We start from the raw sequence: 72,089 nt of genomic DNA on the forward strand, positions 1-72,089 counted from the left end.
CAGTGCATTGTAGTAAATGGGCTGCCCTGTGACCAGCTGCCTCCACAAAGCTACATGGCTCTTCCTCGCTGTGATGGACTGTCCCCTCAGACTCACTGACAATGCTCCTCTCACCAACACTAGAACAACTGAATGTGAATCTTCTGGAGAAAGATTTGAAGCTTCCAATCTGTCCCTGTAGAAACGTTAAAGGAAACATAAGCCAGCATCCAATGTAAAATGTTAATGATCCCCAAAGGCTCAGACAGCATGTAGGGTGGTCCCTGTAAATTTCATATTGTCATGTACTGTAACCTAGATACAAATCTATTAGTAGGATGTGGCCTGGGAACATCTGCTTCAGCCGAAGACAATTTAGTGGCTGGTACAAGCAAGTTATCTATACTGTGTTCAATTTGAACAGATTTCAATTAATAGTTCTAAATACATCGACACTCTTGGCCCTACGTAAATGCAGTGGAAGGTGTGCAGTGAATAAGGAAAAGGAAAATGTTAAAAGAGAGTAGGGTGACAGTGATCAGAACGTTACCGTAAGTGCGTAAAATTGCCAAAGAAGAAAATTAATAAAAGATATTTTAGAAGCTAACAAAAAGTGTCTCATGATTATAGCCACCCATATTGAGTCAGACTAACCTATGTAATCAAAAGAATTAGGAGAATCAGATTGTGATTTTCAAAACAAAGTAGTTAAATGATAATGAAATGTTTACCTTTCTCAGAAGCTCAACGTTGTGAGACACCATGGGTGCGATTCTACAATCAGCTACAAGATAAACGTCTTGTCTGTCAGGTTCTTTCTAGACTAGGTTGAACTGACCCACTCCAGCACCCCCCACTCACCCCAACTCCCAATCCCTGCTAAATAAATAGAATAAAAAGAAGAAAACAAGATCTGCACTTACTTCTCAGCTTCCTGACTGGAGGTGATGTGGTGTGCTGAGCTGCCTTCTTTCCTACAGCTGTGTCTTTGCCCTAAATAACAGATTCTACTTGCAAGCTGTAGCAAGACAAGCTCTTCTCTTCTTTTTTCTTTTCTTTTCTTTTCTTTTCTTTTATTCTCTTCGTCTTTTCTCTCTCTCTCTCTCTCTCTCTCTCTCTCTCTCTCTCTCTCTCTCTCTCTCTGTCTCTCCCTCTTTCTTTCTTTTTGCCTTTTCTGAAACAGACAGGGTTTCTCAAGATAGCCTGGGCTATCTTGGACTCACTTTGTAGACCAGGCTGGCTTCGAACTCATAGAGAGCTGCCTGCCTCTGCCTCCCTAAGTGCTGGGATTACAGTTGTGTGCTACTGCACCTGGCTAATCCCTTCCCTTCTTTTAAAAAGGTGCCCTTCTTGTTTATTAGCTTAACAAAGAAGGCAAATTATGAGATTTTGTGTTGTCAATATTTTATTATGCACTATATTATTAATTTATTTATTTTATGAATGTAGAATGTTTAAATATCTCCCTACTAACCTATATTGGTTAACTATTTTTCTATTTATAAAACTAAACATAGTACCACCAACACAATTGTTATAAAAGAGAGTCATAATAGCAAGTCGGCATAATTTCAATTTAAATCAAATATGTCAGCATTTTAGTTTACTATGTGGTCTTATGCTCAATTTCTATTAAGTGTATTTAAAATATTTCTAAGAAGTTAGAGACCTTAGTAAATAGTTCCTACACACATAGTCATCCTGAAGGACAAACTGATTCTACTGGGATGGGTATATGAATTAAGTTTAATAATCTTCCTGGTTTTGTAACACACCCTCTACTTGAAAATATATATTTCATTTTGTTTTCTTTTAAATTAGATTTGTATTGTAAGCACCTGTTTGATTTCATTTAACGCGAAATATCTAAGTTTGTAAATCCTTTTCTTTGTTGGTTTTGGTACCCCTGCATTCAAATTAACGTGACATTAATATGAAGGTCTAAGCAGATAGCAAATGTGAGGAAAACAGTAGGAAAGCTTTTGTTTCTTCAGGCCAGGAGTTCATCTATCTAAGCAGACTGGGGCCCTCATGTGGCACAATTACACTTGACTTCATTCTTGCTTCAAAAGAAACACCTCTGTACAAACTGCTCATGTAGCAATTTGGTCATTTACAATGGAAGGGGCTACTTTAAACCATAGTATACACCAAGAGAGTCATGGTTTCTACCTAAAAATCACAATAAGATTTTAACCATTTTAGGTACCAGAGGAAGCAACTTCTTCCCAGAGAAATGCTTTGGAATGAAGTAACATGTTCCAAAGGAACAAAATGTCTCCTTAGAATGAAGAAGAAAATTGGCTTGCTACAAGAACAGCCGGTTTCTTCCAAAAAATATTATGGCAAACTGACCTGATTTTATTTTAAATTCTTAAGTCGTCACCACTTTAAAAGTCGATCACATTTTGTGAACTGTTTCAAAATCTTAAAACATAAAATGCTTATTCATGGACTTAAATAATCCTGTAATTAAATATATTGTTCACTGAAGTAAAACACCCACCTCCAATGAGAAGACAGACACACTTCTAAGATAAGACAATGCTAAGAGGCCATCTCTAGCTTCATAACTGTGTGAGATGCTTGAGTCAAATAAATATGAGGAACTGCACACAATACCACCATCTTGAACTGAGTCTTGACCCATGAAAGGTCACAGTCAAATGTAACAGACTCTTGGGAATGTTCCTGACAACAGAGTAGCAATCATGTTACCAGCATTTTTATATGGAAAGGACCAGACAGAAGAAAAACAAACAACATAATATATATATATATATATATATATATATATATATATATATATATATATATATATATAATGAACTTCAGAACTTACCTAGACTGTGCCAAATAATTGAGTTTTGTTTAGGAATTCATTGACTAGAGGATAGCATATTTCCCTCAGCGATCATAGGAAATTCTCAGCAGCCAACCATTCCAATATCATACCCAACTCTTTGCAGTAGTAAATCTGCAACACAATCGGAAGGTGTACTTATGCTTAGTAGATAAGGGCGCTATAATTGAATATAATAATCCGTACAGTGGATTGCCATTTCTTCTTCTCTGACGTGAAATTTCTGTCAATTAAATGTTTTAGATTAATTAATAGAAGTATTTTTTCTATTTTTAAATAACAAAACAATGGTGTGTCTATTGATTAATAATATTTATAACTTGGCACTTTCTTTTTTCTAAGCCTTTGATTTTAAAGCCTTAAACACTATAAAGAAAATATTCTGCAATCAATAGCACAGTCACAATCAGGATACATGTTTCTTTCTCAGGACGCAAACATTCTTCCTACAATAAGTAGAATCTTATATTGAATGAATAAAATAGATAGAAAAGTAGATAAGTAAAATGACCAAGATGTCCCTCAACTGAAGAATAGATAAAGAAACTGTAGTACACTTACAAAATGGACTATTCAGCTTTTAAAAACAAGGAAATCTCATGGGGTATCAAGTCTCTTCTTGGCTACCTGTTGTCCTTCCTCTGAGTGCCACCAGGTCTCCCCTTCCAGGGGACATGGTCAAATGTGAGGCACCATAGTACATGAGAAAGTCATATCACACTCTCCACTCAACTTGATACCCTATGAGAATATATAGAGGGAGGTAATCCCCCTCAGGAACAGTCATAGGGGAGGGGAATAATGGGAAAATAGGGGGGGGGAGGAATGGGAGGATACAAGGGATGGGATAAACATTGAGATGTAACAAGAAGAAATTAATTAAAAAAAAAAAAGAAAAAAAAAAAAACAAGGAAATCTTGAAATTTTCAGAAAAATGGATGGAACTAGAAAAGATCATCCTGACTGAGGTAATTCATACCCAGAAAGACATACATTGTATATGGTCACTTATAAGTGGATATTAGCTCAACATAGATGTCCTCTGAGAGACTCTAAACAGGAAGGGATAGGGACATATACAGGTACTGGACACTAAGTGGAATACTGAGAGCCATGTGGAAGGGGGCATTGATGGTTCCAGAGGGGTCAGGAGCTCCACGAGGAAATCATCAAGGCTGGTGTATCTGGTCCCAGGAGGCCTGCACAAACTGTTGCACCATCCAAAAACAATGCATACGGAGAACCTAGACCCTCTTACAGATGTAGCCTATGGACAGCACATTCTCCTGGGGTGGAGGACGATGGGAAGGCTGCTGCTGAAACTGACGTGTACTCCCTTGCCCAGGATTTTATAACTGCTCCTTGCCTGAGTGGCCTTGGGGGCCCACAGAGGAAGGGGATGCAAGCTATCCTGATAAGACCTGATGGACTGTGGGCAGAAAGTTGCGGAAGAGGGCCCCCAACCCTGTCTGAGGCCAGGGGGAGAGGAATGGATTGGAAGTGGCAGGGAGGGTGGGAATGGGAAGATAATAGTGAGGGTTTAACAATCAGGATGTAGCTATCTGGTGCTATCTCAGAAAAATGGGAATAGGGCTTCCTCAAGACTCAGCTATTCCACTCCTTGGAATATACCCAGAAGATGCTCCAGCACACAACAAGAAAATTTGCTCAACCATGTTCATAGCAGCCTTATTCACAATAGCCAGAACATGGAAACAGCCTAAGTGTCCATCAGTAGAAGAATGGATAAAGAAACTGTGGTACATATACATTATGGAACACTACTCAGCCACTAAAAACAAGGAATTCCCAAAATTTGTGGATAAATGGATTGAGCTAGAAATGATCATAATGAGTGAGTTAACCCAGAAGCAGAAAGATTCAAATGGTATATACTCACTTATATCTGCATACTAGCCCAAGGGGCATGTCCCACGAAAGCCTTCACTTACCAGGAAACTGGGACAGAGGGGAGGACATCCTATTGGGTCTCTAAATGAGAGAAGCATGGGAGAATAGCAAAGTAGAAGGATCCAGAGGGTCCTAGAAACCTACAAGCAGAACATTATGATAGGCAGATTTGGGCCCAGGGGTCCCACTCAAACTAAGGCACCAGCCAAGGACAATACAGGTGGAAAACTTTAAACCCCTACCCAGATCTAGCCAATGGACAGAACATTCTCCACACTTGAGTGGAGAGTGGGATATGACTTTCTCACGTACTCTGGTGCCTCACATTTGACCATGTCCCTTGGAGGGGGAGACCAGGTGGTACTCAGAGGAAGGACAGCAGGTTACCAAGAAGAGATTTGATACCCTATGAGCATATACAGGGGGAGGTAATCCCCCTCAGGAACAGTCATGGGGAGGGGAATAATGGGAAAATGGGAGGGAGGGAAGAATGGGAGGATACAAGGGATGGGATAACCATTGAGATGTAACAAGAATAAATTAATAAAAAAAACCAATCTGGATGTAATAATAAATTAAAAAATAAATTTCCAAATCAGAGTTTTATTCATAGTTATGTGTTATTAAACTCCTTTTATCAAGAAATGAGTTACCTATTGAGAAAATATATTGGAAGAAAATCTATTACAAACTAATAATTACCTTTTTTAAAAAATTAAGATTATAGTATAATTGCAATTATCTCTTATTTTTCCCCTCTAAGTCACTTTTTATACCCCTATCTATTCTCTTTCAAATTCATGAACTCCTTTTTAATTAATTGTTAATTATTATCTAATAAAACTGTAATGTTCATAATTCTGTGTCTAAATATACATACATAGTTTAGGCTGATTTTTTCTCGTCTCAGTTGAACATATTCCCTCTAAGAGCCAAAGGTTGCCTAACAAAACCTCAACACCGGGAGTGAGGAGCCCTCTTTTGAGTTGTTTGTTGGAGCTATCCTAACCTAGAACATTACATCACACTGATTGAGCTTGTTTGCCCCCCATGCAAGTACTTTTCTGTTATTTACAATGCCCTGTACTTTCCAAATAGGGATCAGACTCCCATGAGTGGAATATGATTTGAAAGCATCCTCCCTGAGATAGATTTCTGTTATGTCTGAAGGCACCATGCAAACTTCCAAAGGATGAAAGAAACTAACATTTTCTATTAGTTAATAAGTCAAATAATTATGATGTCTATGAGCTACACCATTGACCTTCATAGCTCAGTCATTCTAAGGATTCAGAACTAATTCATAAACCTTTGCAGTAACCAACTCTAATTTGACTTAATAATTACCCTTAAAAGCAGCTCAAATACTTTAGATAGCTAATAAAATGTACTCACACTCAGTATTTTGAAACTATCCTTCCAAAGTTTTAAATACTACAAGGTATTGGTATTATTAAACACTTGAACTTTCAATAAATAGAGAAGCAGGCGTCCATGATAGGCTTTATTATAAATTTATTGGTCACTGATTCTACTTTCTTTACACAGAATAAAATTTTCTCATGATATAAAGTATTATTTTTTTTATTTTAGGAACATATATATAAATGATATTCTTTTAGAAATTTTTACATAATGCATAATTGACTTCATTGGAAATGAACATCAAATATTTACATTTAATATTAAAATAAATGTATCATTAAGACAAATTTAACATATATCATTAAGAAAAAATTAAAAGCATAACAGTCAATCCCTCTGTTATCTGTCATAACTCACTAGTTTAAGGATGTATTATAATAATAAATAATTGGTCATAGGAATAAATGAACAACTCTGTGAATGTTTTCTTTTCTTAATATTGAAAAACTTACGAAGACAGTTAATGCCTTTAGGTACAGTGATTTTAATAAACAGAATATAATCCACTTATATGACAGGAAGTACACATTCTGTGAGAAGGGCTAACACAGATAAACCCTACCAAAGAGCATTAGAACAGTCATTAGCTGTAGTAATTGTAAGTTTGTTTACAGTAATATTTGGAGAGACACAGGTACTGAGTATGTTGTGTAAGGAGTTTCCATACAAGTTTCCTTCCAGATTATTTTTTTCGTCTGATGAGAACGATACTGAAAACGTGGTATTATAATTTATACATTTTTACACAGTTGATTATTTTTATTGTGGTTGATTTTGATATTGATCTTAAAACCTTTTATCTTTCCCTAGTTCTTATATAAATTTAAAACTTTAAAAAATATATATATATATATTTAGCACTTAAGACCATACTGTGTACAATTTGGAGTTTTCTATAGTGTACATGCTTGTTTTGCTATCACTGTAAAATAAAAACAATTAATATTGGAAATATACTACAGGGAATAGAACCTAATAATGAGAACAGATACCAAATGTAAACAATAAGTTAAGACACCCAATCCTCTAATGCATATTATCCTTTAGCTTATGTAAGAAAATTATAATCCCACCATTAATAAATGACTGGGTATTTAACTTTAAGCAGCAAAGTCCTGTTGAAGGCAGTAGATGTACAGAGTAGAATTTGGCATATGTCAATATTTCTTGTACAGTTGGTATGAGTTACATGAGTTTGCTTCTTTACAGCCCTTACACCCTCCCCCTGACTCTCCCACATGATTTCCTTTCACATACTATAACTGTCGAGACTGTGGATTCATACTGTGCTGGTGGCGTTTGCCCTGGCGGCAGTGACCTAGTCTGAAACCAGGGGCCTTCTTCCCAGTCTCTGATGTGCTGTCAGGAGATCATCTAAACACTGAGCACCTTGGCATCAGCTTTTGATCTGCTCTAAGAAAAATGAATGGCAAACTCGGAATTAGGAGACAGTATCTATGTATAAACAATCTCATGAAGTAGCTGGAGGCACTGTGGAAGTCAAATGACCAGGAAGAAGACCATAATCTGTCAGGCCTACTGTGGGTCTAGTCATTTGTCATATTCATAATAAGTGTTTGAAACATTTATGATTGGATATTAGACTCATAGATCCTTTTACAGTAGAGTCATTTGTTATATATACTTTGGGAGACCATTGGGTAATGACATATGGAAACAGTTTCTCCCCTGTTTATATGAATATTTAGCAATTATGTGATTTCATAAATTAAGTACTGAGATGCAAGCAAAGAGAAACAAACATCTTCTAGTGCTCAATGTAACTGTATTATTACTGTATGTGTTTCCTGTGTGTGTTTGTCATGTGTGTACAGTTTTGTTTTTGTTTTGTTTTTTTAATGCCATGATATTTTAAAGGAATGAGAAACCTTGGAAATTGTAAGTCAAAACAAATTTATCCAGAACAGCAGCGTAAAACTTGGTTTAGGAAAAATTAAGAGCATATGTTCCAGAAGTCAGCTCTAATTTGCAATGAATTGCTACAGTAAAACCACTTGTATCAGTATTGTTAATCTTAGTGGTTACAAGTGACCCATGGTTTAATAATCTAGGCCATCAGTTGAGGACAGATCTCCTTTTCCAATTAAGAATGTTTGACCACAAGAGGGAGTTCCTTGCCAACTGTTTACTTCTCCTTAACAGATATAACTGGTCTAAATTTACAAAGAAAAATATCTTCAAATATATTCAGTCCTGTAAGAGATTGGATGCTGAGAAAATGATGACAATCTATTTACAGCTAAATCTTCACAAAGTTCTAGAATGAAGGATGATTTGTAATGAAAATCTAACAGACCGAGAGTCATTCAGGAATGTTTCCAGATTTGTGCTTGTGAAATAAACCATAGATCACTATCTTCAGGTGGGCAGAAAATTCACTGATGTCAAAGAATTTGAAATTATACACCAATTTATTGAAGTGTAACAAGTTAAGATACCTTTGTTCCCATAAATTGATGCAGATATTTTGTTGAATTTTTCATCACTAATGAGTAAAGTAGAATGTGACTTTGGGAGTACAAACTAAATAAACAATTTTAAGAAATCAAAGAACTATTATTCCAACTAGTAGACATTTTAGAATAAAAATTAAGTCCATTTTCTCTGTGACTAAGAACATAATATATGTAATAACAAGAATATACTAAGTCTGTAAACATTTCCTATATCATGGCAATTCCACATAAAGTCATGTATAATTTGAATCATTCCAATAAAGTGTGCACTGACCACAACTTAAAAATCATCAGCATAATTAATGTGTTTTTATTATAAAATGTTTCTCAATGGCTGTTTTTGCATTCAAAGAAATTTTCACTTAAAGTGCATAATTATCCAAGTATTATTTTTCCTGTTTCATTCCTTAAATGCCACACCACCAAACCCTGAACCTCTGCTCAGCTGCATTCTTCCTCTTCTTACAACAATCAAGCATTGCCTCCATGGAAATGTGTGGACTTTTAGAAGTAGGCACTCTGGCAGTACATATTGAGAAAATTAATAAGTGTAACTGTAGTAAATGTAGTAATTTTAGCAAAACTTATTTGGAGAAAATGACTGCATCTCACACACGTTCCTGGTGTGCCTTGATGGCACTGACTATAAATATGGGATACAAAAAAAGAAAATACCAGTAATCCTTTTTGCTATTCCCTCCTACCTCCTAGGGTTCTCGGGATTGTATTATTTTACACCATTTTTGACATATTTTGCTGCATGAAGTCATGCATTTTTAAAAGCTTTTCTTTCACAGTAACTGGAAATGACAAGTAAAGAAAGCAGAATTCTTTGGTGAGCCAAGTGGTGCAAAGTTCACTAAAAGGATTTTTCCTGACCCATTTCCAACACACACACACACACACACACACACACACACACACACACACACACGAGGGGTGAGTAATGAAAAGAACGGTGTATGTCCACATGGGTCAAAAAATCAGGACTTTAGTAGGAAGAAATACATAGAGAGATGGCAAGACACTAAAAACATACATACACTGAACAATGAACAAAAATAGAATACTTTGTGTAAAGCTACGTAGTGATAAATCATTCCTATAAATTCAAGACCAAAGTTAGGATGAACATATCCTGGATAAATGGGAAATTTATCTTAATTCCTTCAACAAATGGTTGAGGGATGCAGTTTATTATATTCTGTGGCAATAAAAAGTGGTTCATTTTCTTTCCATAAGTCATTCCCTCCCCTCTCTTCCCTTCTCATCCAGCACATGCAGGCTTAAATCTCTCTCTCTCTCTCTCTCTCTCTCTCTCTCTCTCTCTCTCTCTCTCTCTCCTCCTCTCTCTCTCCCTCTCCTCTCTCTCTCTCTCTCTCCTCCCTCTCTCTCTCTCTCTCTCTCTCTCCCTCTCTCTCTCTCTCTCTCCTCTCTCCCTCTCTCTCTCTCCCTCTTTTTTCCCTTCCTCAGTCTCCATGTCCTCCCTCCTTCCTTCCCCTCTGCCTTTCTTTCTTACACAAGCAAATATATTCACACAAAAACATCCTTTAAAAAAAAAACCCACTATACCCTTTTTTTGTGGGTAATAACACTGAGATTCTCAGGGGTGTCTTGAAAATATGCATAGCAGTAAAACTTAGTGAAAACATCTGAGTGTTTTGGTCCCTGTGATGTAAAAGACCCAGATGTTTTAAACTATGCCTGCTAACTGACGTGTGTATGTGTGAACCTCTGTTCAGAGATGTGTGTGTGTGTGTGTATATAACCTTGTGCAGATGTCTGCTCCATGTAGAAATGTATATAACCATATGATTCGGTGCCTAACGCTATTCAGATAAGACCTTCATCTTTACATATTCCCATTTTGAAACATAACATCTTTTTAAAAGTCAATTTATAAAATTGTAACACACTTACATTTTGAACATTTTATTTTTCAAAGTACCTTATGCTATTGACAGAGTATTCAAAGCAAATTTTAAAAGCTTATCAGTTATTCGAAAGGGGGATTAAGTATAGATGGGTCCTTTTTGCAAATCTGATCAGTATCAGTAATGGAGAGGCAGAGAACTGACTAGGTCACTCCTGAGATCATGTCCGCTGCTCCTTCAAAGCCAGGCCACTCAGTCTCAGTTTTTCTATCCAAGAATGGTATTGAGTAATTATACATGTAAAAGGGTAAAAATGAAAATGAAATTATCCTGACAGATTATAAGAAATCCATGTCTGTATACATATTTTTAAAAAATTGTGTTTTATAATAATATTTAAATAATGACTTAATTTTGCTTTTACTTACAAGTTTTAAATTGCACTAGGCCTACTAATGTCTTTGCCATTATTATAATGACATTAATAATCTCTAACTGTATAAACCAAATTACATACTGGCAGAAAAAAAATGTTTTCTTAATCAATGTGAATTCACAAACAATAAAACATACAACTTCAATAAGTCTTTCATGCCTATTATGATGAATGCTTTTTATATCAAAGGTATCTTAAATAAATTTCAGCCAGCCTTTCCAACAATGTGGTTTAAAATACCCCAAATACCCACATGCTGCTGCTGGGCTGAGGGCTTCAGTTAATACTGCAAAAAGCTATCTTTAATAGCTATTGGTTGCTCAGCAGGACAAGCAAGCCTGGGATTAGAGATAATGATACTTGTTGGAACTGCAGGGAGGCAGAGGAGAACACGGTCGGCCTCCCTTGGCTTTGTAAAAGCATACTGGAAGAAACTTGCATTCAGGAGAACATGATACTAGCTGGCGATACACCTGAACATCTAAATGTTTTCTTTCTTTCTTTCTTTCTTTCTTTCTTTCTTTCTTTCTTTCTTTCTTTCTTTTTCTTTCATCTTGGTCTGAAATCATGTTGACCATGATCTCAAATTAAATGCAATGTGGAAATACTTAAAAGTTACAGATCTGGCTGGAAACCTTTTTTTTTTGCTTCTTTTCTACATCACTGTCTCCATCCTATTTAAATCCTTGTTATGATAGTGACTGCCAGTGCAACTGTTCTGTTTCCAATGTAATTCTTCCACTCCAAGTCCCTATCAAAACCAGTCCAAAATAATTACAGATGTCACCGAACCTCTCTAATCAGCTGCTGTGGTTTTGTTATCGCTTAATTCTGAAACTTGCAGAGCATTCTGTCACATTCAATAAAAACAAGTTGATTGTTTAGTTCCTTCCTGAAGATATCACCTTACTTGATTTTTTTTTACTTAGACTATTCTCAAATGAATCATCCTTTGACAGTCTTTGTGCCTAGTCATTCTTACACCTCAGAGACTATTTACTGAGGTGGGAGACTGTTGGTTCTGTCTATGAAATCTGCTGACCACATAAGGAAAATGCCGCTTATTTCATATTTCAGGTGACTTCTTCCTGTTAGGAGTGAATCTCTTATTGTTCATCTTTTGATTGGAGTTAATTCCAAGTTCTCAGAAGGTCGTTAGGTGAAAATTAAATCTATGTATTCTAGGGTACTATCTGCTCACTACACTTTGTTCATATACTCTGTATAGGTCATCTTGTACCAACTGAACTTAAAGGCTATCTCTCTGATCATAGAAAGCATTAGAGAAGTGATCTGGGAAATGAAAATGTGGCCAAAGTTTAAGGAAAGTAGTAGAGTGCATAAATACGGACATTAGTACAAATAGCTCCATGTTGGATTATGCATCAAACAAATTGAGAAATGCTATGTTTGTTGTGCTCTTTTGCCCACCTAACACTGAGCATGAGAACCCCAGCAACATGGAGCAACCTCAGAGCAAGGGCAAGCATCCACGCACTCACTGCTCTTTCTGAGACATTCTTTGGAAAGGTCATTTCTTTTGGTCAAAGACCCCAGGTCTTTTCAAACGAGCTTCTGCTAAGCATATTCTCAGTGTCTCAATAACCTTCTTCATCTTGCCTTTTGGTCCTTGATAGTGTGTAAGCCTATTTGCTGCTAATATAAAATGCTTATCTATTTCTTACTATAGCCCGCCTCTAACCTAGTAGTCCTCCCTCCTCCTCCGAAGAAACTCTCAAACACCAGCCTGAAATTCTCCAGCACTCCATGTTTGGTGGTGTTTTCTACTCTGGCTGGATCTGATGAAAACACCTGCAAATACATGTGAATTTGGTGATACATACTATATAAATACAGCATATAAAATTTCTAGTACCATCAGAATTACTTAAATGCTTTTGCTCCCCCAGAGGTACTATGGTTTAGATGTGAAATGACCCACAAACACTCATGTAGTGAAGTCTTAAATCTGCAGATGGTAGACACTATTAGGAGGTAGTTGAGTCATAAGGATGTAAATTAATTAGTAGATTAAATCATTGGTGTATTGGTTGCTGAATGCTAGTAGTAGCTCGGTCACTGAGGAATAGCCTTAGCTGGGTATTCCTCACTTGCAGGGTATTCCTCATCCCTGGTCTCTATGTCTGTTTTCTGGTTGCTGCATTGAATATTAATTCTTTTCCATGCCTTTCTCCTATACCATTCTGAATTATCACAGAACTAGAAACAATGAACAATGGAGGGCCATGTGATGATAGAATGAATGCTTTGAAACTGTACACTGAAATAAATGATTCCTCTTTAGGCTGAGTACTTCAAGTATTTTGTTTCAGTGATGAAAAGCTAACACAACACAGAAACTACAAAATATTATTCTAATCATCAAATATTGTATTACCTTAATTTTCATTCTTAGCCATTACTGTATAACCAAGAACACAAAACAAAACAAACCTTGTAATTCACACAATGTCTTTCTTTTTATAATATAAATCTACCGAAAGCTTTCAATATGTGTGTATGGTTAACTTTTATTAACAGCCAATGCTTACTTCACCATTGCTGTTTATAACTTCGTCTTTTATCATAAGTATCCTTAAGCTAATGTCTTTATGTTGGTTGCGAAGCTTTCCTAATGCTGAAGTGATCTGCTATTCATGTACACATAGGAAAGGTTGTTTTTAGTATTTCTCTAATATCAACATATTGCCTTGTCTCTTTAACAATCTAATAAAATTAGATTAACAACCTAATCAAAAGTAAGGCAATTTATGAAATTTATCAAGCCTTCATGTGATAAAACCTCTTAAAAGAGACATTTCAAATAAGTTGAGGAAGTTTTTCAAATACTAAAATCAATAATGGTTTACAGTCTCAGTCTCTTATGTAAACGTTTTAAAATGGTAAAATAAAGCTAATTTTCTACACTAAACAGCATATTCCACTCTGCACACTGAGGCTAAACTATTAGATTTTGTTTGTGTTCCTAAATGTCTTTCCCTAGCTGAAACATAGCCCCAACAATCTGAATCCAATTTTGTAATTAAAAATCACTCTCCTTCTCTGAACTTGTAGTAATGTTTCATCAAAAAGCAGATTATTACAACCAAATTATAAACTCCTAAAAAGAAGGGGGGCATTATAAATGGCAACACCCACCCAACCTTAAGTACAATATAGCAGTGGAAACAGCATCAAGCTAATGACAGTAATCCCACGTGCCTTTGCTGCATTCATGCAAATGACAATTTAGTACAGATGTGGCACACATTTGCATGGTTAATGGCACCATTTTTTTTTTTTTTTTGTCCTTTTCTTCTTCTCTATAGTATGATCAGCTGTTGTGCTTAACATTACAAGTTCTATGTGCCGCTCCTAACATTAGTGGAAACAGAAGGCTGGTAGTTTCCTTGTCAGTGGTTTAACTAAAACATGCATATGCACAAAAAAGGAGGAGGTATGGGAGGAGAGTGGATGTGGGCAGAGAACGGTGAGAGCCTGACTGGATTCTCCTCCCTAGAAGTACCCTTTCACATCCAGTCAACTTTTATTATCTGATAAACCTCAACCTCAATAATTTCCCTGCTTCAACTACCTGTATAGGTAACTGGACTTACAGGTCCCGGAGGTGGTACTCAGTGGAAGAGTGCACACTTCGCCTGGGGAAGCCCCTTGTTTGACTCCCAATGCTGAGCACAAATTTGAACAGGATAGTCTATGTGCAACTTCAGCTCACACAAGGGTTTCAAGCTAGATTCAAGTGTGTGTTTCTTTCCATTGTACTGTGTTTATAGCTTGTTGTACTTACTACATCTGAAGTCATGAGAGTAATAGATCCATATTCCAAAGGCCTTAGATTAATAAATGTGTAAAAAAAGAAGATAAATGGAATAACAAAACCAATCTAACATAACATATTACTCTTATCATTAGATAATAACATTGCTAAAATTTTCAGTTTAAAATAATAATGGCCACATTAAAAAGAAAATGCATTTCTGGCCAAGACAAAGGCTACATAATATAATATTCTGACACTGAAAGAAATGTAATACTTGTCAAGTGACAGAGTGAGCAAGACAGAAGCAGAGAAATAAAGAGTTAGATTTCATTCAATGGTGAACAAATTATAAAAATTGAAACTGCACCTTCTTATCATAAGCATCAGTAACACAACTTAGTGATTTTAAAGAATTTTAGGGGCATTTTCCCCTTTCCTTTATGAAAATTTAAATAGAACCATTCAAATGTTGTATTCTTACTACTATCCTTCCAACTTTCACAGTTTCATCAATTATTAAACCTACATTAGAATCGAAAGAACACTTACTCCAAGGTTTTCATTTCCCTGTTGTTTTTCTTCCTTTGTGTTCCTTCCTCCTATCTATAACTCCTCCACTCCAGTACGTATTCTTTTCCCACTGTCCAAAACCAGTGATTCTTTCCAAGTATGATGCCACACATAACATTATCTCCTATGAATTGCAAAATTTCTAATTCATCCTGTGGTGTCTTGGGCACTTTTGAACAATGTCTCACATTTTAACATAATTTTGATTTCCTGGTGTGTTCACTACAGCAATGAGCCAAACCTTATATTATATATCAGTTAATATTTGATGTCTCAATATTTTATGTATGTATGTATGTATGTATGTATGTATGTATGTATGTATGTATTTAATCTTTATGAATGTGTGTGGTATATGTGTACATGTGTATTGGGACAGTACATATTTCCATTTGTGACTTCCATTTGTGTCCACATAAGGAGACTAGAAGAGGATGCAGCCAGCAAGCCTCAGTACCCCTCCTTTCTCCATGTCCCTTCCTACACACACACACACACACACACACACACACACACACACACTTCCCACAGACTGCCCACCCCACCTGAGTGGCATGCCACTGGTAGGGTTCCAGGGCATGGAAAGATATCATATGCACATGAGAATCCTGACCCCTCTCTCCAGTCTCCTTCCCCCCCTCCATCACACCAAGGACAGTTGTGCATGAAGGCTCCAGACCGCATATTTCCAAAAAACTTGTTTAAATACTTCTTTTCCCTTTAACCCTTGTTCATGCCTTTAACCCAAAATTGGTTAGAATACTTGAGAGCAATTAATAAAACCACGCGAATTTTGGGGTCCCCCAAAGGAAGCTACCCCATGTCTCAACCTTCCCTGTCAATTCCATTCGTTAGAGATATATATCAAACAGTGCTTTTTTTTCTATCCCTTTCTACCTTCAAGACTGAATGCTTTGCATTTTCATACTCTGTCCCTTAACAAGGTGGGCCGGCCAGTCTTAGGCTATAGCTAATAGCCTAACTCTTTGCCTGGAGCCTATGGTCACTGCACTACAACCTCCTTTCAAGAAATGACTTGGCATATGCCTTTAATCCCAGAACTCAGGAGGCAGATGCAGGAGTCTTGCTGTGAGTTTGAGGCCAGACTGGCCTACAAAGCAAGTGCAGGACAGCCAAGATAACATAGAGAAACCTTGTTTCAACAACAACAAAAAAATTCAACATTTATACCGGTATGATGAGATTCCTTGATCTTCTCCTCCCAACATAAAGACCAACTAATACCTTCCCTGTCTTATCCAGGATTTACAATGGCTCCTCACAAAATACTGCTTATTCCACCTATCACATTTTTTGAACAAAATTTCCCTCATCTCAATAAGCCCTACTAAACTCCCCCTTTCCTTCCCACAGAAGGACTGAGTAGCTCAATTGATAAGGCTTCAGACTTTGTACCTGAAGGTCCAGGATTTAATTCTCTGCTAGCCTTCTTTTCCTTTAGAGCTTTTCGATGAAACTGGTGGCCCCAGATAGCAACCCTCCCAGCCAGAAAGATTAAGAGTTAATCTACCCTCAACAGAACAATGTTTTTACCCCTAAAGTTGCTTCTTTTTCTTTTTTATTAAATATATATATATATATATATATATATATATATATATATATATATATATATATATATATTATTACACATATATAAAATAAACTACCTATAGCAAGAAGAACCATGATACAATCAGGAATTATATAAATGTTACATTCTTAGTGTTTTGGCTATTTGTATTTGACAGCCTTGAAGAAAACATCTTTCCTAGCTCAGTGCATCTAAAATTCTGAATGTAAATTAATCTCCATCACATCTTGTCATTCATTATCAACTTAAAACATCTATCTAGACCTAAAAACATCTTAACTCCTAAACAACTAAGCTTCATTGTGAAACTAAGCTACCTGGTCTTCAGCTCCATCAGAGACATGAGAAGGAGTAAGCTTGATTACCTGAGTATGCCCAGAGTGCAGGTTAGTAGCTTTCCAAATGAGATGACAGAGACAGTTTGCTACCTGAATAGTCACCTCAAATTCTCTATAATGTTGGAGCATCTTCTTCAGCCTTTTGGCCCAGAACTGTGGAGGCCTTGCTTACCCTGTCTTGGCAGAGTTTGGCCGTCAACTCTACCTGAATCTTTACCCCTAAACAACTAAGCTTAATTGTAAAACTAAGCCATCTGGTCTTCAATCCCATCAGTGATTTGAAAAGGAATAAAAGTAATTACCTGAATATACAGAGGTACAGGTTAGCAGCTTCCCAAATGAGATGATGACAGCAAAATGTTGTTACCTGAGTAGTCACTCAAAACTATCTATAAAGTTGGAACATCATCTTTAGCCTTCCGGCCCTGGCAACACTAAGCCTAGCTCAAAGAGGATGATGAGCATCAAAGAACCTCCTTATGGAGATGGCTTCAAATGTGGTGTAGGCGCAAAATTAATGCCATATTCTATATTCTGCAATTAACGGCGTGATCTGTGAATGTTCTGTAAGAACTGTCTTCCAGGTGACTTCACTTCTTCCTACATTACGGGAGTGACCATGCACTGCCATAACCTAGACCAGCCAGCAGTTTCCAGAAACTCCACCGGACTAATTAGACACAACTAATTCCCAATTGAGAAACCAAACTCTGCAAAATTTCATTGCCACTGGCCATTACAACTACCCAACTGCCTTGCAGGCCCCGAACACCTGCCAAGGCAGGAAATCCCACGTTCCAAATGTACCTTTATTCTCACCCAATATGCATTAACCAATTATAGTATTGTTTCTGAAGTTTGCCCTTGCAAGAGTATATTAACTTTACAAATTTGTTGTTTGGGGTGGCCTGACTGCTTTCTGCAGGTGGACCCCAGTGAGCTGGAACAATAAACCTCTTATTTTTGCATCAAACCGGTCTCCGTCTCTCATTTGCTGCTTTGCGGTATAGACTCTCCTGATGAGACTCTTACAGTGGCAAACAAGTCACTGGGCAAAATGTCATCATTTCTACCAAGACAGAATTCTGCCTAAAAATGGGCAAGCAGGATGCAGGTAGAATCAATGGCCAAACTCTGCCAAGACAGAGTAAGCAATTCCTCCATCGTCCTGCCTGACAAATATGTCTGTCAGACGTATTGGACAGAAAGCTGAAGAAGATGCGCCAATATTATATAGAATTTTGGGTGACTATTCACGTAGCAAACTGTTTTTGTCATCTTCTTATTTGGAAAGCTACTAACCTGCACTCTGGACATACTCAGGTAATCAAGTTTATTCCTTCTCAACTCTCTGATGGAGCTGAAGACCAGGTAGCTTAGTTTTACAATGAAGCTTAGTTGTTTAGGGGTTAAGATGTTTTTAGGTCTGGATAGATGTTTTAAGTTGATAATGAATGACAAAATGTGATGGAGATTAATTTACATTCAGAATTTTAGATGCACTGAGCTAGGAAGCTAGGAAAGATGTTTTCTTCAAGGCTGTCAAATATAAATAGCCAAAACACTAAGAATGTAACATTTATATAATTCCTGATTGTATCATGGTTCTTCTTGCTATAGGTAGCTTATTGCATATATTTGTAATAATATAAACATAAATGTAAAAATGAGAAAAGTTTAATTAATAATAAATAAATGAACTAATTAAAACATAAAAAGACAATAGTAATACTAATATATCACGGATCCACCTCACAAGTCAATGAGCTATGTTAATAACTATTAAAAGCCAGTTTATTTTTCGCGGACAAGTCATTACTGTCTACTTTGGATGTATAATTAACATGATGCTTCCTTCCTCATCTACTGTAAGTAGGTTTATGATTCTCACCCCTTCTTCCTGCTTTTATAACTTCAACAGAGGTGATTGCCCACTTAAAGGATGCCATACCAGAAACTAGATTCCTCTAATGCCTGCCTCCTGCTCTCTGCAGTGTCCACAAACACCCCTGTGATATTTCCAGCCAGAAGAAATGACAGCCTTCCAGACTTCTAAGACATCCTCTTTGTAAGCAAACCGCTACCCTTTGTTAGACTCTGCTCTGTCCCCTTTCTTCCATTGCCAATAAGATGTTTATTGGATTAACCTATGTGTTACTTCCCTTTTTAAAAGAAGATAACCTTCTACATAGAAACCAAGATAACAGGGATCTTCTCCCATTGTGATTACTCCAGAGGCCTGTCTTTACAAGGAAGAAGAAAATGCTGCACTCCAGAAGAAGACAAGAGATTCCTCCCTGAACCTGCCATCCTCCTGCACCTGCCTGACCATGACAGCAGACACCATCCAGAGACACCTGATTGGAAACCTTGAAGATGAGATTACTTAGGCGAGACATCCACAGCTAACAACCTAGGATTCCTCCAGAAAAAGACAAGCTCTCTTCCTATGTTGAGCTCCAAAATGGGAGAGCTACACATAATAACTACCACACATGTGAAGACTTGAATAGTAATGAGAAAAATACTTTGTCTATGTAGATGTATCAAATGTTATTTTAGACCATTGTTAATACTCTCAAAAAAATTCTGTACGAACTTACTTTCTTTTTTTAATGGTTGCATTTCTTTTTAAAATATTTACTATAATTTATTCATATTACATCCCAATTGTTATCCCCTTGCTTGCATCTTCCCGTTTCCACCCTCCCACCCTCTTCTGCCCTACTCTTGCAATGTCAAACCACTAAACAGTTAAGTTGGCTCAGTAATCCCTAATGTTCCTGACTCCTACCCTTTACTACCTGTCTGATAATGCTGTGTCTTATTTTGATGCTTGCACTCTGCCTCATTCAGTTCTTAAAAAGGCAAGTGAACAATATTGCTAAGGTCATTGCCAGTGTGGTTCTGGTGAAATACCAAACAGTCCCCATCATGAAGTTAAAGGCTATCATAACAGGAGGAGATGAGAGATGGTGCTGGAGAGGTCAGAGTTTGGCACTTCTGGATAGCCTCTGAGCTTTGTATACAGCGACAGCACTACCCTTTCTCAGAGAAGTCCCCTTCCTAAACCCTAGAAACTCTAAAAAGCTTTACCTAGCCAACAGGGAAGTTTATAGACTTGACCCTTGACTGATAGAACCTGTTTAGTAAGCACCTGGGGATTTCTGGAAATAACTCACCCTGTTCTAAAGAGATCCTAGCCTTCGGCAAATGTCACTTAATAATACTTGGAAGTTCTTCTCCCACCTGGAGAATAGTTAAGTAGTGTGTTCTCCATCTTGTGATAGGACCACTGAATACTGCATGGGACTGAGGTACTTTAACACTACATCAGCGTCAAACCCCTCCCTACTTCCCAAGGTTTATAAATCCCCGGTTCACAAACATAGCACTTGGCTGGATTGCTCTCTCAGTCTCATGCCATTCCACCACCATGTTTACTCTGTTTACTCTGGGGAGACTCACCACTGGATGCCTGGGGCTTGACTGTCAGTTAAGGCAGTCAAGGCACCAGCGATGTAGCTGCCTTTGCTGGGCTGACCACCAGTGAAACCCCCACTGGGCCTGCATCACACTGGATATGACCTTTAGCTTGTCTGGAGTGTCTGTCTACATGCTTTGCTGTGCTTAGTACAACAGCTTAACCAGGAAGCTGTAACAGTTTAGCATCATCGTGGGCTTTTGGAGCTCATGAGTTTCCACCTATGTCTGATATCAGCAATCTCATTCTAAAGGAACTGAATTGTAACGTTCTTTCTGCAAGTGGCCTAGCTCACAGGTATCACCCTAAAGCACTCTAGCAACTTCGGAGAGAAAGGGGACTTTTGATCTTGAGGGCAGTCTGTTCTTGTCTGGAAGCAAGTGACACCTGGATCAACATGCCAGAAGGACCCAGGCGACCCCTGGGACTCTATTTGATGAATCACATAAATATATCTATAAAAGCCTAGACCAATGTTGCTAGGCATGGTCCCTGTCTTGCTCATAACTAACATCCCATGTGGCGGGTTATCTCTGATCAGTTTCATATGTCCATCTTCTTCAGAGTCCAGGGGTGCTGGAACTCCCACCTCCTTATTTCTCTTCTTAGCTTTTCATTGACAGGTGATACTTCCATACAGACAAAAGAGATTCTTTCTACAGTTCCCCTCTTTAGTACAATAAAAGCCTCTTTCTCTTACAATAATAAACTAAATACAATAATAACAGTGGTTAAAAAAAAAGAAACAAACCAGGTAGGATTTACATTCACAATGCCCAGTGCACTTGCACCTGGCAATGTTTGAGAGAGAATTCTATTATCTATCCTCTTGTTGTGTTCTTATTTCTCCACCTAAGTCATTTTTATCCTAACTTGTATTATCAGTCTAAAAATATCTTCTTAGACATAAAAATATTGTCTTAAATCCAAAACACCCAAATCTTACTTGTGAGACTAACTATCTAGTCTTCAACCCCTTCGGAAACTTGAGAAGAAATAAATACTACCTAAGTTGTAGAAAGTACAGAGCAATCAGCTTCTGAAATATAGAATGACAGGCGTCTAGCTGCATTTCTGAAATGTTGGGACAATGTCTTCACCATTCTGATACAGAATATCAGACAGACTTCTTTTGTGAAGCAGGAATTATGAACAATTGTGTACCTTGTCTTGTCAAAATTAGGTGATTGATTTTTTTTCCCCATGCGTCCAGTTTGTGTAGATTCGACAGCTTAATGTCAGTAGTTGAAGCAAGGGATGTTTTGCCCGGTAAATGGCTTTTGAAGCAAACTCCATAAGAAGTTCTTCACTGCCCGATACCTTCCTTGAGATAATATGGCGTGCTACCAGAATTTGACATGTCTTACTGTAAAAAGAATCTTCAAAATAATAGTCACAATTTTTGAATGCCATATTCTGTAGGTCTCTGAGGTTTTGGAAGAATATGTATCCATGTATAGCACAAGTGAATAGGCAGACATTGCTTGTTTCTAGCTATTTCCTATCTGTTAAACCTATGATGTTTATTTCTGTGATAAACTAGACTATTATCTGACATAAGTTTGGGTGACTATTACCTTGCATTACTTAATTAACCTATACAGTTTGTAATAGCAGCTTTAATAGACTGGTACTAAAACTTGTATTTTTTTTAGATGAGTTTCTGGCACAAGAATTGAAGCAGATACACATTATACTTGTCAAAAATAATTTAAAATTGCTATAACTATACAATAATCTATACCAACATAAGCAAAAAAAATTGTATCGGTATAAGAAAATCTGTACTAATATAAGAGTACTTGCTTATAAAATGCTCCTTAATTTAAGAAAATATTCAACAGTCTGACATTTTTGACATTGTTTTTGTATCATTTTTATATTCTTTCCTTTTTAAATATGCAATCTCTTTACAATTACCTAAGAAACAAAGGTTAGAAAGAGAAAAGAGAGAAATCTCTGAGTATAAGCTCTTATACCTGACCAAGACCATTTACAAACTTGTAGCCAGCCCCTTTTTAATAACAAGCATCCATCACCCATAGAATGGACAAAATTGGTTACCATGCCTTTTTTGAAAAAAATAGGGTGCCATTCTCTTAAATTGTTTCTTGCTAATTTTGGACATAGTATTCCTTTTTAGGGGCCTCGAAAAATTAGGAGAATGGTTAAGTAAGCTAACTTTAACATTAGTATCTAACAGTATCTAAATGCTGTGAAAATGTAGGCTGAAATGAAGTCTTGAGTGGAACAGTCTATAATGATGGATGATTTAAGTTAGATGCTTTGAAGTTGTCCTGGAAGCAAGTTTTGACAAAATAGCAATTGAAGCAGTCTGAGGCTGGATCAAGCAGAATGTTGGAATAAATATCTTTTAGCATCTCAGCATCCTGGACAATGAGTCTTGTTAAGGCTGTTTCCATTCCACTGGTGTTTGGTCCTTTTGTTCTGTAAATGTATAAACTGTCACCTGTAATATACAGTTCTTTACTAACATGTGCATGGAACGTGCAAGGTGCATAGATTATGTTTGAGCAGGTGAAACACATCTGTCTTTCTTATAAGGTAGTTTGGGCTGTAATCAAACTGCAACATATATATTTATCAATGCCATTTAAAAGAAGGCCATGATAAGTCCTGAGGACTTTATTGCCAGCAGGATTTATTTTATTTTATTTTTAAATATATTTTACTAATTTATTCATATTACATCTCAATTGTTATCCCATCCCTTGTATCCTCCAACTCCTCCCTCACTCCCATTTTCCCCTTACTCCCCTCCCTATGACTGTGACTGATGGGGACTTCCTCCCCTTGTATATGCTCATAGGGTATCAAGTCTCTTCTTTGTAGCCTGCTGTCCTTCCTCTGAGTGTCACCAGGCCTCCCCATCCAGTCAGATATGGGGCACCACAGTTCGTGTGAAAGTCAGACCCCACTCTCCACTCAACTGTGGAGAATGCCCTGTCCATTGGCTAGATCTGGGTAGGGGTTTGAAGTTTACTGCATGTATTGTCCTTGGCTGATGCCATAGTTGGAGTAGGACCCCCCAGGCCCAGATCAGCCCGTCATAATGTTCTTGTAGGTTTCTAGAACCCTCTGGATCCTTCTATTTCTCCATTCTCCCATGCTTCTCTCACCTAGAGTCCCAATAGGAAGTCCTCCCCTCTGTCCCATGTTCCTGATAAGTGAAGACTTTGATGGGACATGCCCCTTGGGCTAGTGTCCAGATATAACTGAATATATACCATTTGACTCTTTCTGCTTCTGGGTTAACTCACTCATTATCATTTCTAGTTTAATCCATTTGTTCACAAATTTCGGTAATTCCTTGATTTTAGTAGCTGAGTAGTATTCCATAGTGTAAATGTACCATAGTTTCTTTATTCATTCTTCTACTGAGGGACACTTAGGCTGTTTCCATGCTCTGGCTATTATGAATAAGGCTGCTATGAACATGGTTGAGCAAACGTTCTTGTTGTGTGCTGGAGCATCTTCTGGGTATATTCCAAGGAGTGGAATAGCTGGGTCTTGAGGAAGCCTTATTCCAAGTTTTCTGAGGTAGTACCAGATAGATTTCCAAAGTGACTGTACTAGTTTGCATTCCCACTAGCAGGAAAGGATCTCTCCACATCCTTGCCAGCATGTGCTGTCCCTGGAATTTTTTATCTTAGCCATTCTGATGGATGCAAGATGAAATCTCAGGGTTGTTTTGATTTGCATTTCCCTGATAAATAAGGAGGTTGAGCATTTCTTTAAGTGTTTCTCAGCCTTTTGATATTCATCTATTGAGAATTCTGTTTAGTTCTGAGCCCCATTTCTCAATTGGGTTATTTGGTTTGGTGATATTTAATTTCTTGAGTTCTTTATGTATTTTGGATATTAGACCTTTGTCAGGTGACGAGTTGCTGAAAATCTTTTCTCAGTCTATAGGCTGTCGCTTTGTTCTGTTGACAGTGTCTCCTGCCTTACAGAAGCTTCTCAGCCTCATGAGGTCCCATTTGTTAATTGTTGACCTTAAGGTCTGGGCTATTGGAGTTCTGTTCAGGAAGTTGTCTCCTGTGCCAATGTGTTCCAGGCTCTTCCCCACTTTTTCTTCTAACTGATTTAACATCTCTGGTTTTATGTTGAAGTCTTTGATCCACTTGTGTTTGAGTTTTGTGCATGGTGACAAATATGGGTTCAATTGCATTTTTCTAAATATAGACATCCAGTTAGACCAGCACCATTTGTTAAAGATGCTATCCTTTTTCTATTGAATAGATTTGGCTTCTTTGTCAAAAATCAAGTGACCATATGTGTGTGGATTCATATCTGGGTCTTCGATTCAATCCCACTGATCATTCAGCCTATTGTTGTGACAGTATCATGCTGTTTTAATTACTATTGCTTTATACTACAGCTTGAGATCAGGTATGGAGATTCCTCTGGAGGATCTTTTATTGTAAAAGATTGTTTAACTATTCTGGTTTTTTTCTTTTTCCATACGAAGTGGAGAATTGGACTTTCAATTTCTTTTAAAAATTGTGTAGGTATTTTGATAGGGATTGCACTGAACATGTAAATTGCTTTTGGTAAGATGGCCATTTTTACTATGTTAATTCTCCCAATCCATGAGCAAGGAAGATCATTCCATATTCTCATATAATCTTCAATCTCTTTCTTCAGAGTTTTGAATTTTTTTTTTTAAACAAGTCCTTCACTTGCTTGGTTAGAGTAATTTTTAAATATTTTATATTGCTTGTGGCTAACGTGAAGGGTATAGTTTTGGTAATTTCTTCCTCTGCATGATTGTATTTGTTTATAGGAAGGCTACTCACTTTTTTGAGTTAATTTTGTATCCAGCCATTTTGCTGAAAGTGTTTATCAGTTGTAGTAGTTCTCTGGTGGAATTTTGGGTGTCACTTGTGTACACTCTCATATCATCTGCAAATAGGGATAATTTGACTTCATCCTTTCCCATTTGGATACCCCTGATCTCCTTTTGTTGTTTTATTGCTCTGGCTAGAACTTCCAGTACTGTATTGAAGCGATATGGAGAGAGTGGGCAGCCTTGCCTTGTTCCTGATTTTAGAGGAATTTCCTTGAGTATCTCACCATTTAATTTGATATTGGCTATTAGCTTGCTGTATATAGCCTTAATTATGTTGAGGAAAGTGCCTTGTATCCCTGATCGCTCCAAAACTTTAAACATGAATGGGTGTTGAATTTTATCAAATGCTTTCTTTGCATCCAAGATAGACTTTCATGTGGTTTTTTATTTTCAGTTTGTTTATATGGTGGATTACATTGATGGATTTCCGTATACGCCAGCAAGATTTGTAACTGCACATAAACATTCATGTCTCAGCCACTCTCAGAGATGTTCTGATAAAGAGGTATCAGCATATATATTACCTGTCTTGGTCTGTTCAATTTCTTTCTTCCTGTCTGCAGCACAGGTCATCAGGGGCTTTCTCTCTGTCAAATCTGATTTCTTATCAGTTTGGGTGGAATCCACAGTTTCTCTCCTCCTGTGTGAACATATATGAACCCCATTCTCCAGTATGAAACATTTCCAGCTTTCTACTCTGAGATTAGGACATCTTTAAAATAAACAGGCTTATAAATTTAGCAGTCCCTCCCCCCCACCATAATCCAATGTCTCTCAGCAGCTATAGTTTTTGCCTGTTAACATTTAAAAATTTAAAGTTAATGAAGCGTTATGTAATCTATATCTGGAGGTTTTGTTACCCTTTTTTGTTTGCAAGCAGCTCTTTTAAACTAAAATTGGATTTCTCTATAACTGCTTAGCCTATAAGATTGTGTAATATATGTATAACATGCCTTACATTATAATAAGTAAAAAATTGCTTCATTATATTAGAGACATATGCTGGAGCATTGTCAGTCCTAGCTTGTACAAATATTTCCATAATGTTCACAACTTCCAACAAATGTGCAATCTCAGAGTCATCTTTTATAATTTTCAAAGCAGAAACCTAGTGGGATTCTGAATACGCATCAATAGTAATGACGCATCAACATGTGTACATATCTTAATTCTCCAACTTTTACAAAATGAAACATAATTTATTGCCCGACATTGCTGTAGGGTAGCGTCAATAAGTACAATCTGCATTTTTAACTCAGTATGTTGTTTATCTATGGGTTGCCGTTCTAATTTTTCATAACTCTGGATTTCTCTCATCTGGAACTATTGCCTCTGATGTTAAGTTCAGGGTTGGACTTATCTGAACGTTCCTTATTTTGATTCAAGATTCCTCCAACTTCTGTTTGTTGGCTTCTAATCTAATTTTTCAGAATCTTCATTCTCCAAGTCTGCCTTATTTTTTTTTTTGTGTCTCCCTATGTTTTTCTCTGCTATCTTAGTTTTTTTCCCTCACCCTTATTTATAAATTAAAAATATTATTCTCTAAGTTTTGTTTCCGAATTTTCTCTATTATCTTGTTTCACACCTGATAAGAGATAGAAAGCAATATTATTAAGGTGAAAGTGAGGATTATTAATGTGATAATAGGTATAATAAGAGTCATTTTTACTTAGATGTATCACTTGTTCTTTTATTTCTGTCTTTGAACCATATAAAAGGACATCAAACTACAAAACCTCTGTGTTCCTGAGTTTTCGTCTATTTTTAGCATAAAATCTATTATTCCCAAAACTTCTCACTAAGGTCTTTATTTTATTGTATTTATACAAACCTTTCTTCCTATGAATTTTCTTTATACCCAGGTTCCCTTCTTTTTTGATGGTTTTACAGATTCACTAACTTACCAGTTCAGATGCTTGAGCCATCTCAGTTTACACCTTGCTTGGCAGATAGCCATGCTCCAGCCATTCCGCTAGCTTGTTGCTCCAGCTGCTGGCTTTGCCCTGATTCTTCTGCTCACAAGGAAAGGGCCAGCAATGTCTGGTCAATGTGCCTCCCAGATGCCAACTCCTGCTGAGTGACAGGTTCCCCACACCCCCTGCTTTGAAGAAAACTTGAGAGGAATTGTCATGCAATTTTGGATCCTGCCAGATCTTGGCACAATTGCTAAAGGCTACAGAGCTTTGTGCTATGCTGTAGTTTTGGGAAGTTTTTAACCTTCAGGGGATGCCTGAGGCTCACCAGCAAACTGAGTCAGGCTTCATATCCCTTATCTGGCTGCTGCTTACTGAAAGTGTTCTGTCTGCTGCCATGGTGGTTCTTTATTTCTTTATTTATTCAGGTTATGTCCTGGTCATAGCCCCATCCTTCCTCAACTCCCAGTCGCACCCTCTCCTCTTTCTCTCTCCCTCCCCTATTTCTCAGAAAAGAAGAGCTCCTCTTCCCATCCACTGAAACTCATCAAATCAGATGAGTTTCCTCTTCCACTGTGACCTGAAAAGGGAGTCCTGCCAGGGGGAAGTGATAAAAAAGCTGACAAAAGAGTTTTTTTTTTTTTTTTTTTTTTTCTCAGAGACAGCTCCTGATCTCCTTAGTAGAAGATTCACATGAAGCCTGAGCAGTCCGTTGGCTTCACCGTTGTAGGTGGCCTAGGTCCAGTCCATGCATGGTCCTTGGTTGGTGCTTCCATCTCAGGAAGACCCTCCAGGCCCTACTTGGCTCTATTGGTTTTCTTGTGGAGTTCCCATCTCTTCCAGTTTCTCCTTCTTTCTAATTTTTCACAGGATTCCCCATGGATCTGCTGTGAGTCTGAAGATCTGTTTTGAAGTTCTGTGGGTGGAGCCTTTCAGAAGACAACTGAGCTAGGCTCCTGTCTGAAATCATGGTAGAGTATCATTAGTAATGTCAGGAAATGATTTTCTCTTATGGGATGGGGCTTAGGTTGGACAGGGCATTAGTTGGACATTCCCTCAATTTCTGCTCTATCTTTATCCCTGTACATACTATGGGCAGGACAACTTTTGTGTCAAATTGTTTGTGGGTGGGTTGGTGTTCCCCTCCTGCTACTAGGAGAGATTTGTCTAGTTAGAGGGTGTCCCTGTTAGTCGTATGACCTGGGCTACTAGGAGTCTCTGCTAGAATCCCTTTGTTTGTTTATATGGTGGATTACTGTGATGGATTTTCCTATGTTAAGCCATTCCTACATTCCTGAGATAAAGCCTACTTGATCATGGTGATGATATACTTGGTGTGTTTTGGGATTCAATTTGTATTATATTGAGTATTTTCACATAAATGGTCATGAGTGAAATTGGTATGAAATTCTCTTTTCTTTTTTCATTTTTGTGTGGTTTAGTTATCAAGGTGACTGTGGCTTCATAAAATAAGTTTGGAAATGCTTCTAATATTTCTGTTTTGTGCACTGGTTTGAGGAATATTGGTATTAGCTCTTCTTTGAAAGTCTAGTAGAATTCTGTTCTAAAACCATCTGGCCCTGGGATTTGTTGTTGTTGTGAGAATTTTGATTACTGCTGCAATTTCCTCAGGAGTTATAGGACTGTTTAAACTGTTTAACTGATCTTGATTTAACTGTACTAAGCAGATCTATAAAGAAAAATTTCCATTTTCTTTAGATTTTACAATTTTAGAATACAAGATTTTGAGGTAAGGCTTAATGATTTTTCAGATTCCCTCACTATCTGTTGTTATGTCCCCCTTTCCATTTCTGACTTTCCTATTTTGAATACTATCCCTCTGCCTTTTAGTTAGTATGGCTCAGACTTTGTCTATCTTATTGATAGACAAGATATCTGTCTGTCTATCTATCTATCTATCTATCTATCTATGTATCTATCTATCCATCTATCATCTATCTATCTATCTCAAAGAATCAGCTTTTGGTTTCATTGATTATTTGTATTGTTCTCTTTGTTTCTAATATATTGATTTTAGCCCAGAGTTTGATTATTTTCTGTCATATGCTCCTCTTTGGTATGTTTTATTTTTTCTTGTTTTCCTAGCACTTTCAGGTTTACTGTTATAGGATCTCACCAATTTCTTTATGATGGTACTTAATGCTATGAAATTCCTTCTTCATACTGCGTTCGTTGTGCAACATAAATTGGGGTATGTTGTGCCTTCATTTTCGTTGAATTCTATAAAGTTTTTAAATCCTTTATTTCATCCATGACCCAGTGGTCATTAAGTAGGTAGTTGTTTAGTTTCCATGAGTTAGTTGGTAGGCGCTCTGTTGTTTCTGTTGTTTTTGAGTGTCAGCTTTAATCCATGGTGGTCTAATAAGACACAGGAGAGTATTCCAATCTTCTTGTATATGATGAGTCTTGCTTTGTGATAAAGTACATGGTCAATTTTGTAGAGGGTTTCCATATGGTGCTAAGAACACATTTTTCTGTGTTTAGGTGAAATTTTCTGTCTGTTAGTTCTGTTTCTTTCATGACATCTACTTCTTTCATTATTTCATTATTTCTTTGTTTAGTTTTTTTATGATCTTTCCACTGGTGGGTATGGGGAATTGAAGTATCTCAATATTAATATGTGGGGTACGATATGTTATTTAAACTTTACTAATGTTTCTTTTACAAATGTGGGTGCCCTTGCATGTGGGGCATGGATGTTCAGAATTGAGACATCATCCTTTGATGAGTATGAAGTTTTCTTCCTCATCTCTTTTGATTAGTTTTGTTTAATATTATATTTTATTAGATACTAGAATGACTACTCCAGCTTGTTTCTTGTGTCTATTTGCTTGGAGAACCTTTTCCAGCCCTTTACTCTGAGGTAACATCTAACTATAATATGAGGTGTCTTTCATTTGTTTGGTTTTATATTTTATGCAGCAGAATGATAGGTCCTGTTTTCCCATTCTTGTTAGCCTGTGTCTTTTTATTGAAGAGTTGAGGCCACTAATTTTGAGAGATATTAATGACCAGTGATTATTACTTCTGTTTATTTTGATGTTTGTGGTGCCAGGGTTTGTATGTGTGCTTCCTTCTTTTAGTTTTTCTGGTGTCAGGTTATTTATTTCCTTTGTTTTTCTGGGTGTAGTTAACCTTCTTGGGTTAGAGGTTTCCATCTAGTATTTTCTGTATGTCTGGAATTGTGGATAGGTACTGTTTAAACTTGTTTTTTTTTGTCATGGAATATCTTGTTTTCTTCCACCATGGTGATTAAGTCTTGGTGGGCATTGTAGTTTGGGCTGACATCTCTGGTCTCATAGTGTCCTTCTCACAGGCCCTTCTGGCTTTTAAATTTTCTTGTGAGAAGTCATGTGTAAATATGATAGATTTGCCTTTGTATGTGACTTGGCATTTTTCCTTGAAGCTTTTACTGTTCTTTCTTTGTTTTGCACATTTAATGTTTTGATTATTATGTAGCAGGGGTATTTTCTTTTCTGGTCCAATCTATTTGGTGTTCTGTGAGTTTCTTGTATGTTTATAGGCATGTTTTTCTTTGGTTGTAAGAAGTAATCTTTTATGATTTTGTTGAAAATATTATCTGGGCCTTGGAGCTGGATGTCTTCTTTTTCTATTGCTATTATTCTTAAGTTTGGCCTTTTCATAGTGTTCCAGATTTCTTGGATGTTTTCTGTCAGGAACTTTTTAGATTTACCCTTTTCCTTGACTGATATATCAATTTCTTTAATTGTATCTTCCACCCCTGAGATTTCCTCTCTTCCATCTCTTGCTTTCTATTGGTGATACTTATGTACATAGTTCCTCCTATTTTCCTCAGGTTTTCTATCTCAAAGATTGCCTGAGAATGTGATTTTTAATTGCTTCTATTTACTGTTTAGGTCTTGAACAGTTAGAAGTCTCAGGACCATGGTGGTTCTAAAGGAGTCTTGCCTGGCTTTCTGGTCTGAGTCTTGTGTCTGAAACTCTCTACTTAAGGCCTGAATCTTGTGTTTTAATCTTGGATTAGATGCCAGATGGTGAATACATTATGTGACTTCATGTTTCCCCCTGAGCCCCACCTCCTGAAATAACAACTCTGAGACTTAAATGTATTTACAAAAGGCTAGACCAGTATAGGTAGCGTATTCCCTGATTTGTTCATAATTACCTACCCATTTATTCTATTATTATTTCTGCCACATGGCTTGTTACCTCTGCTTGATTCCATATGTCCGTCTTCTTCAGAGTCTTGTCTTCTTCCCTCAGACTCCTAGGTACTGGGATTACAATTGGACACTACCAAGCAGGTTATAAACACTTGTTTTAGTTTGTCTCACCCTTATTTCATCTTATAAGGTGAAGCACCAGTAGTGAGTATTGTGTTCCTTTCTTCATTGGCCTTTCTCTCTATGGGGTTGATTATATCCAAGCCTGATTTGAGATGGGAGTGGCCCTATTCCAATTGTCCTTTCTGAGAGCTGTCCTTCATATAGCTTAGAACCCAGAGTAAATATTCCCTCATCAAATGTCCATTTTAGCAATGGATCCTCCCACGTCAAATAATTTAATTAAGCAAAAAAAAAAAAAAAAAAAAAAAAAATCCCTCACACGTGTTCCGAGACATTTTTGAGTATTAGTTACTTCCAGATACAGTCAAGCTGTATAGGTGCTAATTTAAATCTAGATTTCTAGCTGTAAGTGGCTCAAAAAGTTCGAGTTGTAATTTTTCAGCATTTGTAATACAGATACAATAAAGAGAACTTGCGATGCTACTGAATAAGCTAGGTTACAGTGCTGTTATATAAAGCGTTAAAGTCAGTACATTGTACAGAGTCATTTTTAACACATTTAAAATAGAGTATCTATTTTGCTATTAGTATGAGGAAAGATTTACAAATGTAATACTATCAAATAAATAATACATTTAATAATACGGCAAAAATGACTTAAATTACCAAAGGAGAATATTTTGTACACTAAATAGCATAGGAAAACACATAAATAAATATAGAATTTACCATTATACATTAATATATTTTCAAAGATGATGTCTTGTGTTTCTCAGACTTTTTAGAACTCTTGTATCCAAGCAACCCTCAGTCATCCTCTTGAGAGGATGGAACTATAAACAAACAGGATATGAGCACAGGAATTTAAAGAAATAAAACTTAAAATATATTTACTCTTTCCTCAAATTTATTATATGTGAAATTTAAGCTATCCAAAAGTATTTAAGCATATTTTATATTCTGGAGGAAGAAACCAAATGTCACTGTAAATAGTCAAGTGACAAGTGACTTTTTTTACCATTTACTTTTTTAAAAGCCAGTGACTTTTATTTGTACATTTTTGAATTTATTGTAACCCCATCTATTTTTTCCTTAGTATATTTTCTACTCCACTTCTATACCTTCTGTTGTTTATTTCTTCATCATGCCTCCCATTATTCTCTTTTAGTTTTAGTTCTACATTTGCAAGGCATGTACATTATAGAGGAATCCTCTTATTTGATAGCATTTCCTCATTGGTAGTTAAGTTGACATGAAATATTTAATTGCATGTCTGCATTAAACAGGATGCCAAAAACTAATACAATCACTGACATTTCAGACAATAAATTCTTAGTTCAATTCTACCTTCTGTAATCACATAATTTAATTTCTATAAAATAGCAGTTAATACATTAATAAGGATATTATAATGTTTCCTTGTTGCTTGAACTACTCTGCTTTTACATATTTCTAATACCCAGTATAAAACAATATGTAAATCCTCTAAAAGACATTTTTCGAAGTGGACAATTCTCACCCATTATAATTTGGACTTGATTTTTCATTACATCTCCTCATACCTTGAAGAAAATTCCTGAAGATAATTGGGAATTAACAGCATAATCAAAATCAAGTAGCAAATGTGCAAAAACAAACAAAAGTAGATAATGATGAAAAACAACCAAAACAGTGGACCACATAAGCATTTTACAAATTCAAGTAATTTTGATTCATGGAATAAAGAGTCTAGAGACATAATCATAAAGATAGCAAGGCAAAAAATCTTGTTAATTGTGCTCATAGAAAATTATTGTACAGACAACAGGGGACCAAAGAACAAATATAAAAAATTCTTTATAACCAAATACAACACTATACCATGGGCTGTGGCAGAGAATTAATAAAAATATGAGAATGGAATAAGCAGCAACATTTATTTCATTCATCTTCCTCTGTCTCCTGACTTTTCACAAGGAAGGAGTGTACCTTCAAAACATCAGCCCAAATAAACTCTCCCTTCTTTAAATTGCTTCTCTGCCCAGTGGCGGATCAAAGCAGATGCTGAGACTCACATCTAACCAACTGATGCACCAACCAAGGACCATGTGTGGTGAGTACCTAGACCCCTTGCTTAGATATAGTCCATAGGCAGCACAGCCTCCCTGTAGGTCCAACAATGTGGGGAGTAGGGGCTATCTTGGAAATGGACTCTTATGTTCACTAATTGATCACTTTCTCCTGGCAGGGTGTCCTTGCCAGGCCACGGAGGAAGAGAAGGAAGGCAGTCCAGATGAAACTTGATAGGCTGGGGTCAGATGGAAGGGAAGGAGAGCTCCCTCGTTCTGAGGATTATGTGAGCGATGAGGGAAGATGAGGGAAGAAGAATGGAACCAGGAGGAAGTGAGGGCAGGGTCTACAATCAGCATGTAAAGTGAACACATTAAAATTAATAAAATAAAATAAATTGCTTTTTCAAGTAGTTTGTCACAAAAAGAAAGTAGCCAATACAGAAAAGTGGTAGCAAGAAGTAGAGGCATTGATATATCAAACTGGACCACACAGTTTGAACTAGGGTTTTGGACCCAGCTTGTGGGAGAAATGTGGATGAGTTTGAAATATTGCATTAGGAAACATCTATGGAGACTACTGTAGTAAAAGTTTGGAAGAAGAGAACACCAAGATAAAGGTGGACAAAGAAGGCCTGTGTCATGAGGTTTCGAAAGAGAACAAAGACTCTTTTATAAACTGAGTGGAAGTCACTTAGGTCATATTCTTGAAAATAATTTGGCTGTGTTCTACCCATGTCCTGAGAAGGTGAGAGAGGCTAAATTCAAAAGTAATGGACAAAAATTCTTGGCGGTTCATCATTCAAGGTGTTTCACAATTACAGCTAACTATTGGCATCTAATACAACAGCAAAAAAAAAAAAAAAAAAAAAAAAAAAAAAAAAAAAAAAAAAGAGCAAAAAAGAGAAGAGAAATATATGCAAAATTACATTTTTTTATTCAAAGAAAAGAGTATGATCAAATTTAATGTTACAGAAAATCAAGTTTAGAAACAACAATTGTAATTGTTAAAGTGATTAGGACCATTAAAAGGAAACCTCATACTCTACACAGTGGAAAGGATTCCCTGAAAACAACAGCCCTCTTGTAAAAAGCTCTTCATAGGAAAGTAAAAATTCACATGAAAAGTGAAAGCCTAAACTGAAAATGCTGTTAAAGAGTCCATTGCTTCCAAAGAACTGTTCAGAGAAGGATTTTCCCAGGGTCAGCACACAGAGGTGAAGACAGTTGTGGGTCAAAGAAACCAAGCTCCATCCAGGGCTGGCAGAACAACTAGTGCCCATCACATAGTGTTGGGTTTGCAGGCATGGATGTGTAAAATTGAAGAAAAAAATACATCATTGAGCCATAGTCCTGAGGTGCTTCTAGGCAGCATGTGGCAGCATAGAGATTCTGCAAGAGATTCCTGAAGGCATGGTGACCTGGAATAGGTGAAACCCAAGTCACAATGGCAATCTCAATGTTTTAAAGATACTTTTTATGATGCAGCAGCTGACTCATATGGTATTCCTATTTTTAGTATTTGACAAACATCTACATGGTTTTCCATAATTCCAAATCACACACTCACTAACAATGAACATGTATTCTTTTCCTACAGCCTTTCCTATTCTAGTTATTATGTGTATTTTAAAAAATATCTTTGCACTATAGATGAATATTAATTTTATAAAATACTAAAGTTAATCACATTTCAGCCTATTGTGCATGATATATATTCTTGATTTGAATTTTATAATGACACAAGTCCATGTACATTTCTGTGTATCAAAGGTTCCCTCTTTAATATACTAAGTGGTTATTTTTACTCTATTCAACTATTTACTTTTGGTTTTACTTCCAATATGTATAGAGTAGAAATCATACTATTATCTAGATTAAGAACTGAGAGAAAGAGTAAAGTTATTTCCTAAAGTTTATTTGATAACTAATATGTAGAGTTTACTCAGACAACTTGTCTAATTTCTAGTAATTCAGGGGAGATTGCTAGACTTCTTTGATATTATTAATAAACTAAAGAAGTAAAATCATTGACTTAAATATTAAAATTACACAAAACAATAAGACCTTTCAAACAACTTACAGCACGTGTTACTCAATAGGAAAATAAAGATCAACGTTAGATGTGTGTACACTATTCAGTAGAGTGATACATTCAAAAAAAATCACTTTTGAACAATATCAGCCACATAGAGTAGTCACAGATATATAAGACTATCTTGGGAAAAAGAGGGCCAATAAAGAAAAAACTTTGGTTGATTGAGAAATAACATTGCATAGTTCATAGATAAAATAAATTAATTTGTTACTTAGGAGTTTCTTGGCTAAAATTTATACTCTGATATGACTGCCTGGCATTAACAGCTATAAAATTTTGACTATTAATTTTTAATTGGTGTGTGCCTCAGTTTCCTTATCAATAAATGTATGCTATAGGATAGCACCAATAAATAATTTCCATGAACGTTGTTTAAAATAAGTTCAGGTAAAGTATTTAAGAAGCCTAACAAGCTTTATTATTAAACTATGAGTAAAAAATTTTTTAAAAAATCCAAGGTTCTTTTTGGTATTGGTTTTAATATTTTAATTTATTTTCACTTCAGATATATAAGCATTTTCCAGAATAAATGTCTGCATATCGCATATGTACCTTACCCCTGGAAGCCAGAAGAGTTGTTGGACTCCCTGAGACTGGATATACAGACAGTTGTGTGCCATCATGTTGGTGCTGGGGATTGAAAGACCAATGTGTTCTTGCTGTAAAGCCATCTCTCCCGCCTCTGTTTCAATTTTCTTGTAAATGGAAAGGTTTCTGATTATGCCAGCTATTCACTGTTTTAAAAGCCTATGATAGTATCTGAAGCAGATATACACGAAAATGCTGACAAGTTGGTAAGCATATTTATGTAAAGCCAGAGAAAACAAATCACTAATATTTGTCAAATGATTTTAGTAAACCTGAAAAGTAAATAGTACATATTTTCCAGAGTGTTTATTTTTTGACACCAACCACTTAAGTTTCTCTGGTTAGTCAAATGGAAGGTGTGTGTGTGTGTGTGTGTGTGTGTGTATGTGTGTGTGTGTGTGTGTGTGTGTGTGTGTGTGTGTGTGTGTGTGTTTTGGTTCACAGTTAAGGGTAAAGTCCACTATGGCAGGTAAGACACAACACTGGAGCTTGAGCCAGCTAGTCACACTGTATGCAGTTATAAAGCAGAAAACAGGGGATGCATGTGTACATCTAAGAGGCTCCACTTTATTAAGCACAATACCCTGTCCTAGACAGAATACTGCATAAATAATAAATATATAAATCTTGTTTTTAAAAAAATCTACGAAGTGAGTCCAATACAGTCAAGGCTTTACCGAAATCATGACATTGGTAACTGATTATATTGTAAAATTTAAATTGGGTAAAATTTTTAACTTAAACAGAACGGGAGAAGTTATAGAAGAACATTATTTCAGAACATGGCTGTTCCGGCAAGAGATGACAGCCAAAGATATTCTAGGTATGTGTGAACTGGCTGGTATTCAAGCATGCCTTTAACTCTGGAAACAGAGGCAAAGAAATCTTAGTTCAAGGCCAGCCTGGTATAGAGCAAGTACTGGGTAAAGAAAAGCTTAGATCCAGTTGTGGTGATACATGCCTTTAATCCCAAGTGAAGGCAAAGTTAATTTGTGGAAGGAAGCACCTATGTTTGCAAATCATGTCTAATTGAGTGGCAGAAAAGACGATGAATAAGAAAAGATTTGAAAGAATAGGATATGCCCAACTCACATGACAAGCGAGAGGAAAGGGAAGCTACTTGAGAGGCGGCTTTATAGAGAGGGGAGGCAGTTTTTACCAGGACAGTATAGAGAGATGTGTTACAGAGAAAGAACTAAGGTGGAGATGGAATGAGCCAGAAAATGAGGTGAAGCCAGAAGATTAGAGCAGATTGGTGAGTTTGCTTGAGGCCAAACAGAAAAATTCTGAGCCAGGAGAGAAGCCAGATCAAATAAGTCAGCTGTGAGAATAGTTAGAGCTAGAACAGCTGAGCTGAACCAGCCAGCCCAGATCTCAATAAGAACAAGAAAGGATGAACTTATTAAGCAGTGAGTCTCACAGACTGAAAACATTCTAGGCCTGGGTTAGATTGTATGGAGGCTAGAAGCTTCCAGGACTAGGCCTAGGTTAGCAAGAGGAGGCAGTAAACCTCCCAGATAACAATAGAGACAGGAGAATAAAATTACTTTTACAACCAGGTGTAGTAATAATGGCTTATATTCTTCGCACTAGAGATGGGTAGACAGGGAGATATGATATAGAAGTTCATTCTCAGTGACATAGCCAGATTTATTGCTTAATGGGACCTTGCCTCAAAAAATAAGACAATTATTTTAGGATTGGAAGGAAGTGAGTATGCATAAAGTTCCATTTCTCTGAACTGTAGGTGGAGAGAATGAGATATTCTCAAGTTAACACAATTTTATGCTCATGGCTCTTGGCCCAAAGCTTTTTCATGTACCTATTTCCTTTGTTATAAAAACAGACATAAATCCAAAATAAAAACTTTGGGGAATTTGTGAGATGCTTAATAATAACTTAATAAAATATGAACATTTACATTGTGTATTGAAAACCAGGAGCAAACATGTAAATGTTGCAAGGTAAAATTTAATTTTATTGTCAGACCAAACTTGCAGTCACCTCTGCAGTAGCAGAAAAGAAACTGCGAAGATTAAAAGCAGTGGAGCCCTTTTATAGCACGCAAGCAGGCATTTACAAAAAGAGGAATTTTTGAAGTTAGCAGTTAACTATTTTTATGATCATGAGAATAATACATATTGGGGGTTTATGGTCAGTAAGTCACTAGAATATGCCATGTAACAATGGAAATGATTTATAATGTGTGAACTACAAGATTATAGAGGTAAAACAAGTCAAGAAAACAAGTTTACCTCTATCTGAGGGTAATATTAGGAAAAAGGGAAACACCATAAAGAAAAAAAAAGATGGAGTTACCTCTTCCTTATAATTTACACTTACAATTAAATATCAACAATTTTTATTTTTACAATAGAATTTGCTAAGAGTTTCTTTTAAAAATAATTTGTTTATTTTTGGTTCATGACCTATTTGTAATATAGTCATGCTAGTTGTATGTTCATTATATAATATATATTTATGATTATTTTTGTATTATAAAGTGATTTCTGTTCAGAGTGACTAAAGTTTTTAGTAGATATAAAATGCAAAAAGAGAGAAATTTAAATCTTGCATAAGAGCTATCACTATGAGTGTATTCATCCAGCATGGTACACCATACAAACCTATTCTGATATATAGTGTTTACTTTTGAGCAATGACATAGGCTAAACCCTTGAACTACATAACCTAGGTTATAAAATAAAGAGGAGGCACTAAAGGGAGGAAGTACCAAGCATTGTTTGATCATAGAACAATACTAAAGAAAATATTCAATTATAATATCTATATGCCTTTTGAAATGCCTTAAACATGATGTATTCTGTTTCCTTATACAAATTGTCTCCCCAAATGTTTTCATCATGTTTTTGACATCCATAATATTCAACAGATTTTAACATTGACAATAAACTGCTCTGGGTAATATGCTCACTGTTTTTCTTGTTCTGTACATATCCCTAAGTGTTTGCCAGTTAGTTAAACACTTAACAGAAATTTGTTGAATGAACACATGGTAATCTTTAATGTAGGAATTATTTTAATATATCAAAGAGAATTATTCAATTTATTGGTCTTTAAACATTTTATTAGAGGAATAAATTCTTGCTGAGAATTTTAGTAATCACAGCTTTATTATCTTCTGTTTATTATCTGTATTACACAGCAAGTAGACACCAGAATATTGTTTACTAAGCAGCTATAACTGCCATGGATTTTTCATGTTAGTATAAATAGTTAAACAAAGAAATCTATATGAAATATCAGGAAGTGTTTTGATAAATCACCAAGTAATGTGTTCTAATTCTGACTTAAATCATTGCAATATAAGTAGGAAAATATATATTAGAAAACTCATGTAACTATAAAAATCGATATGAGCTTCAAACTGTCTATTATTACTAGGAAGAACTTCTTATCTCCTCTAGGTAAATGTAATAACTAAGGAATTATTATCCATGGACCTTATGTTTTCAGACTATTTTTGGCACCATCAATGTAATAGAATCACATAAATAGAATTACAAGAGAATGTTGGTTACTGAAAATAGGTGTAGTTTTGTAACTCTAAGGGATTTTTCATAAAATAGTATCAAACATTACTTTTGCAAACATGCTATTATTTTATGAGTATTTGCATATAGGTAAGCAGTATTTAGAATGCTCTACTGAAGGAAAAATCCTGGCCAGATTGTTCACAATTGCTATGGAAGCTCTTTGTTAACTATGCTTCTGGAACTGCAGTGTAGCCTGAGGCCACAGTGAAGGGTAATTGAATAACTTGATTCTTGGTAGTAAATTGCATAAATTAAGGAATAATTTTCCACACTATGTTTCTTGACTCCATGAAAGCCATTAATGTTGCTAAAAGACCTACATCACAAAGATAATAAAATATCATGGTTGAGTTGTGTTTTGTGCTTCTGCGTACATCTAACTCTCACAACCATTTCATTCATTCCTTCATTTATTCAATAAATATTGAGTTACTCTTAAATGCTAAACTTCTAACTTGACTCGGCACTGACAAAGAATGAATAGACTTGTGGTTGTAGCTGACACTAGTTATTTCGAAAAATGATATTTAATATTGGATTTATTTTATCTTGAACATAGATGCCTTTGTCTGTATTCCTAGGTGCGAGACATTGCTTGGCTTTCTAGCTTGATATTGCCATTTATTTGGAGTACCATTTTTACATTATTTTTGAAGTGTTCCAAGGATGTGGGGCAGGTGGGATTCATTCTCTGATCCTTAAGTCTTTCCGTCACTATCCTAATCTCCACATCAGTATAGCATCATTACATATCTAAAATATATTGCTATAATTTTCAATAATTTAGTTTTTCTATTCTTAGGGTATGATATGGCTTCTACTACTAAAATGGCACTGTTAAGTTTGTACTTGTTTCAATATAGTTGCTTCTGTAGGTTGAGTGGTTGTATCTGGTTAAGACAACTTCAACAGAGTACATTTATTCTCAAAGATTCTCACTGTACACACCCAGTCTTCCAAAATTAAAACATAGAAGGCCAGGTGTGATGGCCCATGCCTTTAATTCTAGCACTCGGGAGGCAGAGGCAGGGCGATTGCTCTGAGTTTGAGGCCAGCAAGATCTACAAAGTGAGTCCTGGACAGCGAAGGCTACACAGAGAAATCCCGTCTCAGAAAAATCCAAAAACAAACAAACAAAACAAAAAAATTAAAACAGAATGAAATTTAAAATTTAGTTTTAGGAATCAAAGAAATAAAATCTGTTTTAAACAGACATTTAAAACATAACCTGGGGGACTTCAAGACGGCCACAAGCAGTGTGGACCAAGTTTAGGACCTCTAGTAAATGACTCAGGGAATTGCAAAGAATTCTTAACAAGGAACACCAAACTCCCAACCCCACTACAGGGGGAGTACTCTACAGTTCTAAAGAACCAAAATACAGAAAACCTGCATACCCTTGCAGGGAGAAGGTATGGGAAGAGCACAGATGTTCTCAGACCATAGCAGCAGCTAAGGTTGGCAGATGGGAATCCTCTGAAGAGGCAATTGGCATGGTGACCAGTGGGAATAGCTGTGGGAGAGGGGACTCAGTGCAAGATTTGTTCGCCGAGACCGTAGCTGAGCTCAGCACTTGGTTTGGGCCCCGTGAACCAAGCTCAAGTCAGTCTGCAGTTCAGGCCCTGAGACCCAAACTGGACTTGGTGTGCAGTTCAGCCCCTAAGACTTTAGCTGAATTCAGCACATGGTTTGGGCCCAAAGACCCTCACTGAACTTGGTGGGCAGTTTGGGGCCAGTGACCCTAGCTCAACTCGGTGTGGGGTTTGGCCCCGGGACCCTGACTAAGCTCAGCCTGCTGTTTGGGACAAGACCCTGGTTAGCTTCAGCGCTATCTGGACTAAGTGCATGGATTGGACCCCGAGACCCATTTGGGTCCAGAGACACGAATTGGACTCATTACTCAGGTTGGGTCCATAGATGCTAACTGGATTCAGTGTGTGTGCTGTTTGGGCCCCGTGATACTAACCTGGAAACTGAAGCAGTCTGGGTCCCGAAATGCTACTGGGAACCTCAGATCAGTGGAGCATCAGAGCTCCAGGACTAAGGATATCGTGGGGGTACATGGAGTAGAGTGGCCATCAGACCCCCTCCACCAAACTTGCATCAGTACCCAGAGAACTCCGGTACCAGAAGGGGACCCAGAAGGCTGTGGACACTTTGGCCTGACCCAGGACACATTCTGACCCCTAGAATGATTGCTAGACGCAGAGTACAGGGAATCTGGTGAAACCTGCCTGTAAGAGACCCAAGCTACAGGGCTAGCCTCCTGCCATCCAGACCAGTGAAGCATCAGAGATTCTGGCCTAGGGAAATCGTGAGAAAACAGGTGAATATCCCCAGACTACATCCACCCAACTTTGTAAACTACCTCTCAAAAACAGAGATGGCAAGATGACTAAAGGACAGCATAAAATCATACACACACACATGCACACACACACACATACACGCACACACACATACAAAATCAAAGCAATATTACATCTCCAGATCCCAGCTATCCCAAAGAAAGCAACCCAGAGAACTCAAATACAATGGAAACACAAGAATATGACTTCAGATCCTTAGTAATGAGGATGATAATAGAGGAAACAAATAAAATTCGTAATAAAATGCAGGAAGAGACAGCCAAACAGGTGGAAGACATAAAAGAGGCCTACAGAGAGGCACTGGAAAAAATTCAGGAAAATACAAACAACCAGATGAAGGAAATCAATAAAGCTGTTCAAGCTCTGAAGGCCTTTAAAGAGGCAATGGAAGAAATGAAGGAATATACAAATAATCAGATGAGAGGAATCAATAAGAAAGTACAAGATCTGACGATTAGGATGGATTCAGTGATAAACACACAGACAAAAGAAAAATAAGAACGTGAGAGCTCAGAGAGGAAGGCGAGCAACACAAAGGCGAGCCTTTCTAACAGAATCCAAGAGATAGAGGAACAAATCTCAGATGTAGAAGAAACAATCATAGATCTTGAAGCAATCATTAAAGAAAATGCTAAATCTGGAAAAATCCTTACACAAAACATCCAAGAAACCAAGGCCACCATGAAAAGAAGAAATCTGCAGATAATAGGCATTGAGGAAAGAGAAGATGCCAGACTCCAAGGCCCAGAAAATATTCTCAAAAAAATCAAAGAAGAAAAACTTCCCCAATGCAAAGAAAGAGAGGCCTATACACATACAAGAGGCCTACAGAACTCCAAATAGAATAGACCAAAAAAGAAAAACTTCCCATCACATAATAATCAAAACACAAAATACACAGAACAAAGAAAAAAGGTTAAGAGCTGTGAGGGAAAAGGGCCAAATAACATTTAATAGCAATTCTCTCAGAATTATACCCGACTTCTTAACAGAGACCATAAAAGCAAAACGGGCCTGGACAGAGGTCCTGCAAACCCTAAGAGACCACAGATGTCAGGCAAGACTAATATACCCAGTGAAACTATCAATAACCATTGACAGAGAAAACATATACTCCATGACAAAACTAATTCAAACAGTACCTATCCACAAATCCGGCTTTACAGAGGTAACTTAGAAAGAAAACTCCACCCAAAAGGGACAAGCTACAACCAAAACTACATAGGAAATAAACAACCACACCATTGCAAAAACACAACCACACAAACTTTCTACTGGAACCAACATCAAAATTAAGACTCTTAACAGTCACTGGTAATTAATATCTCTCAACATCAATGGTCTCAATTATAAAATAAAAAGGCACAGACTAACTGAGTCAATGCATAAACAAGATCCAACGTTCTTCTGCATTCAAGAAACACATCTCACCCATAAAGATAAACGTTACCTCAGGGTAAAAGTCTTAAATAAAGTGTTCCAAGCAAATGGACACAAGAAGCAAGCTGGTGTAGAGCCATTTTAATATCTAACAAAGTAGACTTTCAAAGTGACAGCCTACAGACTGGGAAAAGATCTTCACCAACCCTACATCTAACAAAGGTCTAATATCCAAAATATATAAAGAACCCAAGAAATTAAACACCACCAAACCAAATAACCGATTGAAAAATGGGGCTCAGAACTAAACAGAAAACCCTCAACAGAGGAATATCGAATGGCTGAAAAACACTTAAAGAAATGCTCAACGTCCTTAGTCATCAGGGAAATGCAAATCAAAATGAATCTGAGATTCCATCTTATACCCAACAGAATAGCTAAGATCAAAATTCAAGTGACATCACATGCTGGTGAGGATGTGAAAAAAGAGAATACTCCTTTATTGCTGGTGGGATTGCAAACTAGTACAACCACTTTGGAAATCGATCTGGTGCTATCTCAGAAAATTGGGAATAAGGCTTCCTCAGGACCCAACTATTCCACTCCTTGGAATATACCAGAAGATGCTCCAGCACACAACAAGGACATATGCTCAACCACGTTCATAGCGTCCCTATTCATAATAGCCACCACAAGGAAACAGCCTAAATTTCCCTCAGCAGAAGTATGGATAAAGAAACTGTGGTATATTTACTCTATGGAATACTACTCAGCCATTAAAAACAAGGAATTCCAGAAATTTGTGGACAAATGGATTGAACTAGAAATTATCATAATGAGTGAGTTAACCTAGAAGCTGACAGACTCAAATGGTATATACTTACTTATATCTGGATGCTAGCCTAAGGGGCATATCTCATGAAAGTCTTCACTTACCAGGTAAGTGGGATAGAGGGGAGGACATCCTACTGGGACTCTAGGTGAGAGAAGCAAGGGAGAATGGGGAAACAGAAGGATTTAGAGGGTCTTAGAAACCTGCAAGAAGAACATAATGATGGGTAGATCTGGGCTCGGGGGTCCTGCTCAAACTATGGCATCAGCCAAGGACAACACAGGCCGTAAACTTCAAACCCCTACCCAGATCTAGCCAATGGACAGGACATTCTCCACAGTTGAGTGGAGAGTGGGGTCTGACTTTCACACGTACTCTGGTGCCTCATATTTGACCACGTCCTCTTGATAGGGAGGCCTGGTAGCACTCAGATTAAGTTTAGCAGGCTACCAAGAAGAGATTTGATACCCTATGAGCATATACGGGGAGAGAAGGTCCCTCTCAATCACAGTCATAGGGGACAACAGTAGGGGGAAAGTGGGAGTGAGGGAGTAATGGGAGGATACAAGGTATGGAATAACAATTGAGATGTAATATGAATAAATTAATAAAATTAAAAAACATAATCTGTCTACCTTCAGCAGTTCAGTCCCACTAAGCTAGAGAGGGAGGAATGTGAGGATAGAAGTGATGGGATAACAATAGAGTTGTAATATGAATAAATTAATAAAACTAAAATATTTTAAAAATTAAAAAATAAAACATAATCCGAATATTTTTATTAATTTTGAATATTATCAACATTGAATGTTGCTTATATTACTATTTTCGTTGACAGTTAATATTTAGTGAAATTTTATAACAATTTCAAATTGAGATACATTACAATTAAAATTAAAAGATAAATGTAAGAAAGTCTATGCATATTTATCGCATATTATATCTGGTTTTTGGTGAAAATATTCACTGTTCTAATTCTCATTTCCTCTTCTAAAATAATAGTGGTATACTTTTGAGGACTAGAAGAGGCACTAGAAATTTAATTAAACTACTATTTTAATTTTATTATATATGTATATAAATATATATGAAAAACATATGCAAAATATTTGCACAGCTGAGTTTGATTTTTTTCTTTGTTTTTTTTAAAAAGCAGATTCTCTCTGCCTTTCCTGAACTTGCTTTGCAGGCCAAGCTGGCCATGAACTCACAGTGATTTGCCTGCCACTGCCTCTCGAGTGCTAGGATTACAGGTGTGTACCATTGAGCTTGGCTGGATTTGATTTTTTTAATTGATAATGAGAGGTAGTTCAACCAAGAAGCTCAACTTATACATCTCAAAATAAGACTGTAGATACAAATACTCTTAAATTTATTATCAGTTCTTTTAAAATATATTTTATTAATTTATTCATATTACATCTCAATTGTTGTCTCATTCTTTGCATCTTCCCATTCCTCCCTCCCTCCCACTTTCCCCTCCCTCCCCTCAGTTCTTACGATAAAATATTGTCAGCATTTAGAAAGTAACAACATGTGTCACATAAATCTTTGTCCATATTTAATGCAAAGATTTGGAAGGAAGAACTTGATTTTTGATCCATCTGTGCCTCAGAAAACTCAGATCTACTGATTAGAGAGATGCTTAGTAAACTATATGTGCATTGATATAGCACATATATTCCAATATTTAAAGATATTGGAAATGATGGGTGTTCTTGATATAGTGGTTACCGTTGTGACTTTGTCTCTTTCCATTCACTCTATTTTTTGCAGTATCTTTGTCCACTGAACTCACAAATTGAGGCATATCAATTCCTATAGCGTTGCAGCATATTTTAAGTCAATTTGTTACAATGTGACGTAGTCCTGATGGTATTTCCATTTAAAACACCCAAAACACTGTGTGGAGAAACAGATTTTCTCTTATTCACATGCAGGGCATTGAAGTTGGTATATTTGTTTTCTGCTATAGTTGTGTCACCAGTTCTCTGACAAGAATTTCACATACATTTATTTGATAATCTTGATAATGTTCTTTATTTCCATACAACAATTTCATTATGAATACCTTTTTCACTAATATACTTCTTTTTAATTTTGCTACTACTAATACTCATTTGTAACACTTGATTTCCATATGGTCATCACAATAAATAATTCTACTTTCTTCATATGTAAATATACAAAGCAAAATATGTGTCCTTTGAAAATAGTAGTTCAATAAAAATTTGAAATTCTTTTTTTCTCACAGATTATAACTTACTGAGTGTAGGAGCACAGAAACAATGAAATATTAATTACCTCATTCATAACACAGATCTCCAAGTGAAAAAAAAAAGCACAAATAGAAACTTATCTAGAGATTTCTGTCCATTGCTAACCTTTTCTAGCCTTAACTGAGCAGAAATCATCAAGCCTTTCTGTATTTTTCTCATTTCCCTGCTCTGCCTGACTCCAAGGCATCAATACTTTCTTTGACCAGAATCCTCCATATCCAGATAGTTGCTAAATTAGCATTCATCTATCTTAGTTATTCAGAAAAAATAACTTCCTATGCAGTGCTGTTATGTTCATGCCTGCTGTTCTCCAGGCAGTGCACCAAATTAACTTATTTCCTCCTAAGAATAAACTCATTCAAGGAGTGCTATTTCAAATCCTTTAGAAAAATACCAGCTCACTAAACCACGCCTTCCAATAATAGTCTTCTGAGGCTTGGCAGCCTTTCACCTCAGTGTACCTCAGATTGAGGAAGCTTGGATGCTCTCTTGGAGCAGTCACCACACAAGATGGTCATGATGGGCACTAACACCACTACAGTGAAGCTGTTGCCAACACAAAAATGAATCTAACTTCTTCAAGATGGTAGGAGACTTCTTCAACCCCAGCTCTAGCTTTGTAGAGGGAAAGCTAGTTGTGGACTTGGAGGTTGTGGAAAGTGAGGAACAGAAGCACATCTGGGTCCATGGCATCCTACAGATGATCAAGCCCTAACTACATGTCACTCTTTTCCATATGGCATGAGGAAGATCATTGCATGTACTAGGCCCAGCATAGCCAGCACCCCAGCCAAGCAAGAGACTATCTGACAGTGAACTGATACAAATATAAATAAACTGATTATGCTTGTTTCTTAATACCAGGGGCTGATATACCATTAGCATAAAGAAAATTTCAAGATCAAGCCACAAAACCACAGAGATAATAAATTGGAAGAGATCACATGGAGATTCACCAATGAAAATAGTAAAGAAAGGTTTTATTGCTCCTGGCATTGATTTGACTGTCACAAACATGAACACAGGTGAGAAACGGATAAAATGGAAACCTGAAACCTACACCAGGAGCATAGAATACTAAAAAATTAAACTGCATAATTAGTTACTCATAAACCCAGGAGTCCAAAAGGCAATGAAGAAGGCATCCCTGCCTCTGGCAGTATTATCACTCATTGTATTAAAACTTCATTAATGAATCTTTTTACATGATCATACTCAGAATGACATGGGCTTGGTGATAAGATATAGTTTTATTCAAAGATTTGGTATCATAACCCTGCCTTCTATAAGATACTGCTTTGTTTGGGTACCGAACATGTGAACAATGGTTAATCTAATGGGAATTGTCTTATTCAATATTCTATTGCTATGAAGAGACACCATGACTACTGCAACACTTATTAATGAAAACATTTAATTCTGCTCTGCTTACAACTTCAGAAGTGTAGTCCATTGCCATCATGGTATTCATACAGCAGCGTGCAGTCAGACATGATGATTGAGGAGAGCTGAGATGTTTACATCAGGATCCATAAGTATCAGAAACACACACACAGAGAGAGAGAGAGAGAGAGAGAGAGAGAGAGAGAGAGAGAGAGAGAGAGAGAGAGAGAGAGGGGGGGGAGAGAGAGAGAGAGAGAGGGAGAGAGAGAGAGAGAGAGAGAGGAGGAGAGAGAGAGAGAGAGAGAGAGAGAGAGAGAGAGAGAGAGAGAGAGAGAGAGAGTCACTGGGTCTGGTTTTGGGCTTCTGAAACCTCAAAATTACATACTTCCTTCAGCAAGACCATACCTCCTAATCTTTTCAAATAGTGCCACTCCTTAAACATTTAAATACATGATCCTAAGATATGATCCTTTCTTATTCCAACTACCACATTCTTCTCCCTACCTAGATAGTGACAGACATAACCATGTTGCTTTGGGTACCATTGTAGAAGGACTTTGAAACTTTGCATTAGAAAAGCCATTGAATGTTGAGAGCTCTGTGAGCTGTTCTGTAGGAGCTGGAATAAGAATGTTGAGCAGTGCAGATGATTGAGGCCTGGCTTATGACATGTCAGAGGGAAGCAAAGACTCTACCAGGCCTATTGTGTGGTCGATTTGTGTTGTCTGCTCAGCTGGAATTGAAGAATCAGATCTGATTTACAGGATACCAGAACCACTAAAGTAAAACCTTTCTCTTACTGGGACCTCTGATGCTTATTAGCTGAAGGTAAGAAATTAGCAACTCTTAAGAAAAGCCCAGCATCACGAAGGCAAAAAGTGGGAAATATTTCCTGAGACTCAACACATAGAAGTTGTGTTCTAGAACTTATCAAAGTTGTACCTTGTACAATTAGTCCTGGTTTTGGAGACATGAAGAGCTTATGGAGTGCTGCTGAGGCTTTGCACTGTAAGAGGCGAGGAAGGACATTGTTGAAAGTGCAGTCTCAGTAACAGGTGAAGGCCTAGGGTTGAAGTGGTCATACAGACAATTTGAGGCTTTGTGTCCTAAATAAAGGCTACAAAAGGCTACTCGTGAAAGTGCATAATAGTTGACTCAGAGGATCCCAGCTTTGGAGATGTTGGTACCATGGAATTACCGCGAGAACACTAGCAATTGTGAAGTGGAGCTAGTTGGAGTCTGGAAAACAATCTGTGTGCATTGCACAGAGGAGTGACCCAAGCCTCTTGGAGGAGCTCAGAAGGTTGTGAGTGATTCCCAGATAATTTTACATTGAGTCTCTACACTATTGGAGCTTGGTTTTACTTTGTTTAGTTGTTAATTTTGCCATAATTATTCCCTCTTGAAGTGAGAAGGTATTTAATTAATTTTGATTTTTGTTTTTATGAGAGACCATAGTAAAAAGAGTTTGAACTTTTAGAAGATTGCATATTTTCAAAAGACTAAACTTTTCATGTGTTTAATTTGTAAAGACCCCGGACTTCTATAGCTATTTATGTTTTTAAATGTGAGATGTTGAGGATGAATGAGAAAAAACAGTTGTGGATTAATGGTGAGGTTTTTTGTGTGTTATGTTTGCCAGTGGTCAGTTATTCTGAATTTTTTATGTAAACTTGACTCATCTGAGAAGAAGAAACCTCAATTAAGAAAATACCTCCATGAAATAGGACTGTATATAAGCCTTTAGGGGATTTTTAAAATTAGTGATTGATGAAGGAGGGCACAGCCCATATGGACAGTGCCATCCTTAAGCTAGTGGTCTTAGATTCCATTAGAAAGCAGGCTGAGCAAGCCATGTGACCAAACCAGTAAGCAACATCCCTCTGTGGCCTCAGCATAAGCTCCTGCCTCCAGGTTCCTGTCTATGTGAATTCTTACCCTCATTATTTTTGATCATGAACTATTATGTGGCACTGTGAGTGAAATAAACCAGTTCTTCCTCAAGTTGTTTTGGTCATGATGTTTTATCACAACAATAGTAAACCTAATTAAGTCAGGAGTTAATTGGAATCCATATAGTATCAACTCAAAGAATCGGAAAGATTTAAAATTACAACATGGATCAATTCTTGACTTTTCCCAAGTCTATAAAAGAATCTTGCAGGTGACTGTGACATCTCTGCTGCCCATGAGAAACTGCAGATCAAAGTAGTGCATGCAGAATGAGAGCCAAGAACAGTTCTGAAGGTGCCAATGGAGTAGTCATGCCAGACAGCTGATCTACTCTTCTGGAAAGGAACATCATGATTAGTCTAGAGGTCTTCTTAAATGCCAGTGACATTATATAACTTTGTATAGCTAAAAAATACAAAACACGCCAGCTATTTACAGTAAATGTTCTGTTCAGATGTGAAAGAGACTCAAACTACCACTGTTTCTGAGTGTTTTAAAGAAAATTTAGAAATCATGGGGCAACTATTTCTGTAGAAGCCACAGCAGACTTTCAGAACACAATATCTGATATATCTGAGATTACTTGCATGTTGGCTTATTCTACCCAACACAATATTCTGTTAAGCAAATTATGCACAGTCACTAAGTATAACTTATGATTGGGCCTGAGAACACCTGCCTATGTCAATGCCATTGGGAGAGTCTTTAAAGAGTACAAAGGACCCATGTGAACTTAACATAGACAGATAATAAGTGACTTCATTTTTAAAAATATGGATATGCATGGCTTTTCCCCAGAAAAACATAAATTTTGTCTGACTATTTGATAGGGAGTAATGTAGAATATCTTCAATATTCTTCAGTGATGCTTGGTATTGTGATTATTTTATCATCAAAGCTTTGCATAGATACATAGTACAAATTGATAAAGCATTCTTATGGCTATTTTAGGAATTATTGGAAATTCTATGCACATATATTCCTGACTACATAAGACTAACCTCCTCAGTCTCTCTAAGTTATTTCTATGTTTTCAGGGATAATCATTTGGCATTGTATCACCAATTGTTAGGCTCTGCCTGGGGAAGACTGTTTCTCTTTTACCATTTCTTAGAACACTGAAGATTTTGGTATCAGCCTCATGAGATTTCTCCTTTCTGTATTGTCGTGTCTATTCTTATTGTCCTTGTTCAGCTCAACTTTAGATAGTCCTGTTGGTGAAACTTTACCTGTCTAGTTTCTGCCATTCTCTAAGAAAATTTTACAGAAAATTCTCTGATCTTCTGATTCTTACAAGTTCTCTGGCTCCACTTCCATAATGTTCCCTGTGTCTTAGTACTTGTGTGAGATGTAGTAATGTCTGGTTTCACAAGTTATACCCGGCAGTACAATAGTGGCATGAGTCTTATAGGAGTAACAAAGCTTTTTTATTAGATCTAAGGTCCACTTGATGATTTAGTATTTATACCTGGCACTGTTAAGACAACAACCTATGACAACAACCTATGGGTCATATGTCCTAGGGGAGGACCTGCCACCGAAAAATTTCTAAAAAATTAGGTATAGCATTAAAATGACTTATTGTTATACCCTTAGGTGCATCCATCTCTCAGTCCTTCTCAGAGAAGCTACTTTTTGTAGTAGATGGCAATTAACTAAAAGAACAACACCTTGTCAACGCATGCCAGAAATAAGAATCTTCAGAGTGGTCTACCCTAAATGGGATATCTGTATCATTGCCCTTTCCTTAAGGCTCAGATTACTCATAAGAGTATAAGGGCCAGAAATAATACATCATTTCAATCAATCAATAAATAAATGTTTTCTGAACATAACAGACAAGTTATACATATGAATTACCAGTTATAACAACACGGGCAAGGGATCCAAGCAAAATTCTAGAGTGGAGGAAAAGGTGGGAAGGAAGTTCCATCTTCATCTAAAAAGATATTGGCACTTGATAGAACTGCTAGGAGAGGGAGTTAGTTTGATTTAATGGTATGATACTTGGTACGTTTATCACACTCTAGGATAAGCCCCTTATCCAAGAGAGGTTGGGCAACAGGAATTTCGCTTAAAAATTTAAAACAAAACTGGAAAAAGAAAAGAAATAGGAGGAAGAACGAGATATGGGTGGATAGGCAGGTGGGGGTATATTTGGGAGGAAGCGAAGAAGGGGACCAATAAAACAAAGTTTAAAAAATAAAAAAAAAATATTTTTTTTAAAGATTTATTTATCATATATACAGTGTTTTGCCTGCATGTACACCAGAAGAGGGCACCAGATCTCATTATAGATAGTTATGAGCCACCATGTGGTTGCTGGGAATTGAACTCAGGACCTTTGGAAGAGCAACCAGTGCTCTTAACCTCTGAGCCATCTCGTACTATGGTGCCTCACATTTGACCATGTCCCCTGGAGGGGGAGACCTGGTGGCACTCAGAGGAAGGACAGCAGGTAGCCAAGAAGAGACTTGATACCCTATGAGAATATATAGGGGGAAGTAATCCCCCTCAGGAACAGTCATAGGGGAGGGTAATAATGGGAAAATGGGGGGGGGGGGGAGGAATGGGAGGATACAAGGGATGGGATAAACATTGAGATGTAACAAGAATAAATTAATAAAAAAAATAAAATAAGAATAGAATACAAAAAAATTTAAAAAATATATATTGAAAAACCAACACTATAATCACTTCAAAGATTTTTAAGATTAATTTTTCATTATTTCACAAATACATGCAATGTATTGTCAACTTGTTTATGCCATTACTTTCTTTTATCCCTCTCCCACAGAGATCTTTCTTCTTCCTGCAAATGCTCCTCTTAGTTTGATGTCTTATCATCTTTTCAGAGGGAGTCTTTTGTAGGTTTAATTTTACCAGATAGGAATCAAACATGACTGATCATGAACAAACAACAGCTGTGACACATCCAAAACATAGTTTTTCATTGTACCTCTCCCCATCATCCAACTCTTACAACCTTTCTGCTACTTTTCCCTTAATATTCTTTAGGCCTAGAAAGGTAATAAAATTGTAATATTTACACTCCATGGTCACTTTTCTCTGAAATTTGGGCAACTCTAAGTCCCTTTATTAATTATCATCTACTGAGGAAAAAATCTAATTTTTCTAAGGTGGACAAAAGAAAAATTTTTACTTTTTTAGGGTGGATAGAACCATAGATAGTCTAAGGGTATAAATATAAATATTTAAAAATCACTTTGGCTGTATATTTATTTAACTTAATATTGGTAAGTGAGTTCTACACTAGGGTTTGTGATATTCTCAGACATAAGTTTTTACTTGTGGTTATAGTACCAGGTATCTACTTCTTTTCGTGGTACAGACTTTGAAATCAATAAGAAAGTGGTTGGTTACTTCAAAAACAATCGTGGCACTGTTGCACCAGTGGAACCAGTTGCAGGTCAATGTTTTAAAATGTAGGATCTAAGTTGGAGATCACCACTGATATGTCTTTTTCACAGGCAGCCTGCATCATACCTTCCAGCACTGCAAACGCCCAACAGAGTTCCAACTTGATTTATCTGTGTGCCGAATCCCAAGCACGTGGTATCTTTAACAATAGAGGATTATCATACTATCTAGTTCTGAGGAGTAGCCATGACCAATGTAAGAAGGAATTTTTAACCAATAATCCGTTGATACAAAAAATACAGGTAGAAATACTTTTAAGAAGGAAAAATACATGCAAAAGGTGATAGTAGCTATAACAAAATCAACAAAATTACAGTCATTAAAACATATATTTGATATTAACTATGAATGTTAATGATTTTACTTGTCCAAGAAAATGCTGCAGATTATTAGGGTGGAATAGAACATGTGATTCTTTTTTTTTTTTAAATTTTTTATTAATTTATTCTTGTTTCGTCTCAATGGTTATCCCATCCCTTGTATCCTCCCATTCTTCCCTCCCTTCCATTTTCCCCTTATTCCCCTCCCCTATGACTGTGACTGAGGGGGATTTCCTCCCCCGGTATATGCAGGTTACCAAGAAGAGACCTGATACCCTAGGAACATGTGATTCTTAATCTTCTGGTTCCATGAAATACATTTTACTACCAAAGACACACAGGATCTTAGTGTAAAATGATAGGAAAAAATAGTTCAGTTAAATGTCACCAGAAAACAAACCTTTCTGATCATATATAAAGCATTTAGTTTTATTCATTCAGGCAATGAAAATTTTATACCAATGTCTCAGTGCTTAGGCTCTAGCATGAGCTCACACTACCTAAAAATATAGCTCATATTAAACATTGATATTACATGGTATTCTTAAATTTTTTTTATTTCCCAAGAAAAATATCAGATTATTTCTACTCATCCGAATATTGATTGCCTCAATGTTTCCCTTATATTATACCATAAGTTACCCCTTCTCAATTTTACTTGGTTGAATTTAGTGTGATTTTAGGTTAACTTGCCACAAGTTAGTATCATCTGAGGAGGGGGCCTCACTTGAAGATTTGGCCTCATTCTGTAGGTTGATGTGGGAAGGTGCATCCTTCTCATATCAGATAAAAAGCATATGGCTGGAGGAATGCTATCTCTCTCTTTTCCCTCTTTGCCTTCTCTCTTGGCAGTGGTTTAATTTTCCCTCTTGTTGTTTGTTGGTATTCTTACGCTCTTCAGGGAACACCAAGGCTACCAGTACCAGACAGTCACTGCGTAGTCACAGTGCATTCGAGACTGAGTAACTACTGAATATTCCACTGTAGGTATATTCCAGTGGGGGCCATACAGCCATCAGGACTGAATAGTTATAGTTTTCTTGGCTTTCAGACATAACTGTGTTGCTGTATTTTAAAGCTGACCTAATAAATTGTGTCCTTTGTATGTAAAATAAGTACTTCACTGCCATTCCTCCCAGCCCTGAGTCATTTTTATGATAGAAGCTTAATATAATTTCTGTCACAAGTATTTTTACACAGATAAACTATTCTATCCCTGTAGTTCCCATCTATCTCATTTATCTGTTATGGAAATTATTGCATTAATTTTTATTTTGCTCTTTTGATTGTGACATCTTGTGGCAGTCATAAACTATATTCTATCTACCTCTATTATTTTTAGCCAGTCACATTTTCTGGAACCTAATAAGTATATATTCATTTCCTTAACAAAAAGAGTTATTATCAATATAGAAATTTTTCATTTGAGGCACTACTTTATTATAACTCTAAATAAAAAATAACTATTTAGGCATTAAGTTAAATTTTATTTGTTGCTATAATGTATATCACCTACTTTATTTAATTATCCATTGATTTATGAGAACAACACTTTATGGAAGCTTAAACACTGTTTAAGATGACAGAAATGAATAAATATATTAATGATTACACATATAAATACAAACTATGATTAGAAAAACAGAATTAAATGGGAACATAATACAAAATACCTGTGAATTGAAATATCATAATTATCCTTTTCTGTTGTCTGGCATCATTAGAAACTGGGACTAATCAGCAAGATACAGTGGGAGCCAGGCCAAAGGTTTCCAGAAAGACTTTCTTCACATTCACAGTGAAGCTGAGAAGTGGACACTACAGTGAACTTTCAGAAACAAACAAAGAAAACATGGCTGGTGTACAAAAAGTGAGAAAATGCGAGCCAACGTTAAATACCTGGAAAAGTTCTTTACTGTTGTATGCTACTGTGTCTAAGTGACTCAATGGCCTGGGAGTATTCACTAATATTTTTTAAAAATTTTATTTGTTTTTAAATTTTAATCTTATATGGTTTATAATGCTAACCAACTATTCATTAACATATGTTTTTGATTTGGAGAAATATCCAATCATTTTCATTTATTTCTTTATTTCTTATTTATTTTTGGTCTTTTGAGAGATAGGATCTCTCTGGGTAGCCTTGGCTATCCTGGACTTGCTTTGTAGACAAGGCTAGCCTAGAAACTCATAGCTACCCACCTTGCTGTGTGTCCCTGAGTGCTGGGATTAAAGCCATGCACCACTATGTCCTGTTTATTCATTCTTTTAAAAGGTTTTTCTTTATTCTTGAAAGTTTTGTACATATACAATGAACTATAACCTTATTTATCTCAATTTATCCCATCTAATTTGCTTTTCATTAACAAACCCCTTCAGATTAACTTTTAAATCCTTCTTAATTGCTTCATCTATACATTTGTGTATTTTCTGTAATTTCTATATGTTATTAATATCTTGCTTTATTTCATTGTGGTAAGAGAATATAGGATGCTATTTCACTTTTCCTATGTTTGTTTTAGAACTACATTCCATGATTGATTTTGGAGAAATTTTCACGGACTATTGAGTGGAAGTTCTGTAGGTATCTATTAGGTTCATTTAAGTTATTATCTCATTTAGTTTCTGCATTTGTTTACAGTCCCATAATCATGTCTATTGGTGACATCAAACATTATCGTTTTTTGTTTTATTTTGGTTTGTTTTGCGTTTGTTTTTTTGTTTTGTTTTTGTTTTGGAGGTTTTGTTTTATTTTGGCTTTCGAGACAGTGTCTTTCTCTCTCTGTCCTGGAGCTCATTACGTAGACCAGAATTAGCTTGAATTTACAGAGATCCTCTTGCCTTTGGCTTCTAAGTGTTGGGATTAAAGATGTGCAACACTTCAATAATTTATATATAAATATTTTTATATTGATATAGAAACATATCATATATTTACATATATAATATTTTCATTTTGTGAAATTGGGTATACCTAGATAGGGTGTATATTGTAATCTTCTTTTGATGGCTTGCTACATTAATGAATATGAAAAAACCTTTTCATTTTCTGACAATTTTGTTTTCAAGTCTATCATTTATCAGCCATAAAAACATCTACCTTCCTCAACTTGCTTGGAATAACTTTTTTCCATCTTTTTATCTTAGGTAATGTCTATTGCTGATGGTGAAATGTTTTTCCTATAGGCATTTGGATTGATCCTGATTCTAATGTAATCTACTAATCGATATCATTTAATGAACCCTAATTCAGACCATTAGTATTTAGAATTATTACTGAGATATATGCATATTGATTCTTATTCTTTTCTTGATTTCATGGTGTTTTCTAAAGTCATAATTAATTCTTTAGTGTTGCACAGTTTTGTGATATTTTATTGTGCACATCCTTTTTTTCAGACCAAAGTGTTCTCCCAGTATTCTCTCCATGAATGATTTAGTGGTCATTGATTGTTTTCATCTGTTTTTATCATGTAATATTTTCCTGAGTACAACAGTCAGTGTTGGGGATGTTTATTCTTCCTGACTATGGGACACATACTTTCAAGCCCTCTTACTTTATATAACTTTTTTAAACAATCAGGTATTATTATGATGGGCCTCCCTTTATAGTTGATGATAAAAATTGAGTGATATATTTTGCTTGATTTTTATGTACATTGAGTATCATATTAAAAAATAATTGTAAAAGACAAAAGTCAATGAGCTCTTTCCTTATACAGTTGTCATTTTAGAATTTTCTTTTTTAAAATACATTTTATTAATTTATTCATATTACATCTCAATTGTTATCCCAGTCTTTGTGTCCTCCCATTCCTTCCTCCCTCCCGCTTTCACCCCATTTCCCTTCCCTATGTCTGTGACTAAGGAGGACTTCCTCCTCCTGTATATGAACATAGGGTATCAAGTGTTTTCTCGGTAGCCTGCTAAACCTAATCTGAGTGCCACGAGGCCTCCCCATCTAGGGGACCTTGTTAAATATGGGGCACCAGAGTTCGTGTGAAAGTCAGTGCCCACTCTGCACTCAACAGTGGAGAATGTGCTGTCCATTGGCTAGATCTGGGTATGGGTTGGAAGTTTACTGCACGTATTGTACTTGGCTGGTACCATAGTTGGAGCAGGACCTCTGGGCCCAGATCTGCCCATCATAATGTGCTTCTTGTACGTTTCTAGGACCTTCTGGATCCTTCTATTTCCCCATTCTCCCTTCCTTCTCTCACCTAGAGTTTCAATAGGAAATCTTCCCCTCTGTACCACTTTCTTGGTAAGTGACGACTTTCATGGGACATGCCCCTTGGGCTAGTGCCCAGATATAAGTGAGTATATACCATTTGACTCTGCTTCTGGGTTAACTCACTCATTATGATCATTTCTAGTTCATTGTTTTTAATAGCTGAGTAGTATTCCATAGTGTAAATGTACCACAGTTTCTATATCCTTTCTTTTACTGAGGGACACTTAGGCTGTTTCCATGTTCTGGCTGTTATGAATAAGGCTGCTATGAACATGGTTGAGCAAATTTTCTTGTTGTGTGCTGGAGCACCTTCTGGGTATAGTCCAAGGAGTAGATTAGCTGGGTCCTGAGGAAGCCTTATTCCCAGTTTTCTGAGATAGCACCAGATAGATTTCCAAAGTGGTTGTACGAGTTTGCATCCCACCAGCAATGAAGGAGTGTTCCTCTCTCCCCACATCCTCACCAGCATGTAGTGTCACTTGAGTTTTTGATCTTAGCCATTCTGATGGGTGTAAGATGGAATCTCAGAGTTGTTTTGATTTGCATTCCCTGATGACTAAGGAGGTTGAGCATTTCTTTAAGTGTTTCTCAGCCATTCGATGTTCCTCTGTTGAGAATTCTCTGTTTAGTTCTGAGTCCCATTTCTCAATTGCATTATTTGGTTTGTTGATGTTTAATTTCTTGGGTTCTTTATATATTTTAGATAATATTATCTTTAAGCCTTTAATCAATTTTAGCTCATTTAAAAGCATGACAAAAGATAAAAGTCCAATTTCATCTTCTTTTGCATGTGGATTCCCAAATTTCTCATAATCATTTATTGAAAATGTTTGTTTTTTCCTATTGAGTATTTTTGACATCCTCATCAAAAATGATTTTTTATGTATACATGAACTTATTTTTGGGATGTCTATTTTTCTTCATAAAAGAGCAATGTTTTTTCTTTTTTCTAGTATCATGCACTTTTATGAGAAACAGCGAATTGATTTCCAAAGTGGTTCTCCCATCAGAAATGGAGGAGTGTTCCCCTTTCTCCACATCCTTGCCAGCATGAGTTTTTGATCTTAGCCATTCTCATGAGTGAATGTAATTTTGATTTGCATTTGCCTGATGAATAAAGAGAATGATCATTTCTGTTAAGTAATTGTTGGCCAGTATAATTTTTCTATTGATAATTCTCTGTTTAATCTGTACCCCATTTTTAAAATTGTGATGTTTGACTTTTATATCTAGTTTCTTGAGGTCTTTTTATAATTTGTATATCAGTCTTCTGTCATATGTGGAGCTGGTGAAAATCTATTCTCATTCTGTAGGCTGCTGCTTTGTCCATTTGACAGTGTCCTTTGCCTTATAAAAGCTTTTTCATTTCATGAGGTGTCATTTATTAATTTATTGATTTTAGAGCCTGGGTCTTTTCTGTTGAGGAAGTTGTTGAGATCTTTATTACACTTGGGCTTGAGTTTTGTGAAGGGTGATAGATATGGCTCTATTTGCATACTTCATACCAACATCCAGTATGAATTAAAATTCATATATGTTTTATCATTTGTTTAATCTTTTGATTGTTTTATATGTAAATTATCAGTATTCAGTAAGGTTTGGGTTCTTTTATTAAATGTAAAGCATTAAGAAAATATATTTAAAAGTAATAACTATGGGTGATTGACAGAAAGTGTTTTGTGTTTTTTTCTGTATGCCTATCTCACTTTCTGTGTCCTTCTTCCTACAGTGGTAACTGGGTTTTTTGATGTTAGAGCAATAGCTGCTTTGCCTTTATCCAGTTACAATATCTATCTACTCAAAGGAATCTGCGCATCATAATGTTTTTGGTATACACAGGTATAAAAATCAAACATTTGATAAAACTAAAGTATAAAGAAACTCACGTTAAAATAATTGCTTTTATGTATTTTTGTGTACAATCTTTGTGTACAAATTTTTGTTTGTAATTCTTTGTATAGTTTTATGGCTTTCTAAAGATTAAAGTAAGCTTGAATACTAATGAATTGATTTATTATTTATTTTTACATTAACAGTGAAATAATGTCTCAAGTTTTGATAGGGTTGCTTTCTTCGCTTTTGATTATCAATGTTAAGAATATAACACCCAATAAAGAGGCAGTAAAAGATAAGGTACAAATGGTTTGATCCTGTGATTATTTTCTTCTATTACCAATTTGACATAACCCAGAATTACTGGGCAACTGAGTCTCAGTGAGCAATTGCCTATGTTAGGTTGGCCTCTGGGCATGTGTACAGGGGACTTTGGTAATTAAGTTAATCAATGTGGGAAGACACAGACCACTGTGGGTGGTGTAATTTCCTAGGCAGGGGTTCCTGAGCTATAAGAAAGTAGATGAAGCACACCATACCAATCGCCTCCACCGGAAGGCTCTGAGCTGCAAATCTCAGCCACCGCCACTGCTGACGCTGGTGCCGCTGGTGCCGCTGCTGCTGCTGCTGCTGCCTCTGCCGCTGCTGCTCTGATCTGAGAAAATCTGCACTCCTCCTGTGTGCAGGGCCATGCAGGTCCTCCGCACCCTGGTCCCTCCGAACCGTGGAGCACACCCACTGCCATGGTGTAGGAACCTCGGTGTTCCTGGCTCCGAAATCTGTGCAATTCCCTGAATTGTTCACTGGAGCCTCCAAACACGGTCTACACTGCTCCTTACCATCTTGGATCCTCCACGTTGTTTTCTTTATCAGAGTATTTTATCACAGAAAAAAAAAATGATACAATGACAAGACCATTTCAGAAATTGTTAGAAATTGTCACTTATTCCATATGAAAACTAACTTAATGACTTTACTTGAATTAAAGTTAGCACATAAAACATTTTTAAAATTAAACATATTAAGACTATATTACCCAAAACTATACTAAATTAATACTTACATGTTGAGAAATAACAGTAGGAAATTATGAAAAGCTTTCCATTATTAATCATTTTGTATACTTAGCATATTCAGTAAAGATGCTGTAAGTGATAATAACAGTATTCTGGAAACATAGCATATTTGCCTCAGGCAATGTGTTTTGGTGCTTCATGGTGGGACAGCAATCACAAAGTAAAGGACACAAGTCATATGCTGGGACTCAAGGCTAAAATGAATATGATGTCATGTACATGCGCAAGTACTTCCAGAAAGATTTGGGATTTGTTACAGTTGCACAGTTGATATTTAATTGATTTTGGTCATGGAATGATCAGAAATCTTTCACTGTTGCCAAGTCCAAAATCAGTCTCCACAGTCAGTTCTATAGTTCCATGTGGGTTTCAAACTCATTCTTTGAGAAAACAGGGGTTAGTTGAACATAGTAAGCCAGTTGAAAAATTTCTCTCTTATAGGAAGGATACACATGAGAAGGTAGAAAGTGGAGCATACTCAACTGCCCATTACCACGTAAGATAAAGAATCTACATACAAGGTAAGCCACCTCTCCATGGAGATTTAAGAAAGAAAACATAATAGGCAGCCCATTGAAATGTGTCTTTTTTTGTGACGTTTTTAAATCAAACGGATTATAACTTATTTTGCTAGACGACTGAGTTTTTATTTTTTTTTTTCAGCAGTATAAAACTATTTTTAATTGGGTAAATATTTTGTTGCCACAAATAGGTGCTGTGCCCAGTAGGATTCTACTTTCTCTAATCTGGTCATTTCATTGCTCTCCCACCTTTTATTTAGTCTACTCTCAAATATTATACCCCTCCTTCAGTTTACCATCCCTCTCCACCCCCAGTTCCTACCCCCACCCCTCTCTTCACCTCCCATTTATCTCCCCTCAGAAAAAAAATAAGCCTCCCAGGGATTTCAACCAAATATAGTTTAATGAGCTACAATAAGACCAGGCATTTATTCTCACATCAAAACTAGAGTAAACAACCCAATGGGAGGAAAAGTGTCCCAAAAGGCAGGCAAAAGAGTCAGAGATAGCCCTTGCTCCTAGTGTTAGGAATCCCACAGAAGCACCAATGTAGTCCACCATAACATGTATGCAGAAAACATAGGCTAGACTCATACAAGCTCTCCCGGCTCTGTGAGCTCACTTGAGTCCTGGTCAATCGATTCTGTGGTCCTTAATCTTGTGGTATCCTTGATTCTTCTGGTTCCTGAATCTTTCCTCACACACCTCTTCAGGACTTACCAAGATCCTATGGTGATCTATATTGCTCTCATCAGTTTCTAGAGGGAGCCTTTCTGGTCCCTCCCATGACAATTATGCTTGGGTCCAGTTGTAGCACATCCTGAAGGCATGGCAAAGTGTAGGTTATAGGATATGTGGCTAGGTTGGCGTCCCAGTCCCTCCACTGAGGCTTTGTCTGGCTGGTTCAGGCTCCCTGTTCACCAATACTTGGAGTCTTTGCTAGTACCACCCTCAAATATTCAATAGAGGTTCCATTGCACTAGGCTTCTACCTTGCTTCCTAAATGCACCTCAATTTGAGTTGTCTTTTCCAGGATTCTCTCTTTCCATCTTTCCTCTGACCTGATCCCTCCTGTTTGCATTCTCACCTGCCCCATGTCCACTATGATCTCTATTCTATTTCCACCTCTTAGGAAGATCCCTGTGTCTCCCTATAAGCTCTACCGGTGTTACTTAGCCCCTCTGAGTCTATGGATTGTAGCACGATTTTCCTTTATTTTACAGCTAATATTCAGTTATAAACAAGTACATACCATGTTTGTTTTTCTGGGTCTGGATTATCTCACTCGGGATTTTTGCTTTTAGTTTTATCTATCTGCCAGCAAATGTCATGATGTCATTTTTAAAAAGCTGAATAACACTCCATTGTGTAATGTATCACTTTTTTTAAGTCCATTTTTTTTTTTTTGGTTGAGGGGACATGTAGGTTGTTTCTAGTTTCTGGATATGATGAATAAAGTTACTATGGACATAAGCAAGCAAGTGTCTATGTGGTAGAACACAGCACCCTTTTGGTATATGCCCAAGAGTAGTGTAGCTGGCTCTTAAGGCAGATCTGCTCCCATTTTTTTGAGAAACCACTGTTTATTTCTAAGGTGATGTGCAAGATGCCACTCCAATAAGCAATAAAAGAATGTTTTCTTTGTTCCACATCCTTACCAATATGACATATCACTTGTATTTTTTATCTTAGTTATTTGGATAGGTGTAAGATGGAGTCTCAAAATTGTTTTGATGTACATTTCTCTGATAGCTAAGGATGTTGAACATTTCTTTAAGTGATCAGAGCTATTTGAGATTCCTTTGTTGAAAGTTGTCTGTTTAGATCTATATCCTATTTTAATTGGATTATGTAGTTTGTTGATGTTTGGTTTCTTGAGTTCTTTATATATTTTAAATATTAGCCCTCTACCAGATACAGAGTTGGTGAAAATATTTCTATTTTGTCCTATTGGCAGTGTCTTCTGACTAAAAGAAGTTTTTGAGTTTCATGAGATCTCGTGTATTAATTGTTGATTTTAGTACCTGCCCTATGCAGGAAGTTGTCACATGTGCTGGTAGGTTAAAGGCTATTCCCTACTTTCCTATGAAATTCAGTGTTTCTGTTTTTATGTTGAGGTCTTTGATGCACATGGACTTGAGTTTTGTGTAGGGTGTAGATATGGATCTATTTGCAGTCTTGTAGATAGCAACATCAAGTTAGACAAGCACCATTTGTTGAAAATGCTTTACTTGTTCCGTTGTATATTTCTATACTATTTATCAAAGATCATGTGTCCATAGGCATGAGGATTTATGTCTCTGTTTTAGACTTAAATCCTTTGATCAACCTGTCTTTTTTTAATGCCAATATCATATTGGTTTTTTATTATTATTGCTCTGTAGTACAGTTTGACTGTATACAGTCAGGGATGGCAGTATATCTGGGAATTATTTTATTATATAGAATTGTTTTAGCTATCTTAAGGTTTTTGTTTGTTTGTTTGTTTGTTTGTTGGCTTGTTTTCCATATGAAGCTGAGTATCATTCTTTCATGGTCTGTAAGGTATTGTGTTATAATTTTGATAGGGATTGTATTGAGCCTATATATATTGTGTTTGGTATGATGGCCATTTTTCTGACGCTGATCCTACAGATACCAGCAACATGCCTTACATTATAATGTGAAAAAGATCTGCTTCATTTTACCAGAGACACTTGCTGGAGCATTGCCATTCTCGATTAGTACAGATATTTCCATAGGTGTCATTACTTTCAACAAACGTGCGATCTCAGAATCTAAAGCAAGCCACACTGGAATTCTGAATATGAACCTATGGCATGGAGCACATATTTCAGCTCTCTAAACTCTGGAACATGAAGCACACAATTCGTTGTATGACCTTGCTCCATGGCAACATCAAGCAGGGTCTGCGTTTCTAATTTAGCAAATTGACCTTCATCTAGTAACTGAACTTTGGCAGTACATATATACTATCTAGTCTACCATGTTGGTATATAGCTGAAGCTGTTTTATTCAGTACAACAATGGGCTGCCATTTTGCAATTTCCTCAAGCCCCCTGTGGATCTTTCTCATTTGGAACTAGTTTTTTAAATCTCTGTTCTATGGCCTCCAATCCAGCAATCCATTTCTCAGTCTCCTCCTTCTCCAAGTCTGTTCCATTCTGATATCTCCCAGAGAGACTGTACAAAACTGCAACTGTCACTGAAAATATTATTTGTACCCTAAGAGAAACAAGCTCAAATAGAATCCAGATGCACTGTGTCATTGTGTCTTCTTCCATTTGATAACCTAAGTAAAAAAATGTTAATCTCCATCTCTCTTCCTAAGGACTTTACTTTCTTATTTTCAAACCAAACACTTCTTCCTATGACTTTGTACCCATTTTCCCTTCTCTTTTATTGTTTTCCAAACTTAATACCTTACCAGTTCAGATGCTTTGGGCTTTCCACTTTGTACTGTCATTTGCCCTACCCTAGTTGTAAACCAAGGGTTCCTGTCCTGACTTCTGTTGCCCCTGTCCAGGACCTTTTAACCTGTTGTGGCTTTAAGACTTTACATGCAAGTACCTGAACTGGATTGCTTTCTTCCAAGTATGATTTTAACTGTGCTGGGCTTGGGAAAAGTTGCAACCAATGTGCCTTCAGGTTTTGGCGCTGTGAGACTGCAGAGCAGTCTCTGATGGAGTGGTCAGCCCACCTCTGCAGCTGTTCTTTTTTAAAATTTTATTTTAATTTATACATATATATTTATATGATTCTACATATATACAATAAACTAATTATAGCAAGAATAACCATGACACAATCAGGAATTAAATAAATGTTACATTCTTAGTGTTTTGGCTATTTGTATTTGACAGCCTTGAAGAAAACATCTTTCCTAGCTTGGTATGTATAAATTCTGAATGTAAACCAATCTCCATCACATCCTGTCATCATCAACTTAAAACATTTATCTCCACCTAAAAACATCTTAACCCCTAATCAACTAAGCTTTATTGTAAAACTAAGCTACCTGGTCTTCCACTCCATCAGAGACTTGAGAAGGAATACACTTGACTACCTGAGTATGCTGGGAGTGCAGGTTAGTAGCTTTCCAAATGAGAAGATGACAAAGACAGTTTTCTACCTGAATACTCACCCAAAACTGTCTTATTATGTTGGAGCATCTTCTTCAGCCTTCTGGCTCAATATATATGACAGACATATTTGTGAGGCTGGAACTGTTGAGGACTTGCTTACCCTGTCTTGGTAGAGTTTGGGTGTTGACTCTTCTTGCATCCAAGCTTACCCAGTTTTAGGCAGAATTCTGTTGGTGGTGGAAAGGAGTACATTTTGGCCAGTGGCTGTTCTTAAGGGGGCCTTGACTGGCTCTCTTGTCTGGTTCCTGTGTCTGTAACTCTTAGCTTAATGCCTGAATCTTGTGTTTTAAGCTTGTATTGTTAGGTAAGTTTGGATTACATGACAACCATGATGGGAACCATCTGTAGTATTGTACATGTTTTTCCTCCCAGCCTAAGCTCTCACAATAACGAGTCATAAAACTAAAAAAAAAAAAAAAAAAAAATGTACAAATACCTATGTCATATAGCTACAATGCATGTCTCTCTCTTGCTTAGTTAGAGTTACCAGAAAATATTTTTATATTATTTATGGTTATTGTGAGAGATGTTTTTTCCCTTTGTTTTTTCTGCTCTTTTTGTCATTTTTTATTTAAAAGGGCTACTATTTTCTGCTTGTGTTTGTTTTTTGTGTTTGGGTGTGGAGTGGTGAGTGCCTCAATCTTATATCCAGTCTCTTTGCTAAAAAGTTTTTATCAGCTGTAACAGTTCCCTAGTAGAAATTTTAGGGTCACTACTTTATGCTATCATATCATCTGTGAACAGTGATATTTTGACTTCTCTCTTTCCAAACCCAATCCACTTGGTCTCCTTTAGTTATCTTACAGCTTTAGCTGTATGTTGGCTTTAGGCTTACTGTAAATTACCCTTATTTTGGTAAGCTACAGCCCGTGTAGCTCTGATTTGTCACCTTTTATCATGATGGGATATTAGATTTTGTCAAAGGCTTTTACTGCATTGAGATATTCATGTTTTTTTTTCATTCAGTTTGTTTATATAGTAGATTACATTGATGTATTTTCATATGTGAACCATCCTTGCATCTCTTGGATAAAGCCTACTTGATCATGGTGGATGATTTTTTGGAGTGTTTTTAAATTCAGTTTGTAAATATGTTAAGTAATTCTTGCATTAGTGTTCATAGAAAAATTTATCTGTAATCCCCTTTCTTTGTCTGATTTGGGTATCAGGATGACTGACACCACATAAAATAAATTTGACAATGTTCTTTCTGTTTCTATTGCATGGACTAACTTCAGAAATATTAGTATTAGGTCTTCTTTGACAGAGGGATAGAATTCTGCACTAAAATCATCTAACCCCAGCTTTATGGTTGGGAGACTTTTAATGACAGCTTCTATTTCCTTAGGAGTTAAAGGTTTACTTAAATTATTTATCTGATCTTGATTTAACTTTGGTATGTGGTACATATCAAGAAAATTGTCCATTTATTTTAGATTTTCCAATTTTGGGGAATACAGAAATTTGAATTATGACCTAATGATTCCTTGGGTTTCATTGGTGTCTGTTGCTGTGCATGCATTTTCTCTTCTGATTTTATTAATTTGGACAGTTTCTCCTTGTCTCTATGTAGGCACTTAGTGCTATAAACTTTTTTCAGTAGTTGATGTATACAGTAGGATAACTCCTGTTTTCTCACTGATTTTTTCAACCAGTGTCTTTTTGAGATTTGAGTCCATTGATGTTGAGAGTCATCATGGATAGATTTTATTTAAGTTTGACATTCAAGGAGCATGATATTTTTCCATCTATAGTGATTGAAATGTTTCCTTGGTATCATACTATAGGCTGGCATCTGTTGTCTCTTGACATCTGCAGCACATCTGTCCAGATCCTTTTGGCCTTTAGCATCTCCATTGAGAAGTCCAGGGCAAGTCTGATAGGTCAGCCTTTATAATGTTTCTTCACCTTTTTCTTTTGCAGCCCTTAATATCCTTTTTTTTTTTTTTTTTTTTTTTTTTTTTTTTTTTTGGGATTTTTTGTTTTTGTTTTAGCTTCTTGTATCTTTACAGGAATCCTTCTTCAGGTTAGAAATATTCCTTCTATGATTTTGTTAAAAATATTTTCGGTGCTTTTAAGTTGGAAATATTTTTCTATTCCTACTATTCTTTGTCTTTTCGTAGTGTCCCAGATTTCTTGGATTTTTTTCCAGGACCTTATTAGATTGAAAGTTTTCTTCTATTTTGTCTTCAAACAGTTTTCTTCAATGGTTTGTTTATTTCTAGACTTTCTTGACATTCTTTAAGGGATACACTGTTTTTCTTTCAAGTTTTAAATATTTATCTCAGTTTCTTTAAGGAATTTACTAATTTATTCCTTAAGGATCTTATTCATCTTTATAAAGTCAACTTTAAGGTCATTTTCTTGTGCTTTTTGTTGGGATATTCAGGGCTTGTTGTAGTGGAATAGCTGTCCTATTATTTTTCTATGTGTCTCTGCATCCGCCGTTGGATGAAGCCTCTCAGAAGGCAGTTATACTTGGCTCCTGTCTGAAAGCGTTGCAGATTATAATTAATAGTGTCAGAGGTGGGCTCTCTCCCATGGAGTGGGTTATGAGTTGGGCCAGTCATTGGTTTACCATTTCCTCAACCTAAGCTTCATCTTTATGCCTACACTTCTTGTCAGAAAGACAAATTTTGTTTTAAAAGACTTATGGGTGAGTTGGGGTCACCCTCTCTCCACTGGAAGTCCCATCTGGCTACAGGAGGTGTTGAGTTGAGGCCCCATGTCCCTGCTGTTAAGAATCTCAGCTAGGGTCACCCCATAGCATTCTAGGGGCTTCCTGTGTCACAGAGAGGCTCCCCCACTGATTTCCATTCTTTCCAGGTCCTCCTACTCCCATCCTCCCACTGCTCTCTTCCCTTTCTACCCACACTCAACTCCCAACTTCATTACCTTTTCCCACACAGCTCCCTCCCTCCATTTACTTCAATTGACTATTTTACTTCCTCTTCTGTGTGAGATTCAAGCATCTTCCCTTGGGCCATCCTTGACTTTTGGGGGTCTGTATATTGTAACAGGATTATTCTCTACATTATGTCTAATGTCCACTTATAAATGAATATATACTATGCATGTCTATCTGGGTCTGGGTTAACTCACTCAGGATGATCTTTTCTACTTCTGTCCATTTGCTTGCCAATTTCATGACGTCTTTGCTTTTAGTAGGTAAGTAGTATTCCATTGTAAAATTGTACCACATTTTCTCTATTAATTCTTCAGTAGAGGGTCATCTAGGTTGTTTCCAGTGTGTGGCAATCACGGATGAATCTGTTATGAACATAGCTGAGTAAGTGTCCCTGTGATATGGTGGAACATCTTTTGGGTATGTGCCTCAGAGTGTTGCAGCTGGGTCTTGAGGTAGCACTATTTCCAATTTTCTGAGAAAGTGCCAGATTTATTTACAAAGGGATTGTACAAGTTTGCACTACCACCAGCAATGGAGAAGTGTTCACCTTTCTCCACATCCTCACTAGCATGTGCTGTCACTTGAGTTTTTGATCTTAACTATCCTGAGAGATGTAAGATGGAATTTCAGAGTCATTTTGATTTACATTTTCCTGAAGCCTGAGCACTTGGACATTTCTTTTGGTAACTTGCTATCCTTCCTCTGAGTGCTGCCAGGCCTCCCTATCCAGGGGACGTGGTCAGAAAAGAGGCACCAGAGATCATGTGAAAGTCAGATCTCACTCTCCACTCACCAGTGGTGAATATCCTGTTCATCAGCTAGGTCTTGGTGGGAGTTCAAAGTTTACTGCCTATATTCTCCTTGGCTTGTGCCTTAGTTTGAGGAGGACCCCAGGACCCAGATCCACCTGTCATAAAGTTCTTCTTGTAGGTGTCCAGGACCCTGTGGATCCTTCTATTTCCCCATTCTTCCATGCTATTCTCACCTAAAGTCTCAATAGGATGTCCTCTCCTCTGACCCACTTTCCTGGTAAGTAAAGGTTTTCATGGGACACATCCCTTGGACTAGTGTCTTGATATAAGTGAGTATATACCGTTTGTCTCTTTTTTCTTCTGGGTGAACTCACTCATTATGATAATTTCTAGATCAAAGTATGTGTTTTCTTGAGAAATTCTCACTAATATAGCGTTTGCTTTTGTGCCTCTCTGTTATGTCATTAGTGTGTACCTCTTTCTCTTCCCCATGATTGAAGCCAGGACCCAGTCTCTCTTGGCCAAAATGTATCTCTGCATCTACAACCATGATGGAGAATTGATCAAATCTTTGTAAGTAGTACTAATCTACTAAATGACTTGTGACTCAGAAAGTATTGATAAATTTTAAATGTATGATTTTCTCCTGTTTGTTATTTAAACTACTTTAGCTTTGCTGGTAGAAAGTGTTATAGTAAACCATGGAGAGATAGAGACAGAGAGAGAGAGAGAGAGAGAGAGAGAGAGAGAGAGAGAGAGAGACAGAGAGACAGAGAGAGACAGAGAGACAGAGAGACAGACAGAGACAGAGAGACAGAGAGAGAAGGAAGAATTAGTTTATTTGCTAAAGTACTAATCAATTTAAAATGTAAACATGAAGGAAATAAAGAAGATCCAGGATTTTTGCTTGAGCAACCTAAATGGCTGGGTAACAGCACTCAATGAATGGAGGTATACATTCTTGTAACAGTATATATTAAAGTTTCCTGTGAATTGGCACATCCCACCCCCAGGAAAGGGAGGAAAAAAACTCCTGTGATTCATGAAATAAACAAAATTTCCCTTGTCTAGGGAAACAGAAACTTGAAGATTGTCTTTCTCCATTTTATATAAGAAAGTATTTCCAGGTCTTCAAACCCATCAGAGACTTGAGAAGGTATAAAACTTAAATACCTGAGTGAACCCAGAGTAGGTTAGCAGTTTCCAAAATAAGAAAAAATGACTGAGACAGTTTACTTCTTTTTTTTTCTTTTTTTTGAAATTTTTTATTAATTTATTCATATTACATCTCAATGGTTATCCTCTCCCTTGTTTTTTTTAACACATTTTTATTGAAAGATAAAATAATTCATATTACATCTCATTTTCTATCCCATCCCATAGATCCTCCCATTCCTCCCTCCCTCCCACTTTCACCCCAATCCCCATTCCCTATGACTGTGACCAAGGGGAACCTCCTCCCCCTGAATATGGTGCTAGGGTATCAAGTCTCTTCTTGGTAGTCTGCTATCCTTCCTCCGAGTGCCATTGGGCCTCCCCAACAAAGGGACATGGCCAAATATGGGGCACCAGAGATCCTGTGAAAGTCAGTCCCCAGTCTCCACTTAACTGTGGAGAATGTTCTGTCCCTTGGTTAGATCTGGGTAGGGGTTTGATGATGGTTGCATGTTTTGTCCTTGGTTGGTGCCTTTGATCGAGCAGAACCCCTGGGCTCAGATCCACCCATCATAATGTTCCTCTTGTAGGTTTCTAGGACCCTCTGGATCCACTTACTTCCCTATCCCCTATATTTTTCTCACCTAGAGTCTCAATAGGATGTTCTCACCTCTATCCCACTTTCCTGGTAGGTGCAGATTTTGATGGGACCTGCCTCTTGGGCTAGTGTCCAGTTATAAGTGAGTATATACCATTTGAGTCTTTCTGCTTCTGGGTTAGCTCACTCATTATGATCATTTCTAGTTCAATCCATTTGTCCACAAATTTCGGGAATTCCTTGTTTTTAATAGCCGAGTAGTATTCCATAGTGTATATGTACCACAGTTTCTTTATCCATTCTTCTACTGATGGACACTTAGGCTGTTTCCATGTTCTGGCTATTATGAATAAGGCTGCTATGAACATGGTTGAACAAATTTTCTTGTTGTGTGCTGGAGCATCTTCTGGGTATATTCCAAGGAGAGCAATAGCTGGGTCTTGAGGAAGCCCTATTCCCAGTTTTCTAAGGTAGCACCAGATAGATTTCCAAAGTGGCAGTTTGCATGGATTAAAGACCTCAATATAAAACCAGAGACACTAAATCAGTTAGAAGAAAAAGTGGGGAAGAGCCTGGAACACATTGGTACCAGAGACAACTTCCTGAACAGAACACCAACAGCCCAGGCCTTAATGTCAACAATTAATAAATGGGACCTCATGAGGCTGAGAAGCTTCTGTAAGGCAGAAGACACTGTCAAAGGAACAAAGCGACCGCCTACAGACTGGGAAATAATCTTCACCAACCCTGCATCTGACAAAGGTCTAATATCCAAACTTTATAAAGAACTCAAGAAATTAAACGCCACCAAA

The sequence above is a fragment of the Acomys russatus genome, chromosome 30 (assembly GCF_903995435.1).
Source record: "Acomys russatus chromosome 30, mAcoRus1.1, whole genome shotgun sequence".
Taxonomy (NCBI): Eukaryota; Metazoa; Chordata; class Mammalia; order Rodentia; family Muridae; genus Acomys; species Acomys russatus.